Source organism: Dasypus novemcinctus, chromosome 9 (genome assembly GCF_030445035.2).
Source record: "Dasypus novemcinctus isolate mDasNov1 chromosome 9, mDasNov1.1.hap2, whole genome shotgun sequence".
Taxonomy (NCBI): domain Eukaryota; kingdom Metazoa; phylum Chordata; class Mammalia; order Cingulata; family Dasypodidae; genus Dasypus; species Dasypus novemcinctus.
In genome coordinates this window covers 91,538,179-91,608,388 of record NC_080681.1, presented here as the reverse complement: position 1 = coordinate 91,608,388, position 70,210 = coordinate 91,538,179, and the positions used below count along the sequence as shown (strand labels likewise).

Sequence of the window (70,210 nt, the reverse complement as noted above, 5' to 3'; positions counted from 1 at the left end):
TAGTGGTGTGTTGATGGAGGGGTGTTGTTTGGGAATTCCGCACATGTGCGTGATTGTTTTATAAGTTTACAACTTCCATCATAAAAAATATATATTTAAAAAAAAATAATAGGGTAGGTTGGGGGAAAAACACACCAAATGTAAGATTAGGACTATGATTAGTAGTAAGATTTTGACAGTGTTCTTTCATAGTTTGTAACAAACGTCTCATGACAATTCAAGGTGTTGGTGGAGGGTTGATGTATGGGACCCCTGTATGATGTTATGCATGTTTGCTTTGTAAGTTCACAACTTCTACTATACACTTAATTGTTTATGTATGTTCATATATAAATGATATAAAGATAGTAACAATCGGATTGGTTAGGGGAAAACTACTTTGTTTAGTAGTAATCTTTTGATAATGCTCTTTAATCATTAGTTGAAAAGCTTTAAAAACAACACGTTATTGGTGGTAGGATGAGATGTTATATATGTTTGTTTCGTAAGTTCACAACTATTATAAACTTGTTTATGTATGAGTGATATATTTCAATAAATTTTTTAAAAAGGGGAAAAAAGCCCCAAAAAAACCATGGAAGCATCACTTTTTAAAAAAAATCCTGTCCAGGCACATTTATCCTATCCAAACTCAAAAACAGACTCGACTGTTTCTCCACTGTTCCAGAAGATGAACAAGTTCTCTGTGATTGCTAGGTTAATGTGTCAGCTTAGCCAGGTAATGGTGCCTAGTTGCTTAGTCAAACAAGCATTCTGCTAATTATAATACAAGGGCATTTCATGAACTTTGGTCATCAGTGAGTTGATTATAGAGATGGCTGTTTGCATCTACAATCAATTTAGGAGATTGCCATCAGCAGTGAGTGACATCTCATCCAATCAGTTGAAGGCCTTAAAATGAAGTGATTTCAGCATCCACAGAGAATCCCCATCTCTACTTCAGATAGCCAGCATCTCTTGGGGAATTCAATGAGGACCTTCATATGAGTCACTGGCTTCTAGCCTGCCCTACAGAATTTGGACTTGTGCATCACCAGGGTTGTATGAGACAATTTTATAAAATCTCATACTCTTTACAGATACCTCCTGCGGTTCTGATTCCCTAGAGAACCCTGACTAATATAGCTTGGTCCTAGAAGTGGGGTTCTTGAGAAATGGAATCTTTAAAATGGGATTTCTGAAGTGGTTCTGATATTTTTGCAATTGGCTCTCTACTTTGATTAGATTCAAGAGTACTAATGACTCTTCCCAATAATCCAAAGGCCACTGACAGTCCATGGTGTGAGCTGGCAATAGAGATACACAAAATATCACCAATCAATATGACTACTTCCATGCTTATAAGAGGCAAAGATCTGGGTGAGAGTGTATTTAACATTTTACAGGGTTTGCAGATTTCAAAGATACAATGATGTTGGCTGACTGTTCCTAAATTATGTTGGATACAGTTACAAAAGAAAGGGATGAGCTAAAGGCTTCAAATTTACAACTTAAGTGAAGCATGATTGGTGTGAAAGTTTGTATGTGTGCTCTGAAAGAAAAGCTTGTTTTGTGCAGACTTGAGGTCTCTGAAAACTTAAAAAAAGACACTTCTAATGCTTCTCCTTATTGACCCCCGCCATCCCTATTCTCTTCCACACCTATAACTAGACTAAAGTCACAAAAAACCTTGCAAAGGTAAAATACAAAGTGTGACCCATGAGGAAGTATGCTTACTGTAAAAGAACTGCATGTGTTTTCCAATTTATGTAGATAGAAATCAGCAGGGGAAGCAGACTTGGCCCAGTGGTTAGGGCGTCTGTCTACCACATGGGAGGTCCGCAGTTCAAACCCTGGGCCTCCTTGACCCATGTGGAGCTGGCCCATGTGCAGTGATGATGCACGCAAGGAGTGCTGCACCATGCAGGGGTGTTCCCCACATAGGGGAGCCCCACACGCAAGGAGTGTGCCCCGTAAGGAGAGCTGCCCAGCGCGAAAGAAAGTCCAGCCTGCCCAGGAATGGCACGGCACACATGGCGAGCTGACACAACAAGATGACACAACCAAAAGAAACACAGATTCCCATGCTGCTGACAACAACAGAAGTGGACAAAGAAGAAGACATGGCAAATAGACACAGAGAACAGACAACCAGGGTGGGAGGGGGGGAGGGAAGTGGAGAGAAAGAAATAAATAAAATAAGTCTAAAAAAAAAAAAGAAATCAGGGGAATGTGTGTGCAAATTAATATTAAGGGTGTAGGTTACTAGTGGAAGGAATGTAAAATTGGATTAGGCTGAATTTATTGGTATGGGTACACTAAGCAGAGATTCTGGATTCAGTGTTGTAGCTCGAGGGGTTAGAAAAGGCTCTAACAGTTTTTTCAGGTGACTGGCTGAAACATGGACTAAAAGATGGTCTACAGTGCCTGAGGTCGAGATGACCGATTTACCCTGGTATACTGTAGGTGAGGGGATCTGAAGGCTTAGAGAGATTGGAATACTAGAATGGATTGATCATTTAAGACCTGCCTACCCACCTCAGGAATGTCCAGAGGATACAGCTTTCACCAGGGCTATGACAAATAAATTTGTGAGACTAACTCCATTTTCCCTTAGGAGCTCTGTGGTTGCTCTTCTCTGCAGATCAGATATTACTGTGGGAACTGCTGTCACAGAAATGCAATCCTTAAACACTATATGGATGATTAGATCCCAGGCTGACAGACACCAAGTAGCAGCACTTAATGACCAAAGACAAGATGGGTATGACTACCACAGTGAAAGACTCAAAGCAACAGTCAGAAGGGTCTAAGTCATGTAGACCTGTGTGTTGGCTAATAGATCATGGAGTACCTAGAAGTAAAATAGATGGACAATCTACTAAATTTCTACTTAATCTGTATAAGCAGAACTGAGTTCTAGGTCTAGTGAACAAAAGCCTAACTTGAATTACAGAAAGAGTCACAGCCCCTTAATCAATTCCTAGACTTAAGAGATTTTACAGACCCAGAGCCCCTTGAGTGAAGGGAAGGTCAGGTTCCCTTGGGGAGGGATCCTGTTACACTGCCAAAATTTTATGCTCTTCATCTTCCTCCCAGCTTTCCCCAGAGACCTATGGCCTTTTATCAGGGTAACCAGGTACTGGGGAAAAGGAAATTATCAGACATTTCGGGGATTATTAGATACTGGCTCAGAAGTGACAATAATTCCAGGAGACCCAGAATGTCACTGTGGCCCACGAGAGTTAGGGTCTTTGGAGGTCAGGCAATTGAAGGTTTAGCTCAGGTCCATCTCACAGTGGATCCAGTAGGTCCCTGGATCCATTCTGTTTTTATTTCCCCAGTTGCAGAATATGTAATTGGAATAGACATAATCAGCAACTAGCAGAATCCCCACATTGAGTCCCTGACTTGTGGAGTGAGGGCTATTACAGTAGGAAAGGTCAAGTGGAAGCCACTAGAACTGCCCCTACCTAGCAAACTAGTACATCAAAAGCAATACTGGATTCCTGGAGGGATTGCAGAGATCAGTACAACCAAGGATTTGAATGATCCATGCATGGTGATTTCCACCACATCCCCATTCAACTCCCCTATTTTTTTTTTAAGATTTAGTTTTTATTTATTTCTTCCTCCCCACCCCCACCCCCAGTTGTCTGCTCTCTGTGTCCATTCACTGTGTGTTCTTCTGTGACCACTTCTATCCTTAGCAGCAGCACCGGAAATCTGTGTTTCTTTTTGTTGTGTCCTCTTGTTGTGTCAGCTCTCCATGTGTATGCACCATTCTTGGGCAGGCTGCACTTTGTTTCACTCTGGGTGGCTCTCCTTATGGGGCACATTCCTTGCCCATGGGGCTCCCCTACACGAGGGCACCCCTGCGTGGCACCACACTCCCCGCACACATCAGCATTGCTCATGGGCCAGCTCCACACACATCAAGGAGGCCTGGGGTTTGAACCGTGGACCTCCCATGTGGTAGGCGGATGCCCTATCCACTGGGCCAAGTCCACTTCCCCAACTCCCCTATTTGACCTAACAGAAAACGGGTGGATCTTGGAGGACGACAGTGGATTATCGTAAACTTAACCAAGTGATGACTCCAATTGCAGCTACTATTGCAGATGCTATTCCATTGCTTGAACAAATCAACACATCCCCTGGTACCTGGTATGTAGCTATTGATCTGGCAAATGCTTTTTTCTCTATTGTCATTAGTAAGGACTACCAGAAACAGTTTGCTTTCAGCTAGCAAGGCCAGCAATATATTTTCACTCTCCAGCCCTATGTCATAATATTGTCCTCAGGGACCTTGAATCTTGTGTCCCTCTCACAAGACATAACACTGGTTGGTCCATTATCATGCTGATTGGACCTAGTGAGCAAGAAGTAGCAATTACTCCAGACTTACTGGTAAAGCACTTGCATGGGAGAGGATGGGAGATAAATCCAATGAAAATACAGGGGCCTTCCACCTTGACGAAATTTTTAGCTGTTCAGTGGTGGAGGCATATCAAGATATCCTTTCTAAAGTGAAGAATAAGCTGTTACATCTGGCCCTCCTATGACCAAAAAAGGCACAACGCTTAGCTGATCGCTTTGGATTTATGAGACTACATGTTCCTCATTTGGATATGCTACTCCATCCAGCCCATTTACTGAGTCACCAGAAAAGCTGCTCATTTTGAGTGGGGAACAGAACAAAAGAAGGCTCTGTAACAGGTCCAAGCTGCTGTGCAATCTGCACTGCTACCTGGGCCATATGATCCAGCAGACCCAATGGTGCCAGAAGTTTCAGTGGCTTATAGAGATGTTGTCTGGGGCCTTTGGCAGGCCCCCTATAGGAGAATCACAATGCAGACCCTTAGGATTTTGGAGCAAAGCCCTACCATTCTCTGCAGATAACTACTCTCCTTTTGAGAAACAGCTTTTGCCCTGCTACTGGGCCTTAGTAGAGACTGAACGCTTAACCATGGCCACCAAGTTACCACGAGACCTGAGTTGCCTATCATGAGCTGGGTATTGTCTGACACATCAAACCATAAAGTTGGAGGTGCACAGCAGCACTCCATCATAAACTGGAAGTGGTATATGCAACATCGACCTCAAGCAGGTCCTGAAGGCACAAGTGAGTTACATGAGGAAGTAGCCCAAATGTCCATGGTCACCATCCCTGCCACATTACCTTCTCTTTTGCAGCCCACAGCTATGACCTCTTGGGGAACTCCTTACAATCAGTTGGCTGGGGAAAAGAAAGCCCGGGCCCGGTTTACAGATGGTATGCAGCTGCCACCCAAAAGTAGACAGCTGCAGCACTGCAGTCCCTTTCTGAGATATCCCTGAAGGACAATGGTGAGGGCAAATCCTCCCAGAGGGCAAAATTTCAAGCAGTGTCCCTGGTTGTTTATTTTGCTTGGAAGGAGAAGTGGCTGGAGGTGCATTTGTACACTGATTCATGGGCTGTTGCCAGTGGTTTGACTGGATGGTCAGGGACTTGGAAGGTACATGATTGGAAAATTGGACAATGAGGTCTGGGGAAGAAGTATGTGGATAGACCTTTCTGAGTGGCAAAAACATGAAAATATTTGTGTTCCATGTAAATGCTCACCAGAGGGTGAGGCACTTGCATGAGAGAGGATGGGAGATAAATGCAATAAATCCATCCTAAGTGGATGCAGCATTAACTCAACAGAGGCCAATTTTAATAATCAAGTAGATAAGATGACCTGTTCTGTGGATAGCAGTCACCCTTTTTCCCCAGCCACTCCTGTCATTGTCCAATGGGCTCTTGAACAAAGTGGCTATGGTGGTAGGGATTGAGAATATGTGTGGGTTCAACAACATGGACTTCCCCTCACCAAGGCCAACTTGGCTACAGCCACTGCTGAGTGCCCAATCTGCCAGCAGCCAAGACCCACACTCAACCCCTATATGGCACCATTCAGCCTGCTACCTGATCAGCCTGCTACCTGGTGGCAAGTTGATTACATTGGACCACTTCCACCATGGAAGGGTCAGCAATTTTTTTTGGAGACATATACTCCAGATATGAGTTTACCGTCCCTGCACACATTGCTTCTTCTAAAACTACCATCCATAGACTTAATGAATGTCTTAACCAGCACCATGGTATTCCACACAGCAATGGTTCTGATCAAGGAACCTATTTCACAGCAAATGATGTGTGGGAATGGACACATGCTCATGGAATTCACTGGTCTTACCCTATTTCCCATCACCCTAAAGCAGCTGGATTGATAGAATGGTGGAATGGCCTTTTGAAGACTCAATTATGGCACCAACTAGGTAGCAATACCTTGCAGGGCTGGGATAATGTTCTCCAGGAGGCTGTATATGCTCTAAACTAGAATCCACTCCATGGTGCTGTTTCTTCCATAGCCAGGATTCATGGGTCCAGGAATGAAGGGGTGGAAATGGGAGTGGCACCACTCATTATTACCCCTAGTGATCCACTCAGAAAATGTTTGTTTCTTGTCCCTGCAACTTTAAGCTCTGCTGGTCAACAGGTCTAAGTTCCAAAAGGAGGAATGCTTCCATCAGGGAACGCAACGATTCCATTGAAATGGGTGTGAAGACTGCCACCTGGCCACTTTGGGCTCCTTATGCCTCTGAATCAACAGGCAAAGAAGTGAATTACTGTATTGGCTGGGTTGATTGACCCTAACTATCAAGGGGAAATAGTACTGCACCTACATAACAGAGGTAAAGAAGAGTTTGCCTGGAATGCAGGAGATCCCCTAGGGCATCTCTTAGTACTACCACGCCCTGTGACAAAAATCAATGGAAAATTGCACACTCTTAGCTTCAGTCACCATCTCAGAAGTCTTTGCATGGACAAAATGGCAGCCCCTATGCCTCGGGGATTGGCTTATGTACCCAGGGTTTTGGGCTGGTGGTCTCGGCAGCCAGCCCTGGTGGCTCAGTCTGCAGTTGTAATTCCAGGAACAACTAAAAAAACATTTTATACCCCCTACTTTTGAACCCGAATACAAAACAGAAAAGGAGTTTACAGAGTATTTCTGGAAAGCAGGATTGGTCATTCCTCTGGAATGTATGGAATGTCCTATACATATGGCCTGTACAGTTAGTATTTTTGACATCTATATTCCTCCTGAGGGCGATGTCATCTCTTTCAAAGGAAGGGCTGCAACAGAGAATGGAGCGATTGAAGAAGAATGTGGTATCACAATTGTCAATCCAGAAGATAAAAGAATATGATGCTAATTTTAAAACAAAGGACTTTCCTTAAAAAGCTAAAGATATCTTCATTGAAGCTCACCTTTGTCTAAACAACTCAGACCATGACTGGCTTCATACCTTGGTGACAGAACACTGTTTTCCAGACATGGTCTGGGACATCAAATATAAGACCATCTGCTGGCATTTCATGGAATTTTTAGAGCCACCCCAGGTGGTTCAGGTTCGCTGTACAAGTCTAGTGAACCAGGGCAGTATGTATGGCCAGGTCACTGTACTCATGCATACCCAGCAGACTCTGGCCATCTATGATTGGTTTGGATGGTTGATGTATGGCCAGGAAGATGTACCCAAGGATGTTCTGGAGTATGTAGTAAACCCTTATAGGAACTGGAGAATGCATAGCAAGATCATCCCCCAGTGGAAACCCCCTAAGCAGCCCATCCTCAAGATGGTGATGATTCCTAGCCTCCAGCTGAAACCATGGGAAGACTATGAAGAGCCACAAGGGGAAGCCCATAAGCCTCAACTAGCCTGATGGCAAAAATGACTCCAGGGTAAAGCATAGGTGATGGGGAAACTAGAAACTGTGAAGTAGCTGAGTCTGGGAGATGAGAAGTCATTCATCTCCATCATGCAATTAAAAAAACCTACCTTTGTTCAAAAAATAAATAAAAAAAGAAAATTGCAACAACCCAATCCAGGCAAGACTAACAACGGCCCAGAATCTTCAGGACTGAAAGTTTGTGTCACCCCACCAGGAAAAGATACACAGCTAGCTAAGGTGCTTGCTGAGGATAAAAGGGAACATGAAATGGGTAGTGGAAGAATGTAGTGATAAAAACAAACTTCAACCATGTGACCAGTTACAGAAACGAGGACTGTAATGGTCATGAATATTTCTTCCTTGTTTTATTATGAGTATGTTTGTATATATACATAAAACAAATATCTTTGTTTTCTTCTCTATCCTTTCCTCTTATCATATAAGTTGTATTAGTTTCATGTCATAGTATTTAAAGATGTCAAGTTTAAGAGTGAGTATTACCCAAGGACTTGTACCCTATTCTGGAGGAATTTAGGCATTTCCAGTTCTTTGCAGGACAGTTGAGTACTGTGAGGCAGGCAATATATATATATAATATATATATATTATTGTTTTTATTTAGAGATTAAGTATGGTTTAAGGTGATGTGTATCACTGCCAACATGACAAAGGGTGGACTGTGATGGTTAGACTAATGTGTTAACTCAGCAAGGTAATGGTGCCCAGTTGTTTGGTCAAGCAAGTCCTGGGCTAATTGTAATACAAGGACATTTCATGGACTTTAGTCATTAGTGAGTTGATTGTATAGATGGCTGGTTACATCTACAATCAACTGAGGTGATTGTTGTCAGCAAGAAGTGATGTCTCACCCAATCAGTTGAAGGTCTTAAAAGAAGAAGCAATTTCAGCATTCAGAGAGAGAATCCTTTTCTCTACTTCAGATAGCCAACCTGTCCTGGGAAATTCAATGAGGACTTTCATCTGAGTCCCTGGCTTCCAGCCTGTCCTACAGAACATGGATTTCTGCTCCTCCATGGTCATGTGAGACAATTTTATAAAATCTCATACTATTTACAGATATCTCCTGTGATTCTGTTTCCCTAGAGAACCCTAAAACAAACTCCTCATTAATGAAAAAAAAAAAAACATTGCTTGATCATAGTCACATCTCATAAAACTAAATTTTTAATAAAACTAAGTTTTTAGTCTTCCTTCTGAAAATCTCAGGTCACTGGTAGTATCAATGTGGCCAATGACTTGACACATATACTTATTGCCACCAAATACTCAAGAGCATCACCTTCCAACTTGGGAGAGTTTTTTATTCCTATGAAAGTATCAAAACCCAATTATGAAAAATAAAAATCACAGCCAATCTGGAAAAACTACAACAAACACTGTCTTACACTGGTCCAAAGACATATAGACCAATGGAATAGAATTGAGAATTCAGAAATAAATCCACACATCTATGGCCAATTGATTTTTGATGAAAGTGCTAAGTGCATTCAATGGGAAAAGAATAGTCTTTTCCAAATGAGTTGATATAGCTAAGAGTCTACCAAAAGGAGTCGGAAGGTCATCAGAGGGGTCGCGCTTACGCACACCTCAGCAGGACCCCAGAAAAAGCCAAAGTAGATACAACCCTAGGTACTGGTTCTCCTGAAAGCTATGGAGATCTACAGGGTATATAGTCTTGGCAGATGGATTTGGAGTTCCGTGCCATGGCAGAGGGCCCTACTTTGGAATTTGTGCTCCTGCGCATGATAGAGCTGGACTCAGATGTGACTTTTCTACACATGCCTCGTCTGTCACTTTTACTGAACCTGTGGTTGGCGCTAGGGATGGTCCATACTCAGGAGACTTGAATATCTGGACTACCCATGTGTCAGCTGGGCCCTGAGCCTCAGCAGAGTGGCAACTCCTACACTCTGGTTCGTTGTCTTGCCCGGGTCAGCTAGCAGGGAGGTGAAGATGGTCAACCACCACACCAGAGAATCAAGAGTGCCTACAACAGTAAGCAGAGGAATTGCATCCATCATCCATGTGGAGTCTAAGCCTCCTCTTGATCTAGAGATGGAGAGGACATCACCATCCCAGGCTCCACAGAATGGAGGAATAAAACGTGGACTAGAGTCCATACATTCTAATATATATTATATTAGATAATATATATATAGACATTCTAATATAATATACTCTATTCTATTCTATTATATTCTAATATAAAACTACTTGTGACAAGTAATAGAAGAAATTTTAACATTGAAGTGGAGAAATTGGCCCCAGTAGTTGATGAGGGCAGGGAGAGGGTAGAAGAGATGTGATGTGGGGGCATTCTTGGGGTTTTGAGTTGTCCTTAATGATACTGCAGGGTCAGATGCTGGACTTTATATATCCTGCCATAACCCACTGAATGTACTGGGTGAGAGTGCAAACTACAGGGTAAACTATAATGTGTAGTGCAGCAGTGCCCCAAAATGTGTTCACTGAGTGCGATGAGTGTGTCACAATGATGAGGAAGTTTATTGGTGTGGGAGGAGTGGGGGGGGGGGGTATACAGGAACTTCTTATATTTTTTAGTGTAACTTTTTTTTGGTGATGTATATATCTTCAAAAAATAAAATTTACAAAAATGATGGGTTATATGGGAACCTCTTATGTTTGTATGTTTGTTTTTTAATGTAACATTCTTTGTGATCTATTAACTTTAATTGTTTAAAAAAGAATGCTAGATGCATATAATAGGGGAAACTATATGAGAGGGGTGGTGGTAATACTGGAAATCTCTGTACTATCCATTTAATTCTTCTGTAAATCTAAAACTATTCAAAAAAATAAAGCTTAATATATATATATTTTAAAAAGAATAATCTTTTCAACAAATGGTGCTGATAAACTGGAAATCCACATGCAAAAGAATGAAAGTGGACCCCTCCCTCATGCCATATACAAAAATTAACTCAAAATTAACTCAACAACATAAATATAAGAACTGAAACTATAAAACTGTTAGAGGAACACATAGGTAATATCTTCAGGATCTTGTATTAGGCAATGGATTCTTAGAATTTACACCAAAACCATATGCAACAAAAGAAAAAAAATAGATAAATTGGACTTTATCAAAATTAAAAAGTTTTTAGGGAAACGGACTTTGGCCCAGTGGTTAGGGCGTCCGTCTACCATATGGGAGGTCGGCGGTTCAAACCCCTGCCTCCTTGACCCGTGTGGAGCTGGCCATGTGCAGTGCTGATGCGCACAAGGAGTGCCGTGCCACGCAAGGGTGTCCCCCGCGTGGGGGAGCCCCACGCGCAAGGAGTGCGCCCGTGAGGAGAGCCACCCAGCGCGAAAAGAAAGAGCAGCCTGCCCAGGAATGCGCCGCCCACACTTCCCGTGCCGCTGACGACAACAGAAGCGGACAAAGAAACAAGACGCAGCAAACAGACACCAAGAACAGACAAACGGGGGGGGGGGGGGGGGGGGGGAATTAAATAAATAAATAAATCTTTAAAAAAAAAAAAAATTAAAAAGTTTTTTGCATCAGAGTACAATATCAAGAAAATGAGAAGGCAACCTATATAATGGGAGAAAATATCCAATAAGAATTTGGTATCTAGAGTATATAAAGAACTACAATTCAACAACAAAATCTCAAACAATCCAATTTTAAAAATGGACAAAGGAGTTGTGGTGATTTGGAGCTGTATGTACTCCCAATTAGTTCCTAAATTTAATCCATTCCTGTGGGTGTCAATCCATTTTAAGTGGGACCTTTGGATGAAATTACTGCAGTAATCTAAGCCCGGCTCTGTCAGGATGAGTCTTTATCCTACTACTGGAATCCTCTATAAACCGAATGAATTCGGCTATGAGCAAGAGAAAGCCACAAGAGGCAAGAAGCTGAATCTAGAAGAGAAGGGAGAGACCAGGAGACACCACTATGTGCCTTGCCATGTGGCAAGCTAAGGACCCAGGATCACCAGCAGCCAGACTTGATTTAGACATTTTCTGGCCTCAAAACTGTAAACTGGGAAATGGACTTGGCCCAGTGGATAGGGCGTCTGCCTACCACATGGGAGGTCCACAGTTCAAACCCAGGATCTCCTTGACCTGAGTGGAGCTGGCCCATGCGCAGTGCTGATGCACGCAAGGAGTGCCCTGCCACACAGGGGTGTCCCCCACATAGGGGAGCCCCTCGTGCAAGGAGTGCACCCTGTAAGGAGAGCCACCCAGCGCCAAAGAAAGTGCAGCCTGCCCAGGAGTGGAGCTGCACACACGAAGAGCTGATGCAGCAAGGTGACACACAACAACAAAAAAAGAGACAGCTTTCCGGTGCCACTGGCAAGGATACAAGCAGAAGAATACACAGCGAATGGACACAGGGAACAGACAACTGGGGCGAGGGGGAGGGGGGATAGGGGAGAGAAATAAATAAAAATAAATCTTTAAAATAAAACAAAAAACGAAACTGTAAACTAATAAATTCCCATTGTTTAAGCCAATCCATTTCATGGTATTTGCTTGAGCAGCTAGGAAACTAAAACAGGACTTGAATAAATATTTCTCCAAAAATATACAGGGGAGTGGGTATAGCTTAGTGGTTGAGCACCTGCTTCCCATGTATAGGTCCCGGGTTCATTTCCTGTTAACTCTTTTTTTCTTTTTTTTTTAAAAGATTTATTTATTTATTTAATTTCCCCCCCTGCCCCGGTTGTCTGTTCTGTGTGTCTGTTTGCTGAGACTTGTTTCTTTGTCCGCTTCTGTTGTCAGCTGCACGGGAAGTGTGGGCGGCGCCATTCCTGGGCAGGCTGCACATTTTTTTGCGCTGGGCGGCTCTCCTTACAGGTGCACTTCTTGCGTGTGGGGCTCCCCTACGCGGGGGACACCCCTGCATGGCAGGGCACTCCTTGCGTACATCAGCACTGCACATGGGCCAGCTGCACACAGGTCAAGGAGGCCCGGGGTTTGAACCACGGACCTCCCATGTGGTAGACGGACGCCCTAACCACTGGGCCAAGTCCGTTTCCCTCCTGTTAACTCTTAAAAAAAAAAAAAAAAAAAGATACACACATGACCAATAAGCAGGTGAAAAAATACTCAATATCATTATGCATTAGACAAATAGAGATCAAAACCACAATGAATATGGGAACCCTGTACTTTCTGCATGTTTTTTTTATAAACCTATCATTGCTCTAAAATTTTTTTTTTTTTTAAGACAAAGGAAAATTAAAAACATACAGGATACCACCTCACAACGACTAGAGTGGCTAGTATTAAATATATATTTGCTGGCAAGCATGTAGAGAAATAGGAACCCTTGTAACGTGTTGGGGGAAATCTAAACTCATGCAGCTACTGTGGAAAACAGTTTGGTGTTTCCTCAAAATAGTTAAACCTAACACTACTGTATATAACCTGGCAATCGCATTTTCTAGATATACACTCAAAAGAATTGAAAGCAGGAACTCTAAAAGATATTTGTTCACTAATGTTCATAACAGCATTTTTCACTGTAGCCAAGGTAGAAGCAATCTAAGTGTCCATCAATAGATGAATGGATAAACAGAATGTGGTTGAAGCAGTTTATTATTTATGAATTCCAAAAATAGATATTGGATTATGTTTGTGAACTGGTCTTTTCCTCTGGGTATATTAGATTATACTGGATTCAGAGGTTTCACTGTTATTTGATTAAATAATGATTAAGGCTTTGATTGGGCCATATCAGTAGGATGTTGAGTCCCTGCCCCCTTGGTGGGAGGGGACTCACAGAGAAACCACACAGCAGAGAAGGGAGTTTGGAATTTTAATGCTGGAGTTCAGGAAGTAAACATACACAGGAGCAGAGAGAAGGCTCCATTAGACATTGCAGAGGCCCCAGGAAGAGAGACAAGCCGTTTGCCTGAAAGTCTTCAGCTGGCCTTACGGAGAAAGCAGAGCAGCTGAGTCTGGAGAGAAACAAGCCCTAGGAAGAGAGGAACCCAGAAAGCCTGATCCCTTGCAGACATCCTTGCAGATAACAGCAGCCATCTTCCTCTAACATGTGGCAATAGACTTTGGTGAGGGATGTAATTTACGTTTTATGGCCTGGTAACTGTAAGCTTCTACTCCAAATAAATACCCTTTATAAAAACCAACCAATTTCTGGTATTTTGCATCAGCACACATTTGGCTAATACAGAAATGAGGAGTGGGGAATTGCTTTTGCAGTTACCAAAATGCTTTAATGGTTTTATAAATGGGTAAAGAGTATTTTTTAGAGGAATACCTTTGGCTGACTAAGACAGTGGTATATACATACAATGTAATATTTTTCAGCTATAAAAAAGTAATGAAGTTCTGATATCTTCTACAACATGGATGAACCATGAAGACATTTATGTTGATTGAAATAAGCCAGGCACAAAAGGACAAAAACTGTATGGTTTCACTTATGTGAAATAACTAGAAAATGCAAATTCATAGAGACAGTAGATATGGCAGTTTGAGATTATTTATGAACCCCTAAAAAGATAAGGATTATGTTTATAAATTGGTCTGTTCCTCTGGGCATAGTACCATTTGATTGTATTAGATTCAGCTCAGATGTCTTTGATTAGATTGTTAAGGTTAGAGCTTTGATTTGACCATGTCAGTAGGGTGTAAGCTTTTACCCCAAGTAAATACCCTTTATAAAAGCCAACAGATTTCTGGTACTTTGCATCAGCACCCTTTGACTGACTAATAAAGAATTTGGTACCAAGAGAGTAGGGTGGTAATTTTGCAATTATCAGAAATGCTGGAATGGTTTTATAAATGGGTAAGGGTATTTTCTTGGAGGAATTGTGATATGCTTGATAGAAAAGGCCTACATTGCTTCAAAGAGATATTGCTAGGAATTTGGGGCCTAAAGTTATTTCTAATAAGGCCTTAGAAGAAAATGATGAAACTATTATTGCAAACTGGAGGAAAGGCAATCTGTATTTTAAAGTTGCATAGATTATGAAAGATGTTATATGGAAGGCAGAATTTGAAAATGGTGAGCCTGAATATTTAGCAGAAGAGCTTTCCAAAGTAAACTTGAATAATGTGGCTTGGTTTCTCCTTGCAGCTTATAGCAAAATACTAGAGGAAAGAGATAAGCTGAGAACTGAATTGCTGGGCACAAAGAAACCAGAAACTGATTCTGGAAATTCCAAGTCTCTGGAAATCAAGCTCCCAGATGATAGTGCTCCATTTGAGGAATTAACTAAACTTGTAAGTCAGGATTAAAAATGCAATTATCCAGGAAAGACTTGAAAAATTGTTACTGTCTGATGGTTTGGACCCCTGCTTCCTGCATGGTAAACCAACAAGCTCATTGTGAGATCTGTATGAACAAAACCACTGTCAGCCTGAACTAAAATGGATATGGAGGAGAGAAATGGAAGGAAAACAGCTTTAAGAGGAGAAACATGGAAGCTGAGGTCTGGGATTAAGACATTTCCTTGGGCTGTGAGTGCAACTCCACCCATGTGTACAGAGAGGGTGAGTTTGCCCTGGCATTTGAAGAAAGTAGATGTTCCAGCCTGCTATTCAGGGAGAGTTTTGCTGCCCCAGGCTACAAAGATGGTGGAGCACATTCCCCAAGGATTGGGGAGAGTGAGGTCTCCACCCCATTGCTCTGAGAGGGGGCCTGTTCCCCATAGATTAGGGAAGAGCAAGTCACCTTCCACAAGTTCTGAGGAAACTGGGCCTGTATGCCAGAGATTAGGGAGAAAGTTGCTGCCAACTCACTGTACTAAGGGGGTTGAGACTCTACCCCAGAGATTGGGTAAACTGTGGCCATTACCCCATTGTTCTTGGAGGGTGAGGTCTGGAGCTTGGTTGCCACCCAGATGCTTAATGAGGCTGGAACCAAGAAAATCATCATTGGACAAGGCTGTGGAAAGGATGGGCCCCCATGAGGCCCCAAGGAGAAGAAACCATCATCTTAAGAATGACTCTCAGACTTTGAAATCTAATCAAGTATGCCCTGCAGGTCTTCAGAATTGTTGGGGACCAATAACACATGTTTCCTTCCCACTTCTCCTTGTGGTAATGCAAATGTTTATCCTCTTTCTGTCCCTCTCTATTTTGGAAGCAGATAAATTGTTTTGTAAGTTTCACAGGTCTACTGCCAGACAAGACTTTGCCCCCAAGACAAACTGCGTTTCTACAAACTGATTTTGATGTGATTTTGTACTTAGCATTGTCAATCGAAAGGATTTAAGGTTTTTTGGAATATTGTAATAGTTTTTTTGGAATTCAGAGGGAAGTGGCGGTTTGAGCTTATTTATGAACCCCAAAAAAGATAAGGATTATGTTTGTAAAATGGTCTGTTCTTCTAGGCATGATACCCTTTGATTGGATTAGATTCAGCTAAGATGTCTTGATTAAATTATGTTAAGATTAGGGCTTTGATCTGACCATGTCAGTAGGGCATAACTCAGATTAAGTCCCCACTTGGTGGGCTGATGTAACCTCACTCAAGAAGACACAGAAGGAGACCCAGGAAAAAGGAGAGAGAGTTCTTTAGGCACAGCAGAGGAGAACACTTTGATCCTGTGGTTCCTAGAAGAGAGACGAGCCATTTTCCTGATAGTTTGCAGCTGAACCCAGAATGAAACAAGCTCTATGCCAGTGTGTAGCTAGGAGAGGAAGGCTGAATCCTTGCAGACATCGCCTGCCATCTTGTTTCAACATGTGGCAAGTCCCTTGGTGAGAAAGTACCTCTTATGGTACCTTGAGTTGGACTCTTTAGGGCCTTGTAATTGTAAGTTTTTACCCCAAATAAATACCCTTTATAAAAGCCAACAGATTTCTGGTACTTTGCATCAGCACTCCTTTGGCTGACTACTACAGTAGATTACAGGTTAGCAGGGGTGGAGGGTGCGGTAGGGAAGTGGGGAGTTAATGTTTAACGGGGGTAGGGTTTTCCTCTTTGGGGTGATGGAAAACTTTTAGTAATGGATGGTAGTGACAGAGCACAATATTGTGAATGTAATGAATGTTACTGAATTGTATACTTGAAAGAGGTTAAAATAGGAAACTTTATGTTGTATATGTTACCACACACAAATATTTTTAAAAAATCATAAATCATATATTGGAATCACTCTTAGTATATCCAATATACAAATGGTGGATGAAAACAGCATAAGCTCAGTTGAAATTCTAATTTAGAAAAGAAGCACCACATAGTTCTCTGTAGCCTACACAAGCATTTCTCAAACTTTGATTTGCATATCAATCACCTGGGGATCTCATTTAAATACAGACTGACTCACTAGGTCTGGGTTGGGGCCTGAGATTCGGCATTTCTAACAAGTTTCTAGGTGATGCGATGCAAGTCTCTGGAGTATTTATCATCCTTATTCTACTGGTTAGGGGGAAATATATTAAATGATATAACCAGCAAATCTTAGAGGCATTTTAAGCTTTTTAATTTTTTTATTTGCAAACATACACACAAACAAGATGAATCTCTAAATTGGTCTGCTAATCTTTTATAATGTTCTTTGTCCCTGAATTTTTTGTTCCTAGAGTATTTTAAAACAAATGTAATCATTATGTCATTTCAGTGTGTGATTCATACAAAATTAACCGTACCTTAGTATCATCTAATACTCAGTCCATATGTCAATTTCTCAGGTGCATGTTTTTCACTCTTTCCAAGCAATAGATGAGTTTCCTGGCCAGCTTCTCTTTAGCTGAACACCTTTTATTGCTGCACTACTGGAGTCTGGGGCTTTCCTTAGAGCCTTAGCACATTATGTTAGTGGAATTCTCTGGGTTTCTAAGTGCCTGGGTGGGTTGCATAAAGAAATTTAAAGACATGCCATAGGGTAGGCAAGGGAGTAAAGAGTTTATTAAGAAACAAGAAAAAGAGATAGTACACACCCCAGACATGGGTACTGGCCTACCACAGGGTGAGAAGTGTGCTTGCAGCCCCTGAGTAGGCCCTTTTAAGGCCTTTCCTCCCCCCACGCCCCATACTGAGGAGGGGGTCTCAGCTCTCTGCTGTCCTGATTGGTTGATTTCTACCTTCACCTGTCAGCTTTCAGGGAATCAGTTGGGAACCCTATCTGTTTGGAGTTGTCTGGGGCTTCTTTTGAGCCTGGGAGTTTCAAATGGCATCTCATGACCAGGGGCTTGGCGGGCTTTTTGCAAGCAGCGGCCTTCCCTCGGAGGGGGGCTATGGGCACGGCCTCGTGGCCATGTTTTGACCAGGGCTGTATTCTGACCAGCTGCCTTCCCTCCTGGCTCTCCCTAAAGCACTAACCTGCCTCACATGGGTGTAGTCCTCCTAGAACCACATTTTATGATCTGCCAATTTCATTCTCAGAGAACTGTTTGCTAATAAACATGGCAAAAGGTTTAGAATTGTGCCCTTTGAGTTGGAGCCCCGTCTTCCTGGGTGTCTGCCCAATCCTTTAGCTTTGAGGCTAGGACAGTAAATCGTGGGCTGGCCAAGAGCCTGGAAAATTGGCCAGGCCTCAGGTTGGCATGCCAGGTGACCTTGATCAGACATTTGAAAGGGGAATTGCGTGGTGGGAGGGGGGTAGAGGATGGAGGTTGAGAGAGATACTGAGAAATCTAGGCACAGTTGGAATTGCTTCTGGGAAGGCCTGGGGGATAAGGCTTCCTAAACTCCTCTAGCTTCTCCTGGACACCTTCCCATTGCTGGGATCCCACTATTTTTTAAAAAATCTGTGCATTAACTGGCCTGTGCACTTCAGCAAGTACGTGGTTTTCTGACTCTCAGCATCTGCAGTCCCTGGCGACAGGCAGAAAGGGTTTCCCTTAACCACGGAGCAGCATTCAGCCTCTGCTTCAGCCCACCCACTTGGGTGGAGCTTGTCTCCTTGGTCTGCACAAGCAGGTCCTGACATTCTTCTACAACACCCCAAGCCTCGGGCGGACCCTGAACCTCAAGAGCCGTCATATGGGTTTCCTGGCCACCTGCTTCAAGACCAATGAACAAGGAGTGCCGAGTGCCGAGCCTGAGGCCCTCCTGGGCCGGCAGGGCCATCCCTGCTCAGCCAGCACCTGGAGCAGTAGCCATCGCCACACTGCTTGATTTCCAGGTTCCAAACTCTGCACTAGTTGGGTTCTTTTGATTGTGCGACAGAAATCAAACTCAAAATTGTTTAAGCAAAAAGGGGAATTTATTGCAAAGATGTGGGCATCTCACAGCACGGCTGGGTCTCAGAAAAGGCCGGAGTGACACGGGACTTCCTTGTCAGTCTTTTCTCTCCTCACCTCTCTTTTGCCAGGTCCTTGCAGACCCCCTCAGAATGGCAAGAAGTGAGTTCCCCAGTAGCCCTGAGTTTCAGCCTCACAGAGGTAGCCCTCAGTGCTGACCACACATTGCAGTCACCGGGTTGGGGGGTGGGGGACTTACATAAACTCAGACACCAGGACCACCCCAGAGCGGGTGGGTCAGGCTCTCTGGGGTGGAGCCTGGGCATTGGCATCCCAGGTGATTCTAACATGCCTCCAGCGTTCAGAACCGCAGCACTGTGGCTTCAGGCACCCAGCCAGATTTGTATTCCCATTTATAACCCTAGGGGTAGTCCTCTGATAAAGCTGTTTTGGGTCAGGTGCCCAACGGTGGACCAAGCTCCGGGACCAAGACTGCCCGTGCAAAATGGCCGTGCCCGAAGTGCCTGTGGCTGTGCAGCAGCTGCCAGGCCGGGGTCCCGAGCGGCAATCCCACAGCAGCTCCCCACTGCTTGTTTTTCTTCCTCCATCCCTACCCCCTGCTGGAGTCTATGACAGTCATTTCATCTGACATCATTTCAGTCACTTTGCTTCTCAAAGTCAAGGTCAAGGGAGGAGACCGAGCTGTGTCTTCGCATGTGGTGACTAGGCACGACTCGCGGTCCTAAGGGGTGGTGGAGGTGTCTATTCGAGCAGGCTGAGAAGGGGGCGTGGCGGTAAAGGAGAAGGAGCAACTGTTGTGGACAACTGTCTCCAGAAGGTGGTTGTGCATATGGGAGTGAGATAGGGTGGTGACCAGGGAGAGCCACAGGGTCCAGGGGGAGACGTCTGGGATGGGTGAGACCTGAGCATGGGGGAGAGGCCAGCCTGCTCTGGCTGGAGGAGACCAAGGATGAAGGACTCTGGGCCTATCTGGTTAACTTTCCCTGCACCCCTATGGGATCTTTCCCTATGGGTGGTGCCTGGGGTTCCAGCTGTGACCACACCTCTGGGTGCAGGACAGAGCTTAGCTACAGTCTCAGCGCAGCCTCGGGCCCCCTTCCCACTCATTCCAGGGCGGAGATAAAGCTGGGGCTTCTGTAGACCTGGAGAGGAGGCCTGCTGGGTACAGAAACAAGGGGCAGGATTGGCCTGAAATGTCCTCTTGTCCTTCCCATTCCCTTCTCCACTTAGTGAGTCCCTGTATGATGTCCCCTTGCCCTGACTCTCATCCCCAGTGCCTTGCTGGAGAGATCCCCAGGACTGTCCCTTCTCTCAGCAGGGCTCGCAGGGGCAGACTGAAGTAACCGGGTCTCTCTTTAGACCAGGGACCCCTAGCCCTGGGGCCTGCTCCCAGCACCTGGCCAGGCCTCAGGGCAGCCTCCGCATGGGCGAGATCTCCCATCCCGGAGGCCCTGGTGCAAGCCTGAGGCCCGCCTGGGAGGTTACCTGGGCAGGAGCCCTGAGTTCTTTCTTGTTCAGCCTTGGATGAGCCAGGTAACCCACCCTGGCTCTGACTCCCCGACTTTATGCCCAAGGGTCCCAGGGGCAAGCTCTGACTCCTCTGACCCAGACCCCACCCTAGCCACGCCGGGGACAGACCAAATGACACCACACTTGGGGCTGGATGCTCACTTCTCTTTCCACAAATCCCAAGCAGTCTAGATGTGGCAGGGGACAGAGCCAGTCTGGGGACCTGGACATTACACACCTAGGGGGCCCTTGACGGAGGCGGACAACTTAACAACTGGTCTGAAAGTCAAAAGAGAGAGAGCTGGTTAGTGGGGTGAGCAGCAGTGGGGAGGCAGGGGCTGGGGAGCTCAGGCCCAGACAGAGGGCCTGGCTACTTGGGCAGAACTGGGCCCTGCCCTGCCTGGACCCAGCCCTGGGGAGGTGGGGGTGACGCGAGCTCTGCCTGGGTGTCTGCCTGGGTGTCTGGGCAGTGCGGGGTTTACTGGGTATATTGGCCCTAACCTGAAGTCAGAGAACTCAGGGGCATGCCTCGTGGCCTCTCTGAACCTCGGTTTCCCCGAGTGTCAGGTGGCACGCCCATCATGCCTGTACCGCCACCTCTGTGGGATTGCTGGGAGGAGCTGGTGGGATGAGGGTGGGTGAAGGGTTCCACCCTGTGCAAGGTGCTGGCATGCAAGTCCATCTTGTCCACGGCCAGATCCCCAGGGCAGGTAAGAGGGGCTGTTGGGCTCAGGCGTGTGAACCTGTGTGTGTGTAACACGCTGGTGCTGTGAGGCTGTATGGGCAGGGCCGAGTGCATGTGCCTTCGTGGGCTGGGCCTCTGCCTCTGGGTGTCTCTCTGAGTGCCTGGGCTGGTCTCGGATCTCAGGGTGGGTGCCAGGTTGGGGGCAAGCTGCTCAGAGCCCCAGACTGGGCTTGGGGGACACGTGGGACTCCACTGGCCCCTGCCCAGGATGCTGCGGGGACCAGCTGGCATGCTGGGTCCTGGGCTGCTGGGCGGGCCGGCTGGGGTGGATGAGGCTCAGACGTACTCTCGGGCGGCAGCCGAGGGTCCGGGCCGGTAGGGCTGTGGGCTGCTGTTGGCTCTCTCGGGCTCTGGGCACGTGCAGCAGAGGAAGGAGCCCCCCAGCATGGCCAGGCCAGCAGAGGCCCATCCCACGAAGAGGGCCGGGCCAAATTCATACCTGAAGGGGCAGGGAGGAAGCCAACAGGCGTGGCTGCATTAAAGTGGGGCACCCCAGGCTCTGCCTTTCCCTGGCCCTCTCAGGGTCCCACTCCCCACCCAGGGGTCTCCCTAGCCTCTGCCCTGGCATTGGGAGGGTGGGGTGTGAGGAACTGGAAGTAGGGGCCTCTCAAGCTGCCCAGTCTCTCCTCCCTCTCACCCCCACCCTGGCTTATATACACCACTGGGTGGCCAGACCCAGGGTGCACCTGAAGGCTGGAGGCTTGGGTTCTCATCCCTGCTCTGTGCAGCCTCAGGCAGGCCCTGCCCCTCCCTCAGCCCATGTTCTCAGAGGCCAGTGGAGGGGACACAGGAGGGGTCCACAAGGCCTGGTGGGGGAGGAGCCGAGCAGTCCTCTGCCATGTTCTTTGTCTCAGTTACTGCTGCCAGGGCTCCCCGCTGCCCGCTGGAGAAAGCCAGACTGCTCAGCCTGGCACTCTGGGTGCTCCATAACCAGGGCCCGGCTGGCCAGCCCAGCCCACCTCTGCCATGCCCTTGGTCTCCCCACCGCTGTGCCTTTGCACCAGATGCCCCCTCTTCTGCGCCTACTGAGCTTTCTCCACCTTCAGGACCATCGGGGGCTTTCACTGACCCCGTCCCCATGACCCCATCCTCTGTGCTCTCCCTGCCTCCTCAGCTGCCTCCCCTGCCACTGCTATCCCCAAAAGGCCATTCATTTCCTTGCTTGTCTGGCTCTCTGGGGAGCACCCTGAGGGCTGATAGGACGTGCCATTCATATATGTTCCCAGGGACGCCCCAGGGACTATTGAAGGGATGAAGGGAGGAGATCTAGTCTGGCATCCCTGGGCCTGGAGCTGCCCCTTGCATGCCTGGTCTTTGTTCCTGGAACCACCAGCCCCAGGAAATGAGCCTCATACACCAGAGGTCTCCTCCTTTTCCTTCCCTCTCCACACTTCTGCCTCCTTCAGGAAGCCCTCTGGACTGTAACAGCTGGGGCATCTTTTCTCATTCTCTCTCCACCCCAGGGTCTGAGGCCTGCTGAGATGTCCGCAGGTGAGACTGCCCCATCCTCTGCTCCTGGCTGGGCAGGGAGGTGAGGGAGGTAAGGGAGGAGAAAGGGTGGACCCAGACCCTTCCAAGAGCCTGCTATTCTACTGCTGTGCCCTCTGCCTACAAGTCCCAACCATTGTCTCTCCTTAAGTAGCTCTGACCTGGCTCTCCTTTAATCTCTACTCCTACTTCCCTGGCCCCAAGCCTTCACTGAGACTTTTGCTACAGCGGGCTTACTGGTTCTGCCCCTCCCAACCATTCTCCACTCCACAGCCAGAAGGCCTGCCCGTTACCTTCCCCCAGGATGAGGCGCGAGATGCTTCCTGTGACTGCGAGGCCCTCAGGATCTGCCCTCATTACCTCCCTGGCCCATCTCCCTGACCAAGGCGACTGCCACCTCCTGCAGGAAGCTGCTCCAGAACTGCAGCCACCAGCAGAAGTGACCTGACCAAGGTTGACAAGTACTTCCCCTGAGCCAGGCTGCGCTCAGTTCCTCATCTAGCCCTTGCAGCCAGCCTGGGAGCCGGGTCCTTAGGGTATATCTCCACTTTGTAGGGAAGAAACCAGGCCCAGAGAGATTAAGTAACTTGCCCAGGTCGCACCGTCAGTGGAGACGAGGAGGACTGGCCAGGAGTCCGCACTGCTCCTGGTGCCTACGCTTCCTCCTGGCCCTGGGAGGGCCCGGTCGTAGCCCGTCCAGCCTCCTGCTCCAGACAGCTTCTCAGACACTGTGCCCCCTTCCCAACCAAGTGCCCGTGCAGGGCCCGGCCGTTAGACGAGAGTGGGCCAAGGCTGCTGCCTGAGGAGGTGAGTAGGGGGCCCGGCCCGTCCCCTGGCCAAAGCCATCCGGGCACTCACCTGGCATTGACCGGTGTGCTTGGGTTGAAGAACTCCTGGGTCACCAGGGTGGCATACCACGTGACGGCGGTCAAAGCACAGAGGCCTAGGGACAACGGAGGGGCGTGTCGGCTGCCTGGCCCCCGGCCACCTCAACCTCTGGGGCTGGGGCTGCCTGCCGTGGCCGAGATGGCGGAGAGGAGTCGGGGCACTCACCGGCCAGAAGGAAGAGGGCTCCGCCGGAGATGGCCACGCGGCCCTTGGCGGTGGGGTTGCTGTCTCCCACCCGCGTGCATTTCATGCCGACCACGCTGAGGACCATGGCCACGAAGCCCAGGAGCACGGCCACCACCATGAGCGCGCGCGCAGACTGGATGTGGCCTGCGGACGGACGACAGGGCGGCCTGAGCGGGCGCCTCCGCGCGGCGCCGCGGGCCCAAGGAGCCGCCCCATGGCAGGGGCCTGAGCGGACTGCCGGCCGTCCACCTGCCCGCAGGTGGGGGGAGACGGAGAGGACGCAGCGCAGGGGTGGCGTGGCAGCAGGGTTGGGGGGGGAGCCCGTCATTAACCCCGTTTTTACTCCCACTCGCGGCTTTTGTGCCTGGAGGGGGGGTGGCATGTGAGCTCTCTCCTCATGCTTCCTGGCCCATGGCTCCCTCTCAAGCCTGGCCCGCTCTCCCAAGCAGCTGAGGCGGCCCTTCCGGGGGCCCTTCTGGATTTAGCAGGAGGAAGAGCGGAGGGTGTCCGAGGCCCAGCTCAGCCCCGTTGACCTGCCGCCAGAGCCCTCCTCCGCCAGCCATTTTGACATCACGCCCTTCTGGCTTCCCTTCGAGTTAACAGCATCATACACCTGCCGATGGTGGGCGCTTGGGTGGGCCCTGCAGAGTGGCTCAGGTCATGTGGGTCCCTGGGGAGGCCTGAAATCCTGCCTGTGACGGGATGGAAGCCCCAGCTCAGGCTGCCTGTGGGGCCAGAGGCAGAACGGGGGGTCGGTCCCTCAGCGCCAGGTTAGAGGCTGCCTCGGTGCCTTAACCCAGGGAGAGAAGTGCACCTGCATGCCACCTCCATACCCAGGGGGCAGGGCTGGCACATATGTGTGTGCACGCAAGTGTGTGTCTGTACACAGGGCATGGGAGAGTGGAAGGAAGGGTCTTTACTGAGCGTCCTGGTGCCAGGCCCCCGGTCAGTGAACCCTCCCATGGCCCTGTAAGATAAGGACAGCAGGACAGAAAGAGGCCAGTGACTTGTTAAGACAGGGACAGGGCTGGCTGGTGGACCCGGGCTGCCGTTCCCTGAGTCCCTGCCCACCTCAGGGCGCCAGGCTGGCCTGGACTTCTGCGTGCGCACAGCGGGCAGCAGTCAGGGGACTGCAGGGGTTGAGGCTGGAAAGAGGAGCCCAGCAGGGGTAGCAGACGGTGGGGAAAGCTGGCTCCCGCCTTACCCTCACCCCAGCCCTGTCCCGTCCCCCAGCTGGGGGCCTACCGTCCAGGGCGAGCAGTGAGTCGTAGAGCTTGCACTGCACCTGACCAGTGCTCTGGGAGGCGCAGGACATCCAGAGCCCCTCGTAGAGGCCTACGGCGGTGATGATGGCGTCGCCTGCATAGGAGGACTGCTTCCACTGCGGCAGGGCCGTGCTGGCAATGATGCCCACCCAGCCCCCCAGGGCCAGGAAGTAGCCCAGGAGCTGCAGGCCTGAGTTGGCCATGGTCCAGGGAAGGGGCCAGAGGTCCCAGCGCTCAGAGCTGGGCCAGGGTCACTGGGGGACCGGGGTCATAGCCAGGTGAGTGGGGAAACCGGGGGTCAGAGGCAGAGAAGGAGAGGTGGCCGTGGCAGCGGCGCAGGCAGCAGCTCCGGGCTCCAGAATGCAGGGGGAGGCTCAGGGGCTGGCAAGGGCCAAGGGCCCGCCCACATCGGCAGCCTGAGCTGGGGCTGGGTCCCCAGTACAGCTTGTGCCCAGCCCCCTGGGGGTGGAGGGTGGGGCCATGGGCCAGGTGGGTATCCCTGCCTCTGCCTCCACCCCACAGGGAGAGGAGAGGGAGGGCCTGGGGAGGAGTGACCCTGCTTGCCTCCAGGGTCTTTCCACCCAGGGAAAACCCTTCAAGAACCTGATTCAAATGCCCTAAAATCCTCTAAATCCCTACCCCAAGCACCAGCCACCAACCTAATGTGGTGGACTCTACTCTTACATGGCTGGTCTGGCCCTTGAAGTTTTCTGTCCTCTGACATACAGAAAGGAAATGGGATTCCAGTTTGCAGCAGGTAAGACTAGAGTAAGACACCAGGGAGAACTTTTTGGCAAGAGATCTGAGGCCAGATGTGTATAGACTGGGCTGGGGAGGGGATTGGGGAGAAGACAGGGTCCTGGTACCGGCAGGCATGTGTATCAGGAATAGAGGGGCCAAACCAGGGGTTTGTGCTGTGGGGTCTGCTCAAGGTCTGGGGGGTGCGGGGGATAGGGAGAATGGCAGAAGAGGACCCCATGCAAGGCTGGGCCAGAGGTGGCTGCCAGCCAGCAAGGAGCCTGGCAGGGAGGCGGGGAGACAGCACCAACCTTCTCAGATCCGCCTGAAGGCGGATTGCTCAGACCCGTTAATCCCCTTGCGGATGGTTTAGTGGCTCCTGCTGGGACCAGGGGCACCATGGCCCCAGCCGGCCCCAGCCCCCAGCGTCAAAACAGCCTGATGAGGAGCAGCAGCCTCTGCACATTCCTGGGGTCCAGGCTGCTCCCTCTGAGTGTCCCCACCTCCCCCTTCTCTCTCCTTCCCCAGCTCAGTCCCCGGGAACAGGGGAATGTTTAACTCTCCTCGATCTCATTAGCAATCCTCTCACGTTCAGCCCGTGGGCTCCTGGCGTGGGCGCAGCAGGAATGTCACAACCCTGCTCCCACTCCTGCCAGCCCCCTGGACCGCCCCAGCCATCCTCAGTGGCCCACCCGCCCGCGGCTCCTGGATGGCACTGGGGGAAGACAGGGTCCTGCTGGGAGCACGGCCAGCTTTCTCCACCCCCCAGCCCCCCCGGGCCCCCTCTGCAGGGACAAGACCCCAGCCTGCTCCCTTGCATTCTTCACGTGGCTATGCAAACGAGAGAGAGTGCCAGGCACTGCGCAGACAATGGCAGCCCTGTGTGTCGCCCAAGGCGTGGGCCCGTGGTATGGCCTGCAGCTCCAGCCGGCCTCCTGAGGGGTGCAGGCTGGGCCCTGTTTGGCCTGGAGTTCCCAGGTCCACACATTGGGACTCTGAGGTCCCTCAGTTCTGGGAAGGCCAGAGTCACATAGATTTGTGTACACAGAGACCTTTTCCTGGGATGGCCTGAAGGTCCCAAAAAACAAATGGGGTCTAGACAGTTGTGGGTAAGTCAGTCCTGGGTTCAAATCCTTCTTCTGCCACAGACAATGGCAATGCAATATGATCAAGGGGAGCAGAGGACTCTGTGGGAGCTGACTGGGGAGAAGAGACAGGAATACATGAAACTGCTGTGGGTCGGGTGCTTCTGTGCATTAATCATCTAATCCTCAAGGCAGTCCTTCAAGGTGTGCAGACCTCTTTCCAGGTAAGGAAAAGGAGGCCAAGCAAGGGAACTTATCCCAAACTAGGAAGTGGCAGGGGAGGATTTCCCATGCAGACCCTTGAGGCTCTAGGTTTTCTCTGTACCACACCTGCTGCCTAGTCCAGATTTTGAGGTGGTGGGGCCGGTATAAGGTACTTCCTAAACATGCCACCGGGACTGACTAGGCAGCCTCCAGTTTCCCGCCTCTAAATGGGGCATCTTCTTCTTGGGGTTGTGATATCTGTTAAGCTAATCATCATCTGTGGAAGGACAGGTTGCCCCTACTTGGCTATTTCCCAAAGGGCCGAGGCCCCTCTCCCCAAGCTGGGGCCCTAGCCCCTTCCCCACCTTCTGTAGGGCTCTCTGTAAAGAAGATCCAGGGGTCATTCCGGGTCTTAGGGAGGACCTGGGTCTGGTCTCCGAGCTCTGGAGTCTCGGAGCCACACAGAAATGGAATTCCAGAGCCACACAGGCCCTTAGAGGCCACGGCCTGCAACCCCTTCCACTGACAGAAGCAGCTGAGCGCCGAGGCAGGGAGTGAGCTGCTTAGGGTCATGCAGCACCTGCAGAGCCGAGGTCTTGCGGCTCTGAGGCCTTAGGACATCACCCGGATGCCTGCAGAGCTCCTACTCCTGGCCATCCCCAGTGTCCCCCCCTCTCACTGGAACCTAGAGCTGCTCTGTGATCTGAACAGTGCTCACATCTTCCTCTGAAGAGCTTCTCTTTATCCCATCTCTGTTTTGAGGTTGTTCTGCCCAAATATCCCTCCTTCTCTGAGGGCCTTCCCTACCAGTGTTCCAAAGCCTTTTGGAATTCAGCTCCTGCCCCAGGAGTGCCACTTCTCCATCCAGAGTACCTAATAACTCCGGTGACCCCTCCCAACACCCCCCACACCAGCCTCCACCCCCCATCCCAGTGACTCCCAGGCATGCGAGGAGAGCAGGAAGGCTCAGGGTCCCACTTGGGCTTCCATTAACAGCTAACTGTAAACTGCCCTGGAATGCCACACTTCACTATTCAAAAGTGCTTCCGCATGCATGACCAGGAGCCTAGGGTTCTAGTTTTAGCTGACACTGAAAAGCTGTGTGACATGGGCAAGTCCCTTAGCCTCGCTGGGCATGGTTCTTCAGCTGTAAAATAGCAATACAGCCAGCACCCTAGTCCCTTCCCCTGTGCTGAGCGAGTGAAGCACCCTGATCTGGAATCCAGAATGCTCCTTGAGTATCTCCACTCACTGAGCTTACTGCATTGTTCGCCTCTCTCCAAGGACTGAGCACCCTGAGGCCTCCCTAACAGCCTCCTTTCTGTATCCCGTTGCCTGACCCAGGGCGGGGGATGCCGCTGCCGCTCACAAGGAAGTCTGGTGGAGCTTTCCTCCTCCCCAAACAACCCTGAGCACACAGCCCTCCTCCTCGCCTTTGCTGAGAACTCTGCCAGTTTCCTGGGCTACTGGAGACCAATGCCTTCCCCTTGTAATCTTTCCCACCAAGCTGCCTCTCACACCCCCTAACGCTCCCATGGGCTGTTCCTTCATCTCAAACTCCCTCTTATTGCAGAAACGCGGATGGAGCAGTCACTGTCCCAATCAGCCCCGCCCTGGAGGCCCTCCTGCTTCCAGGACAACTCCCTCCACCCTAGTTATATACACTTACTCTGGTCTGGCTGCCTTTGGAAACTTGGCTTTTCATGAGCTCAACTGAGACAGATGGATCTCTCTTATGCAGTTAGATACTTTGATGAGGGAACTTCTGGAAAACCACAATCAGGCTCAAATAGTTTTCTGTAATGTTGGGTAGCTACCGCGTGCTTTAGAGCATTCCCCTGTTAAGAACCTCGAAATCCCAGGAGGTAAGGATGGTTTTCCCATTTTACTGGTGAGGAACCATGCTCAGAGGTTAAGTAACTTGCTGAAGGTCACATCAAGTGGTGTGACTCCAAGTGGTGGATGTGGGCGCCTCACCCAGCCCAGCATGTGGGTAAAGCTCACACTCTTTCCATTAAACTGTGCAGCTCCCTCTCTACATGGCGAAGGAGTCACCCAAACTGGGCCTGGTAGATCAATAATGATAAAAGGAATATAACCATCTTTTCTAGAACATTCCTATTAGCATACTAACATTCCTGTTAGCATACCACCTCCCGGCTTAAAAACCAATCCTCCTTGCCTGTGCATCTCCTTCCAGCTTTTTTCTGCTCCCCTTTAGACCCACAATCCTGAAGAGGGGTCTGTATCCACCCCTTATTCTCCTCCCAGTCTCACTTGAACACACTCTAGCCTATCTTTTGTCCACACCACCTCACCACAACATCTCCTGCCAAAGTTCCTGGTGATCTCCAGGTTGCAAAATCCAAAGGCTGATTCTCAGTCCTCATTTTGCCCAACGTCTCAGGAGCAATTGGCCCAATTGTTCACTCTCTCCTTCTTGGAACACTCGCACAGGCCTCTGAGACGCACTCCCTCCGTCCCCTACCCGCCCCTGCCCAGGGGTAGGTCGGGTTCCTCTGGACCCTCCAATCACTTCCAGCCAGGCTCAGTCTTCTGACTCCTCCTCCATCTATGTGGATTTCCAGTCTCCTGGCTTCCAAAACTGTCTAGACGCTGATGACTCCCAAGGTGACATCTACTTTGACCTCTCCAGATTCATAAATCTACCTATTTGATATGTAGATTAAACATTTAGGGCTAATTTAATGTCTAACAGGCTAATCAACTCAAACTTAACATGTTTAAAACCAAACTCTTGGTTTCCACACCCCACCAACCCCCTCCCTACCATCCCCTGCGGAAGTCTTCCCCATCTTAGGAAATGGCAACTGATTTCCCAGCTGTTTAGATTGGAATCCTTGATGCTTCTTTTTCTCACACTCCACATCCAATCCATCAGCAACTCCTGCTGGTTCTGCTTTAAAATCAGATGCAGACTCCGACCTTTCTCACTACCTTGACTGCCCACACCCCCACCCAACCACCTTCGACTCTGTCCTGGAGTGCGGCAGCAGCCACCTCACTGATCTCCTGGTCTCTCTTCTTGGCCCCCTCACCCCGCATGGTCTATTCTCCATGGACGTTGTTCAGTGAGGCTTTCGGGATGTCAGTCAGGTGCCGTCGCTGCTCTGGGCAGAACCCTCCGAGAGCTCCGTCTCATGCAGAGTAAAAGCCCAAGTCCTCACAGCAGCTGGTGCCTGCAAGGCCTCCACCCCGTCCACTGCTCTTCTGGCCTGGGCGCCACCACGGAGGCCTCGAGGCTGTCCCTCCACCACAGACTCTAACCTGCTTATTTTTGGCCTTGGAGGCTCTTCTCCCGGACACCTGCAGGCGTGCACCCTCACTTTTTCTGGGTCTTTGTGCTAAAGTTGTCTTATTGTAGACTTTACTACATATAGAAAAGCAACCCTTCCTGGCATTCCCAAACTCTCTCATCCTGCACTTTTTGTTAATGGCACTTTTTACTCTCTCTCTCTCACACACACATACACCCCCCTACTTGTTTATCATGTCTCCTCTGAGAAAATATAAGTTCAATGAGGGTGGTGACTTGTTTTGTTCACTACCAAATTTCCAGCACCCTGGCACTTAGCTGATGCTTAATAAATAAACATTGCTTGATTGAGTAAATGAATACCAGCGTTCTGGTTCCTAAGCCCTCTACCCTGAAGCTGCTCAAGCACAGCAGGGGAGATGGGCTGGCACCAGAGGTGTGGCCAGAGGAACTGTGCCTCCAGTTCTGCTCTTTCTCTGCCTTCTAGAGTATATGTCTTCTTAGACACAGAGGCCCTGAAGTATGGGGGCTCTGAGGCCAGACGGCAGAACAGGAAGCAAGTAGCTGACACAGGGGCAACATGCCAGAGCCACTGCTGACCCGCTGGTCCCTGCCAGAAAAGGATTAACCACAGTCCCATTTACCCAGAACTTTACAGTTTATGAAGTGCTGTCACATCCAATATTGCATCTGGGTTACCCAACTGCAAGGATTATGATCCCCATTCTACAGATGACAACCCTGAGGTCCCCGAGGCTAAGTGTGTGGCCTACAGCTGCACAGTAAGGCCTGCTCACACCACACCCTGTTACGCCCTCCAGTCTAGGGTGATTTGTATCAAGTGAGACCTCGGGGCAGAATGGGCATTTTCCCACTCTCCGAGCAAACTACCAAGTTAAAAACACACACACACACAAATCATTTATTCTTTGGTTGTCCACACAAGACACTTAAATACTGCACTGCTGTCCCGCGGCTGCCTGTGTGGTCCCCTACAGGGTGGCTCTGGGCCTGTGTCCTGAGCCTTCAGCCAGGTCTAGAAAGGTGAAGGCCGTCCTGCCATGTCCACTCCAAGAGCAGTAGCACCATGTGGGCAGCTCGCTGTGAGCACAGTCCCCTCTGCTGGGCTGCAAACCTAAGTCACCCACTGATCCGTGGTCCCGAAGGTGGGCCAGTCCTGGCTGCAGGACAGAGTACCTCATGTGGGTCTCATCACCCACCCACATGTGGCCTGGACACGGTCATAGCTCATCCTTGTGCTTCGACTCGCTGCCTGAGAGAGATTCTTCTGCAGGTTTGGGGGGGCCCTGCTGGGCTTCTGGGGGCTGCTCCTGGGGAAGGTCCATCTCTTCTGGGCTAAAGAGCATCTTCACCAGGTCGTCTGCCTGCACCCTGTCCTGCAAGGGCAGACCCAGCTATCAGTGAGGCCCCTAGGCCAGGCATTCTCAGGCTTTCGGGGGCTACTTCCCAGAGACTAGGAAAGGTGGGTCCCAAGGAGGGAACCAAGAACCCAGGATCGCTCCCCACCTCGCCTCCGCCCGCACCCCACCTGGAGCCCTGTTGGCAGGTCAGGAGGAAGGCCTAGGAAGTGGCGACATGCTCAAGGGGATGCAGGGTTGGAGCAAGGAGCCTCTGGACTCCCACACGTCCACCAGGCCCTTCATGTCCAAGCCACTGGCAACGGGATTTGGGGAAGGAAGGAAACAGATCACAGCAGCACCAGGTGCTCTCACCCGCTCACTGTGTCGAGGGTCCAAGGTGAACCACAGGGCGATGGCACAGCGCTGGCCCCTGGTGACAGCCTTCACTCCGTGTGGGTTTTCAGTGCCTGAAGAGAATCCCACGGCCCTTCCACACTGGGGCTCCACCTCCGCCTGGGGACACAAACAAGAGGGGTACACGGGGCAAAGCCCTGAGAAGAGATGAGCTCTTCTGCTTGGCATCCCAAAGACCAGAGCCAAAGAGAAAGGGAAACTGGCCAGAGGAGCGACCGGCACATCTCAAAGCATCCTGGTTTGGGGAGGAGGAGGGCTGGCCACCAGGAAGTCCAATTGGCCAGTCTACCCACTGCACTTGGACATCAATTCCAGAAAACAGGGCTTTCGTCTCCAGGGATTAGGACAAGGGAATACTCACTGTCACGGTCTTGGCATCCAGTTCAGTGAAATAAAAGTTTCCTCCGTCAAAGTCCCCATTTAGGTAAAGGATGGCACTGGGAAAGGTAGAAAGCATCTCACCATGGGCTGTCTTCCTTCCACTCCCCTGACAACGCACAGCTCAGGGCTTTTGTCTTCAGAGCCCTCAATGGAGCATCCTTTTAAACGGTTCAAGAACCTTTTTCAAGTGGCACAAACATAACTCCCTCGCAAGCTTCCCATCCCTTCTTCCACCCGTGCTCCAGAGAACCCACCAAGCCCTTCTCTGGGGCATCCCTGCACCAAGTCTACACCTTTACTACTGTACTTATCATTCAATATGGTATTGATTCCCTCGCGGTCTGTCTCCTAGCCAGTGTGGCACACGGGGGGAGAGCTGGCACCTGTAGTCCCGGAAGGTGTAGGCAGGGGGCTCCTTGATGCACATGAGGGCCTCGGCATTCAGGATGCAGTTGTCCACGTGGACGGGGTGGCTAGTGTCCTTCCTCTCCGCCTGTGCCTCTGGGGCCAAGGTAACGCCATGTTAGTGCTGGGGCAGCTCAGGAGGCATCGCAGCCCTCCTGTTGGCACGAGGGGAGGGTGTGCTTCCCCCAGATGGGCTTGGATCTATGGAAATGTCTACCAAACCAGGGAGGTGGTCTCTGGCTAAGCCATAAGCCTAAAGGCTAGGAAAGGTCTGAAGACTTCTTGGGATGGTTCCTGGCAAGAGCAAGCAGCACTGTGAGGCTCTAACCAAGGGCAGAGCCTAGGCTGAGTGGCACAGTCCTACTTTTCTTGCTAGAATTTACAAAACAGGAAGGCCCAAGGAGGTGAAAATAAGGAGGCAGGGTGCAGAATGGAGTGAGTCAGTCCACCAGTAGGAGGCAAAGAGAGGATGGCAGAGAGGGAACAGAGACTCACTGGGCAGCACTGGTAAGGAGTTAACTTCAGTAGGGGGCTGGTTGACGGGCTTCTGGGATCAGGAAGAAGGTCATGAATGGGAACAGGCAGGATGTACTGAGAAATCCAGGCAGACCACAATCACAAAACTGAGCGCCTCTTTTCCCCAATGCAAACCTGCATTGCCTCTGCTGGCCAGCGGCACCACTGTCGTCCTGTTCTCTCGAGCCATGGTGGATGCCCCCTTATCTGTCCCCAGTAGTCCAGCCACTCACCAAGCCCTGTCCACGCCACCTTCCATATCTCCCACATCTTCCCTTCTCTTTCCCCCAGGTCATTGCTAGCTGGCCCTTCCTGCTCATTTGATCCACGCTTTCTAAGCTCTCTACAGCAGGAAAGTAACCTTTCAAAAACTAAGGCCTCATCAAGTCTTACACTTCTTGACAACTCTTCCTGGCTTCCCTCTGCCTATGCCAGTCTTTCACAACCTGGGACATGTGACAGCCCAGTGTCCGGCACATCCCTCTGGGGTGCCCAGATTTTGAGAGAAGCATTCTAAGGGACAGGAATCCCTCTGATCTCTGCCATCTATCAATGCTGGGGGCCCTCAGGGCTCTGGGACACCCCATCTGGCCATGGATCCCGTGGAACTCCAAGAGCACTGGCCGTACCGCACCCCTTTTCAGGAAGCCAAAAGGGAATGAGAGAAAGGGAGGGCCATAGAGGAATAACTTCAGATTTGCTCTGCCTTGTAAAATAAGCAGATCTCTCACTAATTCTGGTATTTAACATTAGCAGCAGAGAACTTGCAACACAGCTCATAACTTATCTAAAGAGATCAGTATTTTCGATACCATGGTTGAGAACCACTGGCCTACAAGAAAAAGGATAAACTTTTTAATGTAGTTCTCCATAATTTGGCTTCTGAGGATCTTGCCAACCTTATCTTCCACTCCTCCCCCTTTAATCTTACTCCCAAGAAATGGCAACCTCCTTAGAGCTCCCCCAACGACCACATGGTTCAATGCCTCCATGCCTTTGTACGTACTGTTCTTGTTGGCTTGATTGTCCTCCATCACCCTAATGGGTATTCCTCAAACTCCTATTCATACTGCCAAACTTCCATCACCTCCTCTTGGAAGATTTCCTGATTCCCCAGGGAGACTATAACTTCCTTTGCACTACTAATGCACTTCCATGGGGTTGCCAGTTATTTTTCATTTACGTTTGGCTCCCCAACTGGGATGAAAGGGGCCATACCCAGTCTTGTCTACATCTGTGGCATCTAGCACAGTGCCCAGTGCACAGCATGTGCTTGGCTGGGGCTGAAGGGGTGAAAGTGGCCCACCTTCGATTGCAGTGCGGCATACGAGGTGGGAGTAGGAGAAGTAGAGGGGTGTGTCCAGACGGAAGTAGGACTCCATGACGCGCCGCATCTTCTCGGTCACATTGTAGTACAGGTGGGCACTCTGCAGAGGAACTTTCCCTTCCTGTCCCAGCTGCCAAGGAGACCAGTGGTCAGTAGAGCCCTCCGAGGCACCCCAGGCCCCACTGCTCGTCCTCCCACTGAGCGTGTAGTCTCTCTGCTTCCCACACACAACACCCCTACCATATTACTCCTTTCCGTCTCCTTCATACTTATTGTATTTTTTTTGTTTTCTTTTTTTCTAGCTAATTTTTAAAAAATTATTACTATTTTTCTTCATACTTTTTTTTTCATGAATAATTTGTGCAGTCTGCTCAAAATTATAACCCTCTGAAATCAGCCCATTCTCCAGAAATCACTCTCATAACTTTGGCTATCAATCTTGTCTCACTCCAACTCTTTTTATTACACCCGGTCTAACAGCCATGATTCAAAAGTTAAACTCACTCAACATAATTTATCCACTTTCCATGGTACTGGAATGCCAACAGGCAGATATACATTTCACCTCTTCTGCCACCATCTAAACCCTCCCTAAAGCTTGAGCTTCATTTCCCACCCTACCCCCCACCCTGGGGGAAGGCAGATTTCCCCCTGCACCACATTCTAGGATGCCCAGTGTTGATCCTACCTTGAGGGCTTTGAAGACAGTGACGCCATAGAACTTTTCGTTGGGCGTATGAGGGGACGTATGGCCCCGGTAGCCATCTCCTGCAGTGGCTGCTGCCTATAAGGCCCCCAAACAAGGTGAAGTTAGTCAGGGCAGCTGAGGGCCCAATAAGGGGTGGAAAAGTGCTGGCAGCAGAGGACAGGCAAATGCTCAACACCCAAGAGGCACTTAGTGGGGGAAGGTGCACCTCAGGTGGACCTGAGGGGAAAAGGAACAGCTGCTGGGTTTCCCTTACGTTGGTCAGTCTCTGCAGCTCCCGACACTCATCTTCAGAGATTACGCCATCCATCACCACCCGCTGGGAGCCATTCAAGAGTTTGGAGTTCATGGTGAGACTGATTCCTTCATAGAGCAGAGGGCCACCTGCAAAGCAATGACAAGACCAGGCCAAATGAGGCAGCAGCTCTGTCCAGAGGCTATCCTGGGATAATGCCTCCCCGTAAGGAATAGAAATTCCACTTGTTTCCTGATCACCAGAGAAATCTCTTGCTCAGTCACTCCCAAAGGTAGGGTGGTCCAGAGGAAAGCACTTGGAGCCAAAAGACAGGAGATTCAGGTCCTAGTCCTAACTCCGCTGCCAACTAGCTGCTGATTCTTGGGCCTTCATACTGAGGAGGAAACATGAGCTCCAAAAAAGAAAAGAAATGGTTTGATGCTTGCATGTGGTTAAAAGGGGGAAATTTGCTAGAACAAAATTCTAAAAAAACCCCAGAAAACTAAAACCATAGAACTGAACAACATAAAACAGTGAACCCTAACGTAAACTATGGACTACAGCTATAAGTACATTATAATAATATTCTTTCATCAGTTGTAAAAAAAGTGTCACACTAATGCAAGATGCTAAAAATGGGGGCGGATATACAGGAACTCTGTATTTTGTGCATGATCTTTCTGTAAATCTACAACTTCTCTAAAAAAAGGAGGGGGGCGAGGAAAGAAAGTATATTACAGGATTAGAGGTTACCAGGGGCTGCGGGAGGGGAAATGGGTAGTGTTTTGCTTAACAGGTAAAGAGTTCTGTTTTGTGTCATTAAAAAGTTTTGGTAATGGATGGTTTGATGTTAGCACAACATTGTAAATGTACTTAATGCCACTGAGTGGTACAGCTTAATGTCAAATTACCACAGTGAAAAATTGTGTATAGCTATTTAAAAAGAGAATAAAACACTTTAAAATCTTAGCACACTAGTATTTAGCACACAGTAAATGCTCCAAAAAATGTTGCTATAATTATAGCAGCAACAGCATTTATTTAAAATGAGGCTCATACTATGCCCAATCTACTTCCCATGTAGTTATGAGAATCAAGAGAAATAATGGCATGAAAACTCTCTGAAAACAAGGAAATGTTGGGCAAATTCTTTTCACACGCTAATCTTATTAAATTAGCCACTGTTAATTTAAGCAACCGTGGGGCACAGACCCATATTTCTCTCTTATACTTCTCAAGGTGTCTCTCTGTGCTGGGCATATAAGAGAGACTCAGTTCAACTCCAAATATCTACGGGAGCCTTAGTATGTCTAAAGCACTGTGCTAGACAATGCAAGGAATTAATATTTCAAGATAGCACTGGTTCTCCAACAATTACATACATAACCAGCACAGTGCAGACCATTAAGTGCCCCAAGAAAGTACAAAGTACCTTAGACGTTCAAAAGAAAAAGGTAAGGGATCCCACTCAACTGGGAGATTAAGAGAGACTTTGTGGGATATATCTGAGATGTCTTCAATGGGAAGTGAATTAGGAGAAACAAGAATGAAGAAAAGAGTTGTGAGCAGAAAGCAGGGTCAAGGAACAAGGAGCAGTCCAGTTTGGGTGAAGAACAAGTATGAACAGGCAAAGAGTAGAACCTATGGTTAAAGGGGTAGGTGGGGAGGATGGGGTCAGAGTCCTTGTTTTTTGGAAAGGTCTAGTAACCAGGTGTGGGAAGGGGCAAGGGCAGATTGGATGAATACAGGTGGCAATGGAAAAAGAAAAGAGTTGGGTAGAGAGACGTAATTGGGAGGCCTTCCTAATGAAGGCCTTCTTCCAAGCATGAAGGGAAGAGGAGCTAAAGACGACTCAAAGGTTTCAAGTCTTGGTAACAGGACAAATGACGGAAATTGGGAGAAAACAGTTTGGGAGTGGGAAACAGGATGAGTTTTGAACATGTCCTATAAATACTAAATTGAACTAAATTTGTATAGAAATCTTATTTCTTTACCAAAGGCCAATTTGCAGAGCTCTTTCCAGGTGAAAGCGCTGTTGGTGAGCTAGGAAGGCCACAGAGGCAAGTTTCAAACCCAACCCACATACGGCTCTATCCTGAGGCTGGTCCATGCTGAGCCTGTCACTGCTGGGGAAGCTGTCTGGCTAATGGCAGCAGGTCTTGCCCAGTTTCCAAGACAGCCACACCCTGAGCACCCAGTTCTCTCACCTTCCCGAACTAGCACGCTCACATCCACAGACTCCTTGGTCTTCTCTTCCACAAGTGTCTCAATTTCCTTCATCAGATTTCCAATCTCCTGGGAAATGCGCACAGCCGTTTCCCGCTCTGACCTGTGAGCACAGTCACTCTGAGGACTGTATTCCAGGTCCAGCCCTGGGCTCCCTCCCTAACTTCCCAGACTGGACCTGCCCACCCCTTCCTGGAGTTGACATCTGCCTGTGCTCAGGAAACCCTCAAGTGCTTCATCAGACCATCATGCAGTTTCTTCAAGGCCCTCACTTCTGTTTCTCTTGCAGTCTCTTGGGAATCACATCCTCTGGAGTCCATGAATCCTAAAAGTAAGTCGGGGGAAAATTTAACAATATAAGGTGATCTCCTTAATCTTCCAGGTCTTGATGCATAAAATAGGGCCTATAGGAGAAATCTACCTTTATTGCATTGTCTCCTTCTGGGAGATAAAGAAGGAGCTCTCTAAACCTAAGTCACTTCCAGCTGCCCAGAAACCCCCTTTTATATTTCTCTCTGTCTCTCAACCATGGGTTCCATAGATCCCAAGTTAGCTTAACCCCCAAAGAGTTTTCTCCCCAGAGTTATACAGAGTGCCACTCACCCCCCTCCTTACCCCTCTCTTGCTCTCTGTTCCCACCCCCACCCCCCAGCCCCTACACTGGCTCACCGGATCAACAAAAGGAATTCCAAAAACGTCATAAGCGAAGAAAAGCAGTTCTTTCTCCAGCAGGCTTCGCTGTCGGTACTCCTGGGCACGCTGAAGAAACCAAGTGGAAGGACCCTCCTAGAACTCAGCCCTGTCCTTTAACCCTCAGCCCTTCCCCAGCATGCTAGGCTCTTGCTCCCTGGGGGACCTGAGCTTGCCGCTCCCTCTATCACTGTTATGCCTGGTTCCTGGTTTGGGACAAATGTTTCACTTCTGTGCTCAAGGGCTCCTCTGGCTCTTTCCCAGGATGAGCAGTACTTTTGAGGGTACATAACCAGGACTCCCTTGAAGGGAAACCCCACTCCCACCTCCACCCCCAGGTCAATCTCCAGTACTCAGGAAGGAGGGACCTAGGTGTTAGGCAACTCACATGCTAGCCATTCAATCTTTACATCTACCTTTAGAGGTTGCTGCTATCCTAGTTTCACACATGAAGACATGGAGCTGTGGGGGTGGGGGTGGGGATGGGGATGCAACCTGCTTCAGGCAACACTACAGGAAATGGTAGAGCAAGGACCTAGATTCAAACCCAGATCTTTCCAATTCTAAAGCCCATGTGCTTTCTGCTTCATCTCCTGCCTCCCGTCAGACTCTGATGGCACCGCATCCTCTGTGGGGCAGGCAGCTGCAGTTAGGGTGGCTGGGTCTGGCCCTTCCCACGTGTGCTTGCTAGTAGGGCTTACCCAGGGCAGGGAAACTGAGTAGCTTCTAGGTCACCTCTTTCCCTAGGTGCCATGCCCATCAGGTGCTTTCACAATGTACCCTGCTAGGCTCCAAGCAGCAAAAGAGGGAAGGAAGAAAAAAGAAGACATAGTCAGTTGAAATAAAAGATGAGGGCAGTTCAAGGAGGAAAATATTAAAGGAGTCAATAAGTTCCTTATCATCTACTATATTTATCCCAAAGGAAGATGGCAACTTCCTCCTAAGTAATTTAATTACTGGCTCCCTTCACCAAGTGTTAGACACCAAGCTAGGCTGTTATCTCATTTAATCCTCTTGACAACTCTATGAAGTTGCTAGGAAGCAAATTCCACTTATTGTAATTTATTCATTTGATAAGTATTTGAGTATCAACTATGTGTCGGGGGTGGTGCCAGGGACAAAGTAGGGAAACAAAGAGATTCTGGTTACCACTGGCCAAACACAGCCATTGGGAAAGTTACTTTATCTCTCTGAGCCAAACTGTCATCTCCAACATGGGGAGAACACTGATGCCTTGAAGGCGGCTGTGATGATTAAGGTGATGATGGATATAAGCCACCTAGCACAGTGCCTGGCCTGGGACAATTACAAAGTGAATGTGAGTTACCTTTTTTCCAGAAAGGGAGTTCTGGTTAAAAATGGTAGATCGACAACATGGGCTTATATTCACTCTCTCCCCTAAACTCACAAATGTGACCACAGAGAGAAAAAAAACATGTATTAACCAACCAAGACACAGAGATGGGGAGCAGTAGCATCTTAAATCCAGGCAGTCACTATCTAGTGGCCCATCAGGAAAACTACAAGAAAGGAGCCCCCCCCCCCCTGAGTATTCTATTAGAGATGCTCAGAATTCCAGAGCAAGAAAGGAAGGTTCTTTGTCCTCAGAGCAGGATATGACCCCACCTCACCAGGTTGTTATGAGAATGAAATGAGATAAAGGCTATGAATGAATTTTGTAAACTATGAAACGTAAAGGATGTTGTTTCTAACAACTTAGTAAGCTCCTCAACAACAAGAATGGGAAGTCTTACTGCCAACATCAACTACCTGTTTCTCCCAATGAACAGAGGGAACAGTAACCACCCTGGGGTGGGACACAGACAGGGCAGAAGGCCATCCTGCCTCACCTCTGTGTTCCTGCACTAGGTGGACAGCACCATCCATGCCGTCTCCCAAGCTGGGGACTTGGCACCTAGTTGGATATGGAGAGGAAGAAGAGTGGAACACCTCCGCATTCTGCTACCTCTACCTCCCACCTCTACCTAATCAGTACCCACCTTCAGTGCTGCCGCCTGCGCAGGCCTCGGCAGCTCTCCTCCACGCCACCCCAGTGGTCTCTAACTCATCTCTGGCCTCTAGCGCCTTCCTGTTCTGAGCCAACCACCATTCTACCTTGTCGTGCCACTGCTTATGGGGCATTTTTGGCACTTGGAGTTGTCCTGAATGATACTGCAGGGACAGATGCAGAACATTATATATCCTGCCATAACCCACTGGACGGACTGGGGAAGAGTGTGAACTGTGGTCCATGTGGTGTGGCAGTGCTCCAGGGTGCATTCACCAAATGCAATGCATGTGCCTTACTCATGAAAGGGGATGTTGAGGTGGGAGGAACGTGGGGGTGGGGTGGGGAGTGGGGTATATGGGAACCTCTTATGTTTTTTAATGTAATGTTTTGTGATCTATTTATCTTTTTTTTAAAAAAGACAATAAAATAAATAAAAAATCCTTTGAAGGCTCACCAGTGCCCACCCTATGGAAAAGAGTTCAAAAGCCTCCTTAGCTTCACGTTCAAGACCCTTCAAAATCTGGCCCTCTCAGGTCTCATCTCCTGTCACTACTCCATGTCATAGTCCATCTATACAGGAAATTGTCTAGGACTATTTGTACACCCTGCTCTCTGTCTGCAAAACCTGAGTTCCTCATTTCATTCACCCTCGAAGGCTTTAAAGACTGAACTTAAACTCTGCTCTTACAAAGCCTTCCCTGACTTGCCAGTTGCTGACGTCTCCTCCATGCTTCCATTATAACTTGCACAAGCCTCTACAGTTAAATTCACTGCAATATACTATAATTTTGGTTTACATTCCTTTTTTTTTCGACTAGACTGGTGAGTCCAAGGGCAAAATCATATCCTCTTGTCTGTATCACCAGTGCCCTAAAGTATGTGTTAAATGGCATTCAAAAAGACATAAAAATAAGTACATATGTCTAAAACAAATCCACAGAGTATACATAGTCATTTATGGAACAGTTCAAGTCTCCCTCCCCACCCTTGAACCTGGCCCTTAGGGGACCCCTATTAACAGTTTCTTACTAGTCTGTCCAAAAAAATGTTAGAGCTTTTATGTGTATTTAAAGAAAACAAAACTAGGACATAAGGTAATTACAGTTCTGTATCTTGTGTCTTTCTCTTCCTTTACCTAAAATTATGGAAACCTTTTCATACTGGTGCAAAGTAGTATCTCATGCAAGATAACAGATGTCTGGTATGTTACTGAATGAATGTACCATAATTTATTTAACCAGTCCCCAAGTTGATGGCATTTAACTTGTTCCCATTTTTTTTTAATCCTTTTAAAAAGAATGTGCCAATGAATATCCTTGTACAGTTACCTTTGCATCCTTGGACAAGAATGTCTGTGCAATTAATCTCTGGCAATGGAATTGCTGGGTTAAACAAAAGGTCCAATTTGCAGTCCCACCCACGAACACAAATGTGCCTGTTTTCTTACCACTGACCTTTGTACAATATATGTTAAATAACCAAATGAATGGCCTCTAGAGTAATGGTAGCTATTTACCATTTCCTCTCTGACAAAATGAAAATCTAGACCACAGTTATAGCTATGTTTATACAGAATATAGAATGGATTTGGGAGAGGTCAGGAGGACACAGGTGAAAGCAAGGCTCACGGCAACTAGCCACTCCCCATTCAGGAGGTTGGAGATGAGGAAACTTGCCAGCTGTACTTGTGTACTGTCAGGAAGACCAGACCTCCATGATACTACACATCCATCCCAACACTTTCTGCACATCTAAACAATGCCTGTTGGTTTACAGGGTACATTTACAATCTCTCTCTCATTAGACCCTTGCACTAATCCTGTGTTGAAGAACAGTGCAAAAAGCATTATCCCATTTTATAGAAGGGAAAACTGAGACTCAGAGAGGTGATGCAGGGTGTGTAAGCCTATACCATCAGTAAGTGCAGGAGTCCAGGCTAATGATTTCAAATCCACCTCATTGTTCTGGTCTCACGAAGCAGAGTGTCTAGGGTTTGTGCAAAGCACACAAACATATATGAAGGTTCATGGTATCAAATTTCATTAAGTTAAAAACAGAAGAGTTTCTGTGTTTTTAATTACAAAAATAATACTCATTCACTGCAGGAAATTTAGAAAATGTGAGCAAAATACAAAAATCACTTGTAATCCCACCACCTAGAAATAATCACTGGTGCATTTCATTCTAGCCTTTGTATGATAAGGACTTTTTCCTTGTTTTGGAGATGGGAATACTGCTGAAAGAGGAAGAAAAAGAAACAAATGGCAGAAAGAAGAAGGGATGAGGAAAAAAAGGAGACAGAAAACAGGTTAGTGAGGGGGAAAAAAACTAGCATGAAGTAAAAATGATAGCTCTTGGCCATATGGTACCAACTGCCAAAGTAGGGGGTACCAAGGGGGGGAAAGAGCGTGCCAGCTTTGCAGTGCTGCCTCCCTTTGTCAACTTGGAGAACAGATTTCTGGGCCCAAATAATGCTGATTAAGGCTCCCGTGTGCATTCCTCACACTTACTCTCCAGGGATGCTGTTTCAGTGCACTCACATTCAGCCCCCAACCTGCCCAAACACCACTGGCTCCACCTCTTCTACCCCACTCTTCTGCCCCCTGGTCTGAGCCCAGCTGGCAACTGCACCAACTAATTCAAGTCTCTCACCTCACGGGGACCAATGGACTTGGCTGGTTCTTCTCCAAGCACAGCTGTATAATAGGCCAGATTCTGGTTCATCACCTCATCATTGGGGAAGAAGAGGAGATAGGTCTTGGCACATTCAATAGCCTGTGTGTAATTCCCAACTGCAAAGAGAAAGAAAAAGCCAAAGAAGAAGGGTCTAATTTTTATTCAGTCTCTGCAAAGTTTGAAGGCCATGATGACATACCAAGGCAGCACCTATTACATAACATGACTCCTTGATTTTGGTGAGAGAAGTTCTAGAATACATATAAAACATATTTTAAGCTGTTCAGTGACATCAGGGCTGCCTAATATTGAAACAAAAGAGAATTAGAATCCTGTGTGCCCAAATCTTCAAAAATTCACCAATAACGCAAACACCTCTCAATATCTTAGCCTCAACATTCCCAATCGCCAGACCAATTTGAAGACTACTACCTTGTCTCCTGACCATTTACCTGTAGATTTTCAGGAGAGGAGATTATAGTAGTGGAGTGCCTTTTTGGCACACCAGATCTTGTTTTCAAGTGTTTTCCTCATCTCAACTATAAATATGCTTTTAAATATGCTGTAATGTTTAGCATATAGTAGGAACTCAGTAAAGACCTGCTGATTCTTTACTTTTCTGGATAATGATAGGTCCCCTGAGTGCATCAGTGCTATACTAGGGAGAAGGGTTTGGAACCATCCTGTGAGCTGGTTTAAATGGTACTACACCCTTACCTTTGCTACTACTTTTCATTCAAATGCAAGATTATAAATGCTAGGAGGGGTTAGAGAGAGACAAAGAGAGGTCCTAGAGTTTCCCTCCCCCTAGCGCATCATGAAGTACCCAGGGACCATCTGGCTTGGTCTCTCCCATAGCCAGAGAAGGAAATCAAACCTGTTGAAGAAGCCATACCCTGCCTCCTTTGCTCTTTTGTTTTTGAGGTACTAGCCTGGGGAGTGAACCCCAGACCTCTTATGTGGCAAGCTGGCGCTCAACTGCTTGAGCTACAACAGGCCCTTTGAGTTGATTTTTCATCTGTTGTTTGTTTTTAGGAGGTACCAGAGAACCAACCTGGACACCTGTGTGGGAAGCAGGCACTCAACCACTTGAGCTACATCTGCAAATCTGCCTCCTTTGCTTTTTAGCTTTTTAGTTAAAGGCAGGAGAGAGAGAAGAAAGTAGGCCTTACTGTTATAGTAGGCAAACTGCAGGTAATTATAATGGGACGGGAGGAAGTCTTCAAAGGGCTTCTCTCTACTGGGGTGGGAAGCAAGCTCGGTGACGCAGTTCTGCTTACAGCTGAGGACCTGGATGTAATGATCTGAAAGGAACCAGAGAGGGGATAACCATAAGGTCAATCTTCAGGTTTCAAATATTGGTTCAGATGAACAAATTCAAGGGGAAGCGATTTTCTGTCAGATTCCCAGGTTTAAGAAATGCAGGAACGAGGCTGAAGAGAACGCTGCGCCTGTATCACGGCGTTGACCTGGGCGCCCAGGGAGGCTGCGCACCTGTGATGGCCTGGATGAGGTCGGCGTTGTACTCGAGGTAGTTGTAGCCATCGTAGTCATAGGGCCCTTCGCAGAGGGCGCGGCACTCCTCCTCGGCCACGAAGTACTCTTTCAGCGCTGCCTCGAGGTGGGGCACGGCCTCCTGCGGCTGTTCCTCGGAGTAGAGCCGCACTCCCAGGCGAAACTCGTGCTACTGGCAGGAAGGAGACTCAAAAGCAGGCCTAGATGAACTCGCTCTCCCTGCCACAGCCGCCTCCCCGCGCACCACTATGCATGGAAAAGGGCGACCTGGGTGGCTGCTACAGAACAGCAACTGAACTCACTAAACTCTCAACCTAGATGAAAGATGTATTGGAATTCACTGTAGTTTTCTTACACTTTTCTGTAGGGTTAAACATTTTCAAAATACAAAGTTAATCTTGACACTTAAGATTTAGCTCTTAAATGTTAAAATCTGGTCTGTGGCAATGACAGTGATCTTTCTGGTAATAAAGGGGTGACTTGGGCTCCTGCAGCTAAATATAGACTTCAGTTTTGCTATCTGTGGGGCATAGCTCCCATTCTTATGGACAATAACTATTTTCATTTGTCACTAAAAAAAATAGTCTCTCGTTGTATAATGTACTGGACTTATACAATTTACTTTTTTTTTTTTTAAATTAGAGAGGCTGTGGGTTATAATCTACTTTTTAAAAAATTTTTTTATTTTTAGGAGGTTCGGGGTATTGAACTCAGGACCTCATACATGGGAAGAAGGTGCTCAACCACTTAAGCTACATCCACTCCCCTACAATCTACTTTTAAAAGTCATTCTGGGGGATGGGTGTAGCCCAGTGGTTAGGGTCTGCTTCCCATGTATGAGGTCCCAAGTTCAATCCCCAGTACTTTCTAAAAAAAAAGTCATTCTGATATTGTTTCTAATATCCCTATTTCTTTCTTTTCTTTTTTCATTCTTTTTGTCTTTAATAGCCCTATTTCTAACCTATTAAAATGTAAAAGAGGGAAGTGTACTTGGCCCAATGGATTGGGCATCCGCCTACCACATGGGAGGTCCAAGGTTCAAACCCTGGGGCTCCATGACCTGTGTGGAGCTGGCCCATGAGCAATACTGATGCACGCGGTGAGTGCCGTGCCACGCAGGGGTGCCCCCATGTAGGGGAGCCCCACGCGCAAGGAGTGTACCCCATAAGGAGAGCCGCCCAGCGCAAAAGGAAATGCAACCTGCCCAAGAATGCTGCTGCACACACGGAGAGCTGACACAACAAGATAACACAACAAAAAAGAAACAGATTCCCGGTGCCGCTGATAAGGATAGAAGTGGTCACAGAAGAACACACAGCGAATGGACACAGAGAGCATACAACTGGGTGGGGGAAGGGGAGAGAAATAAATAACTAAATCTTAAAAAAAAAATTAAAAAATAAAATGTAAAAGAATATATGCTTTTTATAAAAATGCTATGTCATGTCAAAAAATATATCTTATGGAATACAGACTCTCTGGCTAAACAAGCAGAGTAAGAACTCAGAGGGCTCAAGCAATTGGGCACCCACCTCCCACATAGGAGGTTCCGGGTTTGGTTGTCAGTGCCTCCTAAAAAGAAGACAAGTAGACAGACAAGGAAGCCATCTGGGGGGCAGGGAATAAAAATAAATAAATAAATAAAGCTAATTGTTGGGGGGAAAAAAAGAAGTTCCCATATACCACTCTATTATTAAAAAAAAAAAAAAAGAACTTGGAGGAATGCTGCACCACTCACTGTAGTGAAAAAGTGAGCATCTATCTGACAAAGAAAAATGAATAGTTTAATTAATATGGCATATACAATAAGATAGACTATCTTACGACCATTAAAGTCATGATTTCAAGAAAATTTGAACATGAGAAAGACTCATGAAATGTTAAGTCAAAAAGGATGATGAAAAATATATAAACATTATGATACCAAATTAGCTTAAAAAAAAAAAGATATGGAAGACTTAAAAAAAATAGGCCAAAATATCACTAATAGCTTTCTTAAAGTGGCAGCATTATGAATGATTACTTTCTATATCATACTTAGCCACATTTTTCTAATGTTGTATAATGAACATTTGTTACTTTTGTAATCAGAAAAAAAAACCCTAAAAAATGTCACTTTAAAAAGCAAAGAGGGAGTGGATGTGGTTCAAGTGGTTGAGTGCCTGCTTCCCACACGGGAGGTCCCAGGTTCAGTTCCGGTTCCTCCTGAAAAAACAAAAACAAACAACAAGGAAAACAAACGAAAAAACTAACTCAGGGAAGCCGATGTGGCTCAGTGGTTGAGCAACAGCTTTCCATATACAAGGCTCTGGGTTTTATCCCTGGCCCCTAAAAAACAAAATAATAAAAAAAATAAAAATAAAATAATAAAATAAAATAAAGAAAGAGAGAGAAGGGAATAAAGTTTTTTCACCATATGGGGTTTGGCCTCAAGATCCTTGAAGTCGGCCTCCTTCACTCCTGACATGGTTTGGTAATAGTCTAGGTTCTGACGCATTTCCATGTGCTCAGGATTGCCCACAAAGAAGGTGTGTGCTGCTGCTACAGCTTTTTCCAACTTGTTTATCTAGGAAGAAACACAACACTGTAATCCTCCCATCCAAACTGAAGGTTTGTTGAGGACTCAGTCAAACAGAAGACTTAATAATGGCATCCAAATGTGCAGCTTGCAGTAAACAGGAAATCCCAGGCTTCTACTCAGTGTGCCCTACAGTGCATAATTCCCCATCTCCGTACCTCAATTCCTTTAACTGTAAAATTAGAAACTCTCTCAAGCTGTTCCTTTTATGGATGTATCCTCTTTACCATCTCTCTCAGCAGCACTGCTCTTACCTTTCTCTGCTCCCCACCACCTCCTCAACCCTGTCTGTCTCCCCCCACCAGCTACCATGTTCCCCAGCCCTTCCTAAGTCTCCTAGCCTCAAGGCACCTAACTTCCTACTCTCTCTGGGCAACTGCAAACCTCTCCTAATCGAGTTGCTCTGCCACTACTTTAGCCTCTGTGGGCTTTCCCCACAGACTTAGTGTTCTTAAATCACATTCTGATGATGACTACCTGAAGCCTGCAGAGTTCTCTGCCCAATCTGATCTCACCATCTTTGGGTCTCCTCCTGCTCCACACACACAAACTGACCCTCCAGTTACAAATGCCTTATTTCCCGAATACATCACACTTTGATCCTCCTTTCCTTTCTATCTGGAATAACCATCCTTCCTCTCTCCTTGGCATTATTTAGGGCTGGTTTCAAATGTCACCTCTTGTTTCAAGTGTTTCTCATTTCTCTGAGAAAAATCTGTAGTCTACCTCCTTTGTGCTCACACAGTTTTATGTATATACTCTTTTAATAGCCCTTATAGTAGTGATTCTTAACAGCAAAACAAAACAAAACAAAAAATAAGAAGGCAAGCATTTAAATTTTCTTGTGTGAGAACTGGACTGTAGTACTCACTAAATATTTGTAAAAGAATTTCAGAAAGCACTGTTAAGTGACATAACCAAAGACATAGCCCAATTATTTTGGTTTCAAGTCCAATGTCTCTTCCTAGTTAACTAGGAGAAATGGAAGGGAATTGTGTAAGCAGAATGCTTGTGGAGAGCTGGAAATCTGAGGTTTCCAAGATTCTCCAAGTCACTTTATAGGCGGAATTGCAGGTCTGTTAAAATATGGTTATAATAAATGTGCAAAACAGCTCTTTCTTTTATATGTTTAAAATTCTAGCCAGGCCCTTCCTGTCCCTCCACCCCCACGCCAAGTTATTACCTGTATTCTGTATTAGAATACACCATTTACCAGGTGTATGATCTGGGAGAATTTAACCTCTCTGTGTCTAGGTTTCCTCACCAGTAAAATGGGGTTAATAATAGTATCTACCTCACAGGATTAGCACAAATGAGTTAGTAATCGTAAAGTGCGTACACCAGTGCCTAGAATGTAGAACAGCTTCAGTACTGTTGGCTATCACTGTCAAGACCATCATCACACGAGCGAGGAGAGCGCCAAATCCATGTGTACCCTTGGACTTTGACATTTCTGAAAATTCCCATTTTCTTTGAAAGCCTGACAGGGGAGCCAGAGGGTCCCCCACAGGGAGGGGCCAGGCAGCCCCCGCTGGCTACGTGGCAGTCTGTCGTCAGGAAATGAAAGCTGCTGGACTCAGGCAGAAGGAAAAGACTCAGAAAAACGAACTGGAAGGAAGATATTGTAGAAAGGTCCTAGCTTTCCACTCGAACACTTGGCAATGAAATCAGGATGAACGACCCAAACTTTCCTCTAGGTGTCCTCCTGGAGAACAAAAGGCCGCTTTTCTGGGTCCATGCCTTCACTTCAGGCTGGACTTGGCACATGCCTATGCGAACCCAGGGAGGCAGGTCTCCTGACAAGGTCTCAGCTCTCTGCGTCTGGGAAGAAGTCAGAGGATGATACCCGGGCAAGAGGCCACCTACTCTCTCCGCAGACAATTCCTTGGACCCCCAAGAGACCCCTGGCTCGCCTGCAATACGCTTCTCCCCACAAGGACCCCAGCCGCCCGGTCCCGGGGAGGTCTGCACCTTGAAATAGGCGACCTGCAGGTAGTTGTAGGGACTCCGCTTGTGGAACTCGAACTCCAGCTCCTCGCTGAGCGAGTGGGCGGACGGGGGCCCGAGGCAGCGGCGCAGGCAGGCTGAGCGGCGCAGCAGGCCCCCGAAGAAGCGCAGGTCCTGCAGGGCGGCGGCGCCCGAGGCCTGGCCGGGGCTCGCGGGCGAGTCGGGGTCCAGCTCCCACGGGAGGTCGGCGGCACACTGGGTGCGGCAGCGCAGGCGGAGGGTGCGCAGGGCGGCTCGCGAGCGCAGCGCCCGCTCCATGCTCAGTACCACACCCGCCCAGTCCCCGCGCGCATAGGCCGCGGTCCCCTCGGCGAAGAGCAGATCAGGCGTCGCCATCTCCCATCCTGCCTCGGAGTCGACTTCGGCCCGGGAGGCAGCGGCGACCGCAGCCAGCAAGGCGGTCAGCAGCTCCAACGCGCCTGCCGCCATCGCCTCCGGCAACCTAACGGGACCCCTCGTCATCCGCCAACGAGGCCGGAGTCCCGCCCCCAGTGGAGCACCGCCCCCCGAGCGAGACCCCGCCTTCTGGGCCGGGCAGCGCATGCCCAGTAGGCTTGCACCGCCTTTTTTTTTTGTTTTCGGCCAGCCTAAACCCCGCCCCTCAGCCAGAGCCCTTTGCGTCAGCAGGAACCCCGCCTCCAAGTCCCGGCCGCGCTCCCCAGCGAAGACGCGCAATGGTCAAGGGCTACTGAAGCTCCGCCCACAAGCCTTTAGGCGCATGCTCTTTCGAATTGGACCACCGGGATGGGAGGCTGGTTAAGACGCTGTCATGGCAGCCGCGGTAACGCCAGCGGAGACTGAGGGAGTCGCTGAAAATCGAGAGATTCAGTCGGCGACAGGTGACGGAGGGACGCGGGGCGGGAGTCAGAAGGGGAAAAGTTTTCACAGAACAGCGACTCTCCCGTGCTCCGCGGGAGGCCGGGAGCGGGAGTTCATGGCCTTTGTTCCTGGGTGTGTGTCGCAGGAGCTATGGTGGAGCTCACCTCGACTCCCGGCGGCCTGCCCCTGGTGAGCCCCTACCACACCCACCGGGCTGGGGACCCTTTAGACCTCGTGGTGCTCGCACAGCAGGTGGAGAAGGTGAGAAGGCGCGGCTAGGGAAGTAAATAACCACTTTCGTTGACGTTTTTGTCCCGCATCCTAGTACTCGGATCTCACAGTCAATCAGTGTGGGGTAGGTAGTATTTGTTTGTTTTCATTTTACAGACGAAGAAAGCTGATTGTCATTGCGAATTGGTGACCTGACTCGAACCCTGTATTCTGAGACAAGGGCTCCTTCAACTGCAAATTGAGTACCCATAATCTCCCTTCTGGGGAGTTTTGCCCACCAATTTCAATAGTCATTATTTCATTTGGCCGTTAGGACAGCCCTGTGAAATAGGCATACAGAAGTTATTATTTTTGTTTGGCACATGAAGAGATCGAAGTTCCAGAGAAGTTTCAAACCACGTTCTTCCTGGATGTGCAGTCCACTCATTTAAATCTCTTTCCCATAAGATCTTTATTATCTGGGAATATAGAATTTAAGTATCTTCCAGGAGGGCAACGGGCTTTGTCCTGTGTTCTCATTCACTGGACACAGTATTCCCAAGCTCAATGCTTAAGATATTGATTCCAAAAAAAAAAAAGTAAAATAAGGAGGAAATGTGAAATAATGGAAAAAAGCACTGGAAGTACTTTTATTCCCACTTTTGATATTAAGGCTTCCAGGGCGAAATGAGAAAAATTACTTCTTTTTGGACCTCTCCTACGTCTGTAAAATAAAGAGTTTAAACTAGGAAAGCTCCAAGGTCTAAACCTCTGATCTAGTAGCCACATGAAAAGTAATGAAAAGTAATGTTTCTAAATGTTTCACAAAAACGCAAGGTGTTGGTTGTTGGATGATGTATGGGAGCGCTGTATGATGATATGCATGTTTGTTTTGTAAATTCACAACTTTTACTATACCTTATTGTTTTATGTATGTTCATGTATGAATGGTATACTCTAAAAATTTTTTATTTTAAAAGTAAGTAATGTTTTTGTCCCTTGACCTATAATCTTGTGGGATATCAAGGATGCATTATTATTATTATTTTAAATGTCAGATATTACTAATTTTTTGTTTTTGTTTTTTGAGATTCTGGGGCCAGAGATTGAACCCAGGACCTCATTTATGGGAAGCCAGCATTCAACCACTGAGCCACATCTGCTCCAAGGATGTGTTATTGTGCTGTCTTCATTTCTCCAATATAACTAGTCTTCATGAAGTTGAAGGCAAAACACTCCAGAGACAAAACAAATTGAATCAAGCATATTTTCTCTTGTGTAATGAAATGTACTTTCTAGGACTGACTTCTGGTGCATGATATAGGTGTTAGTGTGTGTTTAGAAAGCTCAGGGGGCCTGGTATAAAGACCTGAGTTTTGGTATCAGGCTTATCTGTGTTGAAATCTTTCACCTGCCATATATTATCTTGAAATCTTGGATACATTATCTTACCTCTTGAGTCTGATTTCTAAAATGAGAGGGTGAGGCAGTCATTTCCAACTCCATAAGGTTGTGAGAATTAAATGAGATAATATATGCAAAGGGCCTCAGAGTAATTGGGGCCAGGGTTAGTGCTTAGTAACTTCATTTATTTTCCTTCATTTCTGTTTTAATCAGGCTCTTTGGTTTACAAGGAACAGATTTATTCCCACTGTCTTGAAAGGGAGATTTATTATAAAATAGCTCCTGGTCTGGAACTGTGCGTAGTTCTAGAAACCTCCCTCTGTGTCATTGACCAAGTGGCATCTTATTATGCAAATGAATTGGCCCTTGCCCATTTATTTTTATTTTTTTATTTTTTAGGAGGTACTGGGGAATGAACCCAGGATCTTGCACATGGGAAGCAGGTGCTCAACCACTGAGCCACATCCACTCCCCAATGAGAGCAGGTTTTTTTTGTCTGCTTTTTAGGAGACACTGGGGATTGAACCCCATACCTCATATATGGAAAGCAGGCACTCAACCACTTGAGCTACATCCGCTCCCCCATTTTTTCTTTAACCTCATCAAATACATTCCCCCTCATTAAATATTGTTCAACTGCACTTGCCTTAGAAATGCCTGGAAACCTCTTCCTCCAACCTTTTACCTGGGCAGCTATTTCCTGTCATTCAGACTCAGGTCAGATGCTTCTTTTTTTTTCCCTTTTTAAATTTTTAAAAGTTTAATTGCCTTTTTTTTTAAAGATACATAGTTCACAAAAAATGTTACATTAAAAAATATAAGAAGTTCCTATATACCCCACATCCCACCCCACCCCACTCCTCCCACATCAACCTCTTTCATCATTGTGGCACATTCATTGCATTTGGTGAATACATTTTGGAGCACTGCTGCACCGCATGGACTAATAGTTTACATTGTAGTTTACATTCTCCCCTAGTCCATTCAGTGGGTTATGGCAGGATATATAATGCTCAGCATCTGTCCCTGAAATATCATTTAGGACAACTCCAAGTCCCGAAAATGCCCCCACATCACATCTCTTCTTCCCTCTCTCTGCCCTCAGCAACTACTGTAGCCACTTTCTCCACATCAATGCTACAGTTTCTTCCATTGCTAGTGTATTAGTCAGCCAAAGGGGTGCTGATGTAAAATACCAGAAATTGGTTGGTTTTTATAAAGGGTATTTATTTATTTGGGGTAGGAGCTTACAGACACCAGGCCATAAAGCATAAGTTACTTCTCTCACCTATTTTCACATGTTGGAGCAAGATGGCTGCCAATGCCTGCGAGGGTTCATGTTTCCTGGGTTGCTCTGGGCTCAGCTCCTCTGTTTTCTCCACAAGGTCAGCTGTAGACTATGAGGTGAACGGCTCTGTCTCTTTTCCCGGAGTGCCAGCTTAAGACTTCAGCATCAAACTCCAACATTAAGAACCCTCAACTCTCTTGTTTGTCATGCCTTAATGATGTGGCCCAATCAAAGCCCTAATTGTAACTCAATCATGTCCAGGTACAGACCAGGTTACAAACATAATCCAGTATCTATTTTTGGACTTCATAGCCATATCAAACTGCTACAGCTAGTCACAATAGTTCTATAGTAGAATACCAGTAAGTCCACTCTTATCAGATGCTTCTAAAGAAGCCTATATTCCACTCCATCCAAACAATAGTCTCCCTATCAAACTGACAGTATTTTAAAATTGAATTTGAATACTTTTAGGCTACACATGCTTTCCTTTTCCTGAGTTCTCACCACTTCAAATGTTAAACTAGTTACTTCATTCCTTTAACTTGCTAATACCACAAAACTCCTTCATAATAATAAATCATTTTACTGAGTATGTTTAGAACTGGCTTTTTTTTTTTTTAAGATTTAATTATTTAATCCCCCCACCCCCATTTTCTGCTCCTTGTGTCCATTTGCTGTGTGTTCTTCTGTATCTGCTTGTCTTCTCTTTAGGTAGCACCGGGATCCAATCCTGGGACTTCCAGAGGGGGAGAGAGGTGCTCAGTCTCTTGTGCCACCTCAACTCTCTGGTCTGCTGCAGCTCTTATTGTCTATTCTCTGTATCTCTTTTTGTTGCATCATCTTGCTGTGCCCGCTCTCCACTTGGGCCACCTTGCTGTGCGGGCCAGCACTCCTGTGTGGGCCAGCACTCAGCTCAGGCCAGCTCATCACATGGGCCAGCATGCCATGTGAGCCAAATCTCCACTCGGGCCAGCTTGCCTTCACCAGGAGGCCCCAGAAATCAAACCCTGGAACTCCTATATGGTAGACGGGAGCCCAATAGCTTGAACCACATCCGCTTCCCTAGAACTAGCTTTAATTGTCTTTATTTTTTGTTGTCTTACCCACTAGAGCTGTACTGTCCAACTTGGAATGTGTGGCTAGTGTGACCAAAAAAATGAATTTTAAATTTTATTTAATTTTAATTAAAATTTTAATACTGATAATTGATTATTGGAAGTTTTTGAATATATTTGAAATAATTTGAGTATGTGAATTGGATTTTCAAATTTTATAAACTCAAGTTTTTTTTTCTTCCCTTACCCCTCTCCTTCCCCTGCCCTGCTGTTTTTGCTGTCTGTGTTCATTCGCTGTGTGATCTTCTGTATCTGTTTCTCTTTTTATTGTCTCTTTTTGTCTTTATCCTCTAGGATTCACCAGGATTTGATCCTGGGGACATCTAATATGGAGATAGGTTCCCCGTCACCTGTACCACCTCAGTTCCTGGTCTCTGCTGCGCTTCACTTTGACGCTCCCCTTTGATGCATCATCATCTTGCTGTGTGATTCCCTTGTGTGGGCACTGGCTCACCGTGTGGGCACTTGGCTCGCCACGTGGGTACTGGCTTACCACACAGGCACTCACGCGGACACTCGGCTTGCCACACGGGCACTTGAATGGGCACTTGGCTCACTGTGAGGGCATTGGCTCGCCATATGGACACTGGCTCACTATGTGGGCGCTCGGCTCACCATGCAGGCACTCGCACATGTGCTCAGCTCACCACACAGGCACTTGGCTTGTCACATGGGCACTGGCATGGACACTCATCTCACCACATGGGCCCTCAGCTCGCGCGGGTACCCATGTGAGCAGTCACCTAACCACGTGGGTACTTGGCTCACCACGCGGGCACTGGCTCACCACACAGGCATGCTTTCTCTTCTTTTTCATGGAGGCTCCATGGATCGAACTCAGGTCCTCCTGTATGGTAGGTGGAGGCCTTATTACTTGAGCCACATCCACTTCCCTTTTATGAACTCTAAATACAGATGACAAATCTTTCCAATGAAACTTGCGTCCAACTTGAAATATGCTATAAGTATAAAATATACAGTGGACTTTGAAACTTAATATGAAATGTAGAATTTCTCAATTTTTATAATGTATTAAAGAAAATATTTTGATACATTGGGTTAATAAGATGTATTCTAAGCATTACTTTTAGCTATATATTTTTACTTTTAATGTGGCTACTAGAAAACCTAAAATTACATATATGGCTTGTTTCATATTTTTAATGGACAGCTGCATTAGATATTTTTTTTCACTGAATATATGAGGATGTCTAGATATATTTTTTTACGTTACATTAAAAAAAATGAGGTCCCCATATACCCCCCACCCCCCTGCATTAGATTTTAATGTAGATGAAGGTAGAGCCTTCTCATGTTTTCTGATGCCTTCATTGCCTAGCATGGTGTCCGACAAAGCAGTTGCTTAATATCGATTTGTGAAATGAATTAATGATTGATTTGGCTTATTCATATTGTTTCTGTTCACTTACGGCATTGGTGTATATCTGTCTATCTTAGCCTTTTTTTTTTAAAGATTTATTTTTTATTTATTTCTCTCCTCTCCCCCCCCCCAGTTGTCTGCTCTCTGTGTCAGTCTGCTGTGTGTTCTCCTTTTTTTAAAAATTTCTCTCCCCTTCCACTTCCCCGCCCCCCTCCGCCCCAGTTGTCTGTTCTCTGTGTCCATTTTGCTGCGTGTTCTTCTTTTTGTCTGCTTCTGTTGTTGTCAGCGGCACGGGAATCTGTGTTTCTTTTTGTTGTGTCATCTTGCTGCGTCAAGTGTGTGTGGCGCCATTCCTGGGCAAGCTGCACTTTCTTTCGCGCTGGGCAGCTCCCCTTACGGGGAGCACTCCTTGAGCATGGGGCTCCCCCACGTGGGGGACACCCTTGCGTGGCAAGGCACTCCTTGTGTGCATCAGCACTGCGCGTGGGCCAGCTCCACACGGGTCAAGGAGGCCCAGGGTTTGAACCGCGTACCTCCTGTGTAGTAGGCGGACGCCCTATCCATTGGACCAAGTCCTCTTCCCCGCTGTGTGTTCTTCTCTGACCCCGTCTATCCTTATCAGCTGCACCGGGAATCTGTGTTTCTTTTTGTTGCATCATCTTGTTGTGGCAGCTCTCCTTGTGTGTGGCACCATTCTTGGGCAGGCTGGACTTTCTTTCTCACTGGGCAGCTCTCCTTACGGGGCGCACTCCTTGCGCGTGGGGCTCCCCTTCGCGGGGACACTTCTGCGTGGCACGGCACTTCTTGCGCGCATCAGCACTGCGCATGGGCCAGCTCTACATGGGTCATGGAGGCCGGGGATTTGAAGTGTGGACCTCCCATGTGGTAGGCGGATACCCTATCCATTGGGCCAAGTCCACTTCCCTATCATAGCCTTTTTGACTTCTGCTGATTTTTTACCTAAAGCTTCCTCATTTAACCAGCAAATTCTCTTAATATTTCCACTTTCAAGTTTAACCTTCTGATTTCTTTTCCTTAACTTAATTGTGTTTAAAAAGTTAACCAACTTTTCTTGAAATAAAGCTGGGAGCTTTTTTTTTTTTTTTTTTGGTATATTCATTGTTATTGATGAATACGTTTTGAAGCATTGCCACTAAACATGGATTAAACTTTACGTTGTAGTTTACACTCTTTAGCACCCAATTCTGTAGGTTATGGCAAGATATATAGTGGTCTGCATCTGTCTTTGCATTGTCATTCAGGACATAAAATACTCCCTATTACACATGTTTTTCTCTCTGTCCTCAGAACCTCCAGTGGCCACTGACTTACATCAATGATATAATTTTTTCCATTGCTAGAATCACAATAAGTCTGTAGTAGAATACTAATAAGTCTACTTTAGTCCATAATTCATTCCCCAAACCTGAGGATTCTGGGATGGTGATGTCCACTCCACCTCTAATTGAGAGGGGGGTGTGATCCCAAAAGTCCAGTGGAGGGGACTGTCTTGCTTGCAGTTGTAGACTCTCTTGATTCCTTGGGATGGTTGTTGTTCATCATCATCTCCTTGTTAGTTGTCCTGGGTAAGTCCAATGAACTGGAGAGTAGGTGTTGCAACTCTGTTGGGATTCAGGGCCCATATAGCACATAGACAGCCCAAAGATTTAACTCTAATTAGTACTACCACCTCTAGTACTAATTGTGGGTTCAAATAGAAGGACAGAGAGCCATGTGTAGGGAAACCACAAATGAGTCCAACTCTGTCACACTGGGGAGCATAAATTCTAAAGTAGGGTCCACTGCCAAGACACCAAACTCCTGAGCTATCTGCCCTGACTATAGTTCTGGATGTCTCCAGAGCCCTCAGGAGCCATAAGCTGGGAGTTTTTTGACAGATTTCTGATGCATGAGTGATAATCCTTTCTAATACATGACTTGGTCTAACCAGTCTCTCCTAGTTTTGAAAATTCTTAGATCTGTTTTAAAGTTTCCATTGCCTTCAGCTGTGTTTCCTGGCACATGACAGTCTTCTGTGTATATTATTAATATAACTTTGTTTCAGGTCTACATCATAGTACAATCTTTTTAAATGCATTTTAAGTAACAATTAGGATTACAAATGTAAGTTAAAATTTAACTATATTTGATGTAAATAATTCAGCTGAGGTAATGGTCAGATCAACAGATACTATGTTTAGCTAGAATCCTACATGAGCAGGTGATAAGAGCCATATCACAAGTGTCTTGATTTTCATTGTAAGATCCATCCCTGATTTTCAACATTTTCAGACATTTTTAAACATGAGAAAAATAAGTGGAGACCTGAAGATGAGTGGGCTTAGTCAGGCAAAAAGAAAAAAAAAAAGGAAGAATGTATTAGAGGAAGGAAAGAGCATGCTCAAGTTCTGGGTAGCAAGAGAGAGCAGGGCATATTAGGGAACTAAAGATATTTAGTGTGACTGAAGTTTAGAGTGATGGGTGGAATTCTGTGGGAAATAGAAAAGAAGGAACTCTTAATTCTGTGGTGTGGGCTGATGTCCAGATAGGCTTTTCCTAAGCTCTGCTATTTGAGCAAGGCCTTGGGATGCGTGGTAAGAATATTTTAGGAATAGGCAAATATATTGCCATAACTCTGTACTTTGACAGCTAAATAAGAAGCTTATCCTTTTTCAACTGGCAGTGAGGCTTTCTCTCTTCTGTAGGCTGATGAATTCATCCGAGCAAATGCCACCAACAAGCTGACAGTCATAGCTGAACAAATCCAACATTTGCAAGAACAAGCCAGGAAGGTAAGGAATCACTTTCAGGTAGGCTTTCATTTTCATTTAGTTCACAGGATGGGATGAACTTGTTTAAAATCACTGTACTATAAGTATTTGTCTTCAGTACCTATTAGACATGTAGAGGTATTGAGCAAAATAGCAGAAATAAGCCTAAGAGGTTATTTCTGAAAATACTTCTTATACTTTAAAAAAGAAAATTCAGTGAGATAAAGCATTGTCAAGGAGAGAAAAAAATTTTTCAGTTATAAAAGAAATGTACTTAATACAGAAAAATAGAATAATAATTTAAAAACCACCCAAAGCTCGTAAGGTCAATATTTTGAAGTTTATTCTTTTTTTTTTTTTAAAGATTTATTTTATTTATTTATTTTATTTATTTCTCTCCCTTCCCCCCCGTTATCTGCTCTCTGTCCATTTGCTGTGCATTCCTCTGTGTCCATCTGCGTTCCTGTCATGCAGGACTGGGAAATTGTGTTGCTTTTTTGTTGTTGTTGCATCATCTTGCTGCATCAGCTCTCTGTGTGTGCAGTGCCACTCCTGGGTGGACTGCACTTTTTTCGCGTGGGGTGGCTCTCCTTGAGGGGTTCACTCCTTGCACGTGGGACACCCCTACCTGGGGACACCCCTGCAAGGCACGATACTCCTTACACACAGGCCAGCTCAATACACAGGTCACACACAGGATGCTCCATCAGTTGAACCACAACAGCTTCCCTGAAGTATATTCTTTTAAAGGAATTTTTATGGCATAGTAGCATATTCTTTTTTTTTTTGTTGTCTCAGAATCATCTAGTTTCCAGTAGTGATTTATTGCTATGGGGGAGCTAGATTTGAAGATTTTGATTGGATGATCACTATTATGATCACTGTTAACTCCATTACCTAATTTGTTACCTCTCTATTGTTGTTAGGTATTGGAAGATGCTCGCAGAGATGCTGACTTGCACCATGTAGCTTGTAATATGGTGAAAAAACCTGGTAAAATTTACTACCTTTATAAACGGGAGAGTGGTCAGCAATATTTTTCCATTATTTCTCCAAAGGTAGGAACATTTATTCTTGCTCTGAGAAGTTCTTTGCATTTGTATGTAACAATATAGGCATGGGGGTTTAAATGGTTTCCTGGAAAATTGGGGGTATGTCTCTAAAAAATATGCATGTGCTTAAAATATTCCTCAGTCACTATTTCAGTTAAGGGAGATAGCTAATGTGTAACATAACAACTTTCTAAGGATGGTCCTGACTGGTCTGAAACAAAAAACCAAAAAAAAAATTTGTGGCATAAGTAGAAAATGAGCTCAGTTTGTTTATCTCCTACAACTGATCATAGCTGACTCCTTTGCCTTCTCTAGGAATGGGGAACAAGCTGTCCACATGACTTCCTTGGTGCCTACAAGCTACAGCATGACTTATCCTGGACTCCTTATGAGGACATCGAAAAGCAAGATGCTAGCATTAGCATAGTGGACAAATTGCTAAACCAGCCCGTGGCCCTGCCTCCATGCACTGAACCCAGCTTCCAAGGACTGACTGAGAGTGGACTCTGACAAACAGTTCTCATGGCAAGGAACCAACTGTGACCTTCTTCTTGCCCCCATTCTCTACCTTGATGGGAGATGTCATGCAGATTGAAGGGATGGAGGTGAATCATGAACTTCTTGGAAGCAAACCCTGTGCGAATGTAAATGCTGTCATTATTTTAGTTGGGGTGGTAATGAATCCCAGTGCTCCGTTTTGGGGTCCTCTCTGGGCCACAGATACCCAACCAGTCAGTTTCAGAGTATTGGCCACTATACTTTCCTTCTCCTTCAGCTCTGTCTGTTCTCCCCATAAGTTAAAGCATTAGAGAAAGAAGAGTTTTTTCTCACAAAAAAAAAAAAAAAAAGTGTCATTTTCCAAAGAGAACTGCTTTCAGTTGTTTTGAAGCCAGAGACTTCAAGATTGGGGTTGAGATTATTTAACATTTGCCTTTAAAGTGATGAAACTCTAGCTTCAAATTCATTTGGGAGCAAGAATATTGGGTAATGGAGGATGACAAACAACTTGGTTTGTCTCACCTAGAGAGAGTGTGTGATTCTGGTATTTCTGCACTATTGGCGAGGTTAGCTTTCTGCCTAGCTAGAGTGACTGGAGAATCTGAGGCAGCAGCAAAGGCCAGGATTTTGGTCAGCCTCTAAACTCACAGAATTTTGGAATTGGAAGAGATATTAGAGGCTGCCACTAACCATTGTATGAAGCCATTTGCAGCAGAGGAAACCCCTTTAAAATGGCAACTTTTAAAATTCTGAAGGAGTGAACGGCACAGAGTGAGGAACAAGAAAAAACAGCTGACGCGTTTCTTACTAATTAAAACTCATTTTCACCTGAATTATTCAGGAACTTAACAGGGTTTTGTTTTGTTTTGTTTTTGGCTGAATCACCCTCGTTCTGGTTCTAACTGGGCTCTTTTGGGGGCTCTCTGATTTCCTATTTGTTCAGTAGGAATTAACTAAATTTGTATCATATCCAACATGGCAGTACCTCTTTCAGTGCTGTATCATCTATCATAATGTGCTGTAAATGGACTGAAACCACAGTCACCCACATTCCTTTTTGGGCACCGAAGTCCCTCTTGCTGATCTGCTTAGTGATACTCTGGTCCATTGTGGTATTCATGGTATTCCTTGGAGCTGCCCTCAGGGGCTTGATTAATGGTCTGCTAAGGCCTAATATCGAATGGGGCTGAAACCTGACAAGTTGTGTGTGTGTTTAAAGTTGTCCACACTGGTGGTACTTAGTCAGTTCACAGCGGGATATTCTGTGCAGCCAGCTGCAAGAACTGCTCCTTAGAATGCTGCAGTGCTGTGGAGAAGAGACAGTAGTAGAGTGGTTGATTCTGACTATAGAAAGTTTCCCAGGTTTTCAGACAATTTTTACCTGAATGGTAATGACACTTTTTATTAGATCCTTATATTATCTGTTGCATTGTAACAAATTACCAGAAAGTTAATGACTTAAAACAACACATTTACTTTTTTATAGTTTCTATGGGTCAGGACTCCAGTCACAGTTTAGCTGGATCTTCTGGTTCAGGGTTTCTCATAAGGCTGCTATCAAATTTTTGACCAGGGTTGGGTCTCATCTGACAGCTTGATTAAGGAAGGATCCACCTCTGAGCTTATGTTAATTGAGAATTTCATTTTCTCAAGGGTTGTTGGACTGAGGAGCTCAGTATACTGTTAGAGACCACCCTTAGTTCTTTGCCATGTGGGCCACCTCAGTATGGCAACTGCTTCATCAAAGCCAACAAGGGAGAGAATCTGTATGCAAGACAGAAGTCAAAATCTTATTTGTCTAATCATGGAAATGACATCTATTGGTTATAAGCAAGTTACTAGGCCAGTCTGCACTCAAGGAAGGGTATGAATACCAAGAGGAAGAGATCATTGAATAATTGAATAGATCTTAGAGTCTGTCTGCCACAGTGCTTAAATCAGAGGGTTGAAAGGAGGTCCTAGATAAAAGGAGCAGCATTGCAAAGTGGTTAGGTGTGTTGGTGTTGAAGTCATAGATCTGAACTTTGCACTCAGCCCTGACAAAATAATTTCCCTGGTATCCCTGCTTCCCCCTTTATCCCCTCTCCAATCCATTTGGCATAGAGTCACCAGCTTGATCTTTTGAAAATGCAAATCCTCTCACTCTTGACATATCCAAACTAGTGGGAGCAGGAAGGAACAGTGGCTTAAATGAGAAAATGCCCTACTGTTAATAGGGTGTGCTCCCTGCACTGACCACCAGGTAGTGCCATTGCTCTTCCCTGGTTAAGCAAATCACCAAGCTTAGGGAAGGTTAGTGGCAGTGTGAGGTGATTTTGGAGGTAACATCTCAGAATAGGGAACTAGGATCCAGTGATTATACACAATAACTGTTTTTTCATTCACTCATCATCCATCCATCCATCCAGTAATTTCGTAAGTTTTCAGTGCCTTCTAGGTCTCAGATTCTATAGATAATACAGCTAAATAAGAAGCCCCTCTTTCCAAGGGAGAAAGGCAGTGAATATTACAATATGTTGTAAGAAGGGGTATGATAGAGGTATGAATGGAGGATTATAGAACATGAGAGTGGTACCTAACTTAGTTTGCAGGATTTGGAAAGACTTCTTGGAGAAGGTGATACCATTTCATATCTCTGAAGCCTGGATATTTCTAACAGTCCATGGCATGCCATAGTTTAATTGGCAGTTTATTTTCCTTAGATATAAGAATTGATGGTGTGTCTTACAATCAGTGGCATCTTAGAATTGATGAAGTTATGGCATTTTGAAAGTATGTAGATTACCACCTTGTTAACTTACAAGATATGGGAGGAAGACTGAGAGGAAGGAATCTTAGATAATGCCTGAATTTCTGGGTTGAGTGACTATTTGGATGGTAGAAAACCATTCAACAAAATACAAGAGAAGAAGACACCCAAAGTTCACCGGGTGTGGGTAACAGCAATTATAGTTCCCTTTCTCTTCCCTAGGGGTCTGGATGGGGGAAGAAGGGCTTGCTATTGGCAGTCAACCTAGAAACATTGAGAGTATTAGTGTTGTAGATACAAAGATGAGAAATACTGTTTACTGAGTTTTTATTCTACCTAGCATATCCATTATCTCATTTAGTCTTCACACAAACCACCATCTATGAGGTGTAATTTCTGTTTTTCACAGTGGAAATTTCTTTTCAGACATGTTAAGCATTTGGCCCATGGTTATAAAGATATAATATGAGGTGGTAGAAGTAGATTCAAACACAGACCTGTTTGTCTCCAGTCTGGCCATACCTATAACCCTCTGTGGCCAATTAAGATAGTGTTAGAGGATCCCAATCTAGAGGAGACATATATAAAGAAATTCAAATACAAAGTGGTAGAGTAAGATGTATATATGGGGTATGATAGGAGTAGTTCAGTTGAGTGTTAATTGATGCTATCTATGTTAAGCCTGCAGAGATTTAGGGAACATTTTGCTCTGTGCTATATGTTTTCTTATTAACTTCCCACAAAATTGGGATGTAAATCAAGGCCTAGAGAACATGAGTAACTTACCCAAGTTTACACAACTCTTAAGTAGTTTAGCCCACAGCTCTGGCACTAAAGCCCATGGGCAAAACTGCCGAGCACAAGGTATGGTTCATTCCTTCCCTGAATAGCTGGAGCTAGGAGGAAGGAGCTACCAAATTCCCTGGGAAGTTAAAGCAGGCTAATGTAGTTTAAAGCAGCATTTCATTAGGTAGGCCACTCCCTACTGGAAAGCTTTTTTTCCATTTGGATTCTGGAATATTACTATCTCCTGCTTTTCTCCTACTTTGTTGTCTCCTGACTCTTCTTCCGGACACTGACATTTTACACTGGGCCAAGTCCTTGGTCTTCTCTTTTTTCCTTTCTTTCTACTAGATATCCATTCCTGTGGCTTTATCTACTGTCCACTTGCTTCTCACTCTCATATACACATCTCCAGTCCCGATCTCTCCCCAAGTTTCACACACACTTCCTTATCCAGTGCCTCGCTTGACGTCTCCACTTGACTTAAGTCATTACAAACTTATCATGTCCAAAACTAAACTCATGAGTTCTCTCCCAAAACCTGTTTTGTCACCAGTCCTCCCTGTATTTTCATCAGTACCTCTTTCACTTTGTTGCTGAGGCCATCCTTTTTTTTTTTTTTCAGTATATTCCACCACCCCCCAGTCCCCCCAGCCGCTGTTTTGCTGTTTGCTGTCTGTCCATTCACTGTGTGATGTCCTGTGTCTTTTTTTTAAAAGATTTTATCATTTGTTTGTTTATGTCTCCCCCCTCCCCCCATTGTCTGCTCTCTGTGTCTATTCACTGTGTGTTCTTCTGTCAGCTTGCATTCTCATTAGGCAGCTCCGGGAACCGATTCTGGCACCTTCCAGAGTGGGAGAGAGACAGTCATTCTCTTGGGCTACCTCAGCTCCCTGATCTGCTGTGTCTCTTATTATTTGTTCTATGTGTCTCTTTTCGTTGCATCATCTTGCTGCTCCAGTTCTCTGTGTGGATCAGTACTCCTGCACAGGGCAGCACTACTGCCCGGGGCATTACTCCTGCACAGGGCAGTACTCTGCGCAGGCCAGCACTCCCAGCACTCTGTATGGGCCAGCTCACCACACAGGCCAGCCTGCCTTCACCAGGAGGCCCTGGATATTGAACTCTGACCTATATGGTAGATGGGAGCCCAACTGCTTGAGCCACACCCACTTCCCAGTGTCTGTTTCTTTTTGTCTTTTCATTTTCTCCTCTAGGCTTCACTGGGATTCGATCCTGGGGACCTCTGATGTGGGAGAGAGGTTCTAGGCTTCACTGGAATCCAGTCCTGGGGACCTTTGATGTGGGAGAGAGGTTCCCTGTCACTTGCACCACCTCAGTGCCTGGTTTCTGTTGCACCTCGCCTTGACTCTCCCCTGTGTCTCTCTTTTGATTGCATCATCATCTTGCTGCATCATTTGCTGCACGAGCCTGGCTTAGCCTGGCATGCCTTTATCAGGAATCGAACCTGGTTCCTCCCATATGGTAGACAGAAGCCCAATTGCTTAATCCACATCCACTTCTCCTAAGTCAATCTTGATTCCATTTGTTTTCCAACATCAATCAGCAAATCTCGGCTCTGCCTTCAAACTTCATCTCAAATCTGACTGTTCCTCACTACCTCCACCCCTACCACCTTAGTCCAAAATACTAACACCTCTGGTCTGGACTAATGCAAAAATAGCCTCCTAACTTGCCACTCTGCTTCCAACGACCTTCAGTCTGTCTCCACAAAGATTATCAAAATTATCTTTTAGAAATATAAATTGGATCACAATGCTATTCTAAAACATTCCAAGAATTTCTCATTACACTTCAAAATCCAAACTTCTTGCCAAGGTTCTACCACTGCCTTTACTCCCATGTCCTGCTACACTGGCCTTGCTGTTCTTCTAACACACCAAGCATGTTCCTGCTTTAGGACCTTACATTTGTTCTATCTGCCTGGAACATTTCCCCAAGGATCTTTGTGTGGTTTGAGACCTCTCATCATATAGGCTCCTGCTCAAATATTACTTCCCTGATTACCATATCAGAAATACCAACTCCTCTCATGTCAAAGTAACTTTATTTTTTTTCATTTATTTCTCTCATCTCCCCCCCGCCCCCCCGTTGTCTGTTCTCTGTGTCCATTTGCTATGTGTTCTGTGATGGCTTCTATCCTTATCAGTGGCGGCACCGGGAATCTGTATTTCTTTCTTTTGTTGCGTCATCTTGCTGTGTCATCTCTCCATGTGTGCTTTGCCATTCTTGGGCAGGCTGCACTTTCCTTTCATGCTAGGTGTCTCTCCTTCCAGGGTGCACTCCTTGTGTGTGGGGCTTCCCTATAGAGGGGACATCCCTGGGTGCCACGGCACTCCTTGCGCACATCAGCACTGCGCATGGGCCAGCTCCACACGGGTCAAGGAGGTGCAAGGTTTGAACCTTGGACCTTCCATGTGGTAGGCTGATGCCCTATCCATTGGGCCAACTCCGCTTCCCTCAAAGTAACTTTATTTATTTTTAATTGGTCTAATTCTTTTTTTTTTCTTTTAAAGATTTGTTTATTTATTTCTCTCCCCTTCCCCCCCCCCCCAGCCCCCGTTGTCTATTCTCTGTCTTTTTTTTGTCTGCTTCTGTTGTTGTCAGTGGCACGGGAATCTGTGTTTCTTTTTGTTGCATCATCGTGTTGTGTCACCTCTCCGTGCAGGCGGCGCCATTCTTAGGCAGGCTGCACTTGCTTTCGCGCTGGGTGGCTCTCCTTATGGGGCACACTCCTTGCGCATGGGGCTCCCCTATGTAGGGGACACCCCTGCGTGGCACGGTACTCCTTGTGCACATCAGTACTGCGCATGGGCCAGCTCCACACGGGTCAGGAGACCCGGGGTTTGAACCACGGACCTCCCATGTGGTAGACGGACGCCCTAACCACTGGGCCAAGTCCGCTTCCCTCAAAGTAACTTTAGATCTGTGTTTTTTTCACAGTACTTATCACAATCAGAAATTATTTGTTGCCTCTCTTCCACACTTGAGTGTAAGCTCTCTGAGGACAAACTGTGTCTGTCTTGTTTACTGCTGTATTTCTAGCACCTAAAATAGTGCCTGGCACATAATAAACAAATGGATGGCTGGATGGACATCTGTAGCTCCATGCTCTTATATCCCACAAAGGATTTAGGCCAACGTAGCTAACAGAAATGTATGAACCACATATGTAATTTTAGTGGCCAAAATTAAAAAGTAAAAGAACCAGGTGAAATTAACTTAAACAATACATTTTATCTAACTCAGTAGTGGTGTTTGGAACTGTATGTATCCCAGAAAAACATTCTTAAACTTTATCCAGGGAAGTGGATATGGCTCAACTGATAGAGCGTCTACCTACCATATTGGAGGTCCAGGGTTCAAACCCTGGGCCTCCTGGCCTATGTGGTGAGCCAGACTACGCACAGTGCTGCCATGCGCAAGCAGTGCTTTGCCACACAGGGGTGTCCCCCGAGTAGGGGAGCCCCACACTTAAGAAGTGCACCCTGGAAGGAGAGCTGCCCCATGTGAAAAAAGCACAGCCTGTCCAGGAGTGATGCCTCACACACACACAGCCAACACAGCAAGATGATGCAACAAAAAGAGACAGATTCCTGGTGCCGCTGAGAATGCAAGCAGACACAGAAGAACACACAGTGAATGGATGGGAGAGCAGACAATGGAGGGGCGGGAGGGGGGGAAACGAGAAATAAATCTTTAAAAATAAATAAACTTAATCCAGGGGAGCCTATGTAGCTCAGCGGTTAAATGCCTGCTGTGCATGTACAAGGTCCTGAATTCGAACCCTTGTACCTCCTAAAAAATAATAATAAAACTTAATCCATTCCTATGCATGTGAATCCATTTTAAGTAGGGTCTTTTGATGAGATTACTTCAGTTAAGGTGTGGCCCAACTCAATCAGGTGGGTCTTAATCCTATGAACCGGGAGTTCTTTATGAGCTGAATGAAATTCAGACAGAGAAAAAGAAGCCACAGGAAGCAAGAAGTTTAAGTTTGACAGAACCTGGAGGATAACTGAGAAGCTGCTACGTGACAGAGGATCTAAGCATGAAGGATTGCAGGCAACCAACCCCAAAATGCCAGTCTTTGGGAAGAAAGCATTGCCATAACACATTTTTTTTTTAAATTTTTAATTTTATTGAAATACATCATTCATACATGAACACACATAATAAGTTTATAGTAAAGATTGTGAACTTACAAAATAAACATACATAACATCTCGCAGGGGTCTCATACATCACCCCTCCACCAACTCTCTGCATTTTTGTGAAACATTTGTCACAAACTATGCAAGAACATCAAAATATTACTACCAACTATCATCCTTATCCTACATTTTGGTATATTTTCCCCCCAACCCATACTACTTTTTAAAAAATATATTTTTGTTACAGATACTGTGAACTTGCAAAGCAATCATACAGATGTTTAGATTTCCCATACAACTCCACACCCTGGTGGGACATTTGTTACAGATTATGAGACAATATCATCAGACTATTACCACCAATCATTGTCCATAGCATACATTTGGCACACTTTTTCCATACAACTCCATTATTAACACAGTACAGCTTGGCATTGGTGCAAGAATATTATAGTATTGCTGGTTTTTTGTTTTTTTGTTTTTGTCTATTGATAGATCTCTTTATTCATTTTATTTATTTATTTTTTAAAATATTACATTAAAAAAATATGAGGTCCCCATATACCCCCACCCCCTCACCCCACTCTTCCCCCCATAACAGCAATCTCCTCCATCATCATGAGACATTCATTGCATTTGGTGACTACGTCTCAAAGCACCACTGCAACTCATGGTCAATGGTCCACATCATAGTCCACACTCTACCAAGTTCCACCCAGTGGGCCATGGGAGGACTTACAGTGTCCGTTAACTGTCCCTGCGGCATCACCCAGGACAACTCCAAGTCCCCCAAATGCCTCCACATCTCATCTCTTCCTACCATTCCCTACCCCCAGCAGCCACCATGGCCACTTTCTCCACACCAATGCCACATTTTCTTCAATTACTAATCACAATAGTTTATGAATAGATTATCAATAAGTCCACTCTAATCCATACTCTATTCCTCCATCCTGTGGACCTTGGAATGGTTGTGTCCACTCCACATCTGTAACAGGAGGGGACTTAGATTCCACATGGATGCTGGATGCAATCCTGCTTTCAGTTGTAGGCACTCTTGGCTCCATGGTGTGGTGGTTGAGCTTCTTCAACTGCATGTTAGCTGAGTGGGTTAAGTCCAATAAACCAGAGTGTAGGAGCTGAAGTCTGTTGAGGCTCAGGGCCTGGCTATCACATGGTCAGTCCAGAGATTCAGGTCCCCTGGGTATATATTAAACCCCAGCATCAACTACAGTTCCGGTAAAAGTAACAGGAGAGGCTTGTGAACAAAGATCACATCTGAGTCCAGCTCCATCACACAGAAACACCACCTCCAAAGTAGGGCCAACTGACATGGCAGTGAACTCCATCTGCCATGACCATAGAACCTGTGGGTCTCTGTAGCCCTCAGGAGAACCAATACCCAGGGTTGTATCTACTTTATCTTTCTCTGGGACTCTGCTGAGGTGTGCATAAGGGCAACCCCTCTGATAACCTCCCAGCTCTTTTTGGAGACTCATAGCCATATAAACTCATTTATCCTCTCCATTTCCCTCTTGATTCAGGTCAAAAAGCATTTTTAACTCCTGGTATTATATGTAGATTGAGGTATTCTGCTGGTCTGAGTTGGCCCTTTTATTCAAGGTCATTTTCTAGTTACTGGTACTTGGTAGTAATCCCTCGGCACCAGGGAGGCTCATCCCCAGGAGTCATGTCCCACGCTGGGGGGAAGGCAATGCATTTACATGCTGCGTTTGGCTTCGAGACTGGCCACATTTGAGCATCATGGAGGCTCTCAGAAGGGAACTCTTAGGCACCCTACAGCTCTAGACCTTGTTCTTATTTCAGGTGCACAGGCTCACAAGCATAGTCATTAGTATCAAGGGCTCATTGTTGGACCTTCCTTCTTTTTTGGTTTTTGCCATTGCACTTGGGGGATTGTTGCTGTTCCTTTAGGGACTGTGAGAGAGCTCCCCTGGCTAGGAACTCAGCACTCCCTCAGTTGTTGTTTTTAATTGTATCCATTATGAAAATATCCAAACATTTTTATGTACCCTGGATATATGCCCTGGAGAACTCCCTGCCAACCATGTGTCCCCTGTCAATAACATTCCACACCAGTATTCCTCCCCTCCATTGTTGAACCTCTTTGTGATCCAAAACTTCCTGAAAAATGAAGCCCAATATATTGCCAGGTTCCATTAATAGTAAAATGGAATATAGCGATGAGTTTAAAGGTTAGATATAGAATACATATTAATTTGGAAAAATTAAGGTAAAAATAAATTGGAGTATCAAAAATTTTTTAAATGCAAAAGCTTTGTTTTTGATGTTTTGCCTTCCATCACTGCAATAAGTGTTGCCCTGTATGCAAATTGGCAAGGCAACTACTTATGTCTTTTCCCCAGTCCTATCATTTTCTTTTCTTTTTTCTAATTATTAAGCTTATCTTCACAAGAGTTTTAGATCATAGTAGTTCATATATACAATATACAGTACTCCCACATATCCAACATAAAACCTTTTCCCTTCCACAGCAATAATCTTTGTATATATTCATACTATATTTACTGAAACTGATGTACAGATATTGAGACAATAGCTTTCAAACAAGGTAACATTTGTGTTTACATTGTG

The 70,210-nt window shown here is 46.6% G+C and overlaps 3 protein-coding genes and 1 pseudogene across 5 annotated transcripts; 2 read left to right on the top strand and 2 right to left on the bottom strand.

The window, feature by feature from the left end:
- The first annotated feature begins 6,836 nt into the window (after window positions 1-6,836).
- Window positions 6,837-8,007, top strand: LOC101418756 (large ribosomal subunit protein mL45 pseudogene; annotated as a pseudogene).
- Window positions 8,008-18,893: 10,886 nt separating this feature from the next.
- Window positions 18,894-25,335, bottom strand: CLDN19 (claudin 19). Its single transcript, XM_058304818.2, has 4 exons — window positions 24,975-25,335; window positions 23,709-23,873; window positions 23,514-23,598; window positions 18,894-21,606 (listed from the first exon to the last, which is right to left on the bottom strand). Exons 1-4 carry the CDS (start codon window positions 25,195-25,197, stop codon window positions 21,444-21,446), a joined length of 636 nt encoding a protein of 211 aa, XP_058160801.1. The 5' UTR covers window positions 25,198-25,335; the 3' UTR covers window positions 18,894-21,443.
- A 5,858-nt stretch (window positions 25,336-31,193) lies between these two features.
- On the bottom strand, window positions 31,194-49,848 carry P3H1 (prolyl 3-hydroxylase 1). The gene is made up of 15 exons (XM_004477404.4): window positions 49,311-49,848; window positions 47,175-47,327; window positions 44,741-44,930; window positions 44,419-44,550; window positions 43,223-43,362; window positions 38,539-38,628; window positions 38,142-38,194; window positions 37,851-37,972; window positions 35,665-35,792; window positions 35,391-35,486; window positions 34,682-34,832; window positions 32,838-32,955; window positions 32,435-32,510; window positions 32,032-32,172; window positions 31,194-31,695 (listed from the first exon to the last, which is right to left on the bottom strand). The coding sequence occupies exons 1-15, from the start codon at window positions 49,806-49,808 to the stop codon at window positions 31,540-31,542; spliced, it is 2,244 nt and encodes a 747-aa protein (XP_004477461.1). The 5' UTR covers window positions 49,809-49,848; the 3' UTR covers window positions 31,194-31,539.
- Window positions 49,849-50,028: 180 nt separating this feature from the next.
- C9H1orf50 (chromosome 9 C1orf50 homolog) lies at window positions 50,029-67,274 on the top strand. Of its 3 annotated transcripts, none has more exons than XR_011649685.1 (6): window positions 50,029-50,185; window positions 50,311-50,426; window positions 58,272-58,358; window positions 59,264-59,395; window positions 59,705-65,700; window positions 66,936-67,274. XR_011649685.1 is itself a non-coding variant. In XM_004477403.4 (5 exons), the coding sequence occupies exons 1-5, from the start codon at window positions 50,116-50,118 to the stop codon at window positions 59,897-59,899; spliced, it is 600 nt and encodes a 199-aa protein (XP_004477460.1). In that variant the 5' UTR covers window positions 50,029-50,115; the 3' UTR covers window positions 59,900-67,274. The 3 variants fall into 3 exon arrangements, 1 of the variants encoding a protein (XP_004477460.1); XR_011649684.1 differs by having other exon boundaries at window positions 59,705-65,828; window positions 66,794-67,274; XM_004477403.4 differs by having other exon boundaries at window positions 59,705-67,274.
- The last annotated feature ends 2,936 nt before the right edge of the window (window positions 67,275-70,210 follow it).

Bases quoted from the DNA above. Each gene is read 5' to 3' on its own strand.
- CLDN19 (XM_058304818.2), bottom strand. From the start codon at position 25,197: ATGGCCAACTCAGGCCTGCAGCTCCTGGGCTACTTCCTGGCCCTGGGG. The intron at 23,874-24,974 runs GTAGGCCCCCAG...GTCCGTCCGCAG, and splicing joins CTCACTGCTCGCCCTGGACG to GCCACATCCAGTCTGCGCGC. The intron at 23,599-23,708 runs GTGAGTGCCCCG...CGTTGTCCCTAG, and splicing joins AGCCCTCTTCCTTCTGGCCG to GCCTCTGTGCTTTGACCGCC.
- P3H1 (XM_004477404.4), bottom strand. From the start codon at position 49,808: ATGACGAGGGGTCCCGTTAGGTTGCCGGAGGCGATGGCGGCAGGCGCG. The intron at 35,793-37,850 runs GTGAGAGAACTG...ATTGCTTTGCAG, and splicing joins GAGCGTGCTAGTTCGGGAAG to GTGGCCCTCTGCTCTATGAA. The intron at 31,696-32,031 runs GTGAGAGCACCT...CTGCCCTTGCAG, and splicing joins ACCCTCGACACAGTGAGCGG to GACAGGGTGCAGGCAGACGA.
- C9H1orf50 (XM_004477403.4), top strand. From the start codon at position 50,116: ATGGCAGCCGCGGTAACGCCAGCGGAGACTGAGGGAGTCGCTGAAAAT. The intron at 58,359-59,263 runs GTAAGGAATCAC...TATTGTTGTTAG, and splicing joins TGCAAGAACAAGCCAGGAAG to GTATTGGAAGATGCTCGCAG. The intron at 59,396-59,704 runs GTAGGAACATTT...TGCCTTCTCTAG, and splicing joins TTTCCATTATTTCTCCAAAG to GAATGGGGAACAAGCTGTCC.